The sequence below is a fragment of the Planococcus citri genome, chromosome 1 (genome assembly GCF_950023065.1).
Source record: "Planococcus citri chromosome 1, ihPlaCitr1.1, whole genome shotgun sequence".
Lineage (NCBI taxonomy): Eukaryota > Metazoa > Arthropoda > Insecta > Hemiptera > Pseudococcidae > Planococcus > Planococcus citri.
The window spans coordinates 17,070,360-17,142,161 of record NC_088677.1 but is presented as its reverse complement, the minus strand read 5'-3'; the positions used below and the strand labels follow the sequence as shown (position 1 = coordinate 17,142,161).

Below are 71,802 nucleotides of genomic sequence, written 5' to 3'. Positions count from 1 at the left end.
GGCTTTCAGCTTTCGGCTAGCTTTTCATCCCTGAATACAACACCAATGCTGAGAATCCATCGTGATTTTTCCAAGTTTTTGAAAAGATGACAAATTGGAGTCTGACGTGATATCAAATTGTCAGAAATTATTCATTCAAAAGTCCAACAATGGGTACCTATACTTACCAGAAAGTCGTTTTTAAATATTAGTTCTTCATTAATTTTTTTTTTTTTTTCAAATTCTCAAAAGTCAAGACTTTAATTTGACTGAAAATGTTGAAAAATGTTGATTTTTTTTCAACGTTTTTAAAAATCTGACTCGAACATGAAAAAAGACAGGCCAAATTTTTTTAAATCCCTCCTTGTTGGTCCAAATCCATAATTTAGGAATTTTCAATTTTTCCCCAAAATAATTGCAAGAGAAAATTTTTTAAAATCCCTACTTTGCTCTTGATTTTCATGGTTGGATATCAAAGTGGCCACGTTAGGGTAGATGGCCACATTCGGGCACTTCAACTTACTCAAAAGAACGATAGAATATAGTCTTGCAAACGGGTAATTTTCGAAATGAGGTACCGCCCCCGCACTCGTCGATCAAGGTAATTTTCACACACAATGTACAAGAATGAAATATAACCAAAGAAAAAGAATGGGTTCAAAGGGGTGGTTGACGAAAATAACTTTCGATACGGCGGTGTGGTGGCGATATAAACATATTCAAGAGAGAGAGAAAAAAAACACTAAAATACACAGTTCGAAGTGAATAACGTGGGATTCAGGGAAGTGGCAGGATTGAAGAGAGGAGGATGGGCTGGCATGACAAACTGTGTACTCGTACTCGGTACTCGTATCATAGATTGTGACAAGTTCAAGTGAGTCGTACGTTCGTATATGTCGTGGCACGAGTCACATGTCACGTGCGCCGCCGAAAACGCCAAAAGCTGAACGCGTCCTTCGTTGGGTTTTTCGGCCGATTAAAGGTCGTTTGGCCGCAGACTAAACAAACTCGAACAAAAGTAAAAGCGCCGTTTGAACAACATCCGCGTCCGCTTTGCTGTGCTGTGCTGTCCCTGTCCCTGTCCGCCCATGCCCAAGCTCGGCCTGTGTAAATGCTGTTTAAAACGGATACTTTTGAATAATAATCGCCTAATTATTGGCGTAATAAATGTTTTAAAGTGCCCTATAGCTCATGTAATTCGGTTTTATTTATTATGTTTTCGATAGTGGGTATTCGTTTTTCATTTTTACATATTTTCTGTATTGAACCATCTTGGAAAATAATCATATGATGAATAGATATAAACCCAAAGATTAAATTGTTCACGAAAGTCTACATATTTCGAGAAATTGGTTCAAATAGGTTGGATTACCTCAAAAAAATAGAAAAATTAATCAAATGGAAGAAGAAAAGGAGGTTAAGTCTTCTCTTCGAGGAATGCAATCACCTAAACCGGTTTAGAGAGTGCCCAATGAGCATCGATCAATGTTATAGGGACAGATTTCATTTTTGGCTCCTCCAAAGCGATTTGAAATTTGTGGAGAAAATTGAAGACTCCAGAACGACCCAAAATTAGAGTACCTACCTAGTTTGTTGATGTTTGGGAGTTCAATTGAAAAAAAATTTACGTCAGTTCATTTTGCTCAAAAAATTTTTATAACATTTTTTAAAATTGCCCTTGAAACAACTTTCCTGAATTTTTAAAAATTTTCTAAAATTCCCAAGAAATCCAAGAATGATTTTGCTGAATTTCTTTTGAATCAGACAGTGCAATTTCAAAAGACTCTTTGTTCAGAACTCAGCAGAAATATCAGAACTTGGAATTTTTTTTGAAAAGGATTTCAAGTATGGCATAATAAACAAATTACCCACGCTCAATAGTAATAAAATAACACTATAAATAATATGCAAAACACGACGCGAAATACGCAACGTGGGGATGAGCTGGGATGGGAAAAGATGAAAATAATGACACGGCGAATAATAAACGTGTCAATAATGTGGCGGCCGACCCGCGACCGCGGCCGCGAACCAGCTATTCCAAAGCTAAAGGCTAACTCGAGGAAGGGGTTGCAGTTGTATGTATATGTCTGTGTAGGGTGATTTTTCAAAAATCTCGCCTGTAAGATTAACAAATTACATGGTTGAAAAGTTTCCGTCTACGATTATCGAGACACGTGCCCGTTTGGCTACAAGTACCTACCATTACAGCCAGGCCAGGGCAGAGAAGGCGAGCTGAGCTTTTCAATACGCTCAAGACACGTGAACGGTTTGGCCCTTTCCGGTTTGAATTGAAATATGCGGCGTGTTGTAGCCGTCGTCGTCGCCTTTGGCTATTACACGCGTAAAATTATATTGCCGTTCACCGACAATGACAGTGGTGTACCTACAAGTAGAGTATTTATTTTTTTGTATAGTACGCGTATGTACAAACGACAAATAGTAAGCGAAATACGATTGACCTTTCAATTCTCGTGTACGTATGTACGAGTATATATGAAGCTAATCTGACAATTTTCCATTCGTGTTTGTAGATTCGTATAAGCTTATTTAAGACAATGACGGATTCTGCGTCGCTCCGTCAAGTAAATTTTTCTTCTTTATTTATTTCTTTTCTGTATGTGTATATTTCAGTTTTCAAATTCATTGCATTTGCTGCTCTGCTGAAGCTTGAAAACAATAAATCGTGTATAATCCTTAATCCTTCATGGTCAATGGTCATGGCGACGATTTTCTCGATACTCGACTTTCTCTTTAAACCGAAGGATTGGTTAGAAAAATTAAATTTCTCAGGAACGGTTGAACCGATTTTGATCAACTCGAAATTTCACAACTAGGCTATTTAGATTGACATTTCATCGCCATCATCATCAACTTGCAAAAGCTCAAAGATTCCAAGTTCATCGAGCGGCAAAGTTTTTTCAAGACTCATTACCCAGAAAAGGGTTGAACGGATTTCGATGAAACTTGAAATCTCACAAAGCCTCCACCATCCCTAACGAATCGTTCATTAACAATAAAAGTCGATCTATTTTCAAACGAATTGTTTACGTATAAATTGATTCATTTCTCAGTTAATTGTTCGTGAGATTATTAATTCATTTAATGGAAATGATCATTCATGAACGAATTGATTAATTTTTCAAAAGAACGGTTCGCGAACAAATTAATCAATTCTTCAATTTATGAATCAATTCGTTCGCGAATGATTCACTAAAAATTATTCAATGCCTTCGTGAATGATTTACCAAAAATTAAGTAAATAAATCGATACGTTCGCGAACAAGTTGCTTATACGAATCAATTCGTTCGCGAATGATTCACCAAAAACTATTCAGTTCGTTCTCGAATGATTTCGTCAAGTCGTTCGCGAATGATTCACCAAAAATTATTCAGTGCCTTCGTGAATGATTTACCAAAAATTAAGTAAATGAATCGATTCGTTCGCGAATGATTTACCAAAAATTATTCAATTCATTTGCGAATGATTCACCAAAAATTATTCAATTCATTCGCGAATGATTCACCAAAAATTGGATAAATGAATCGATTCGTTCGCGAACGAGTCGCTTATACGAATCAATTCGTTCTATAATGATTCACTAAAAATTATTCAAGTCATTCGCGAATGATTCGCCAAAAATTATTCAATGCCTTCGTGAATTATTCACCAAAAATTGGATAAATGAATCGATTCATTCGCGAACGAGTCGCTTATACGAATCAATTCGTTCTCGAATGATTCACTAAAATGTATTCAAGTCGTTCGCGAATGATTCACCAAAAATTATTCAATGCCTTCGTGAATTATTCACCAAAAATTGAGTAAATGAATCGATTCGTTCGCGAACGAGACACTTATACGAATCAATTCGTTCTCGAATGATTTACCAAAAATTATTCAATTCGTTCGCGAATGATTCACCAAAAATTAGATAAATGAATCTATTCGTTCGCGAACGAGTCACTTGTACGAATCATGTCGTTCACGAATGATTCACCACAAATTATTCAATGCCTTCGTGAATTATTCACCAAAAGTTAAGTAAATAAATCGATTCGTTCGCGAACGAGTCACTTATACGAATCAATTCGTTCTCAAATGGTTCACTGAAAATTATTCAAGTCGTTCGCGAATGATTCACCAAAAATTATTCAATGCCTTCGTGAATTATTCACCAAAAATTGAGTAAATGAATCGATTCGTTCGCGAATGATTTACCAAAAATTATTCAATTCGTTCGCGAATGATTCACCAAAAATTGAGTAGATGAATCGATTCGTTCGCGAACGAGTCACTTATACGAATCAATTCGTTCTCGAATGATTTACCAAAAATTATTCAATTTGTTCTCAAATGATTCACTGAAAATTATTCAAGTCGTTCGCGAATGATTCACCAAAAATTATTCAATGCCTTCGTGAATTATTCACCGAAAATTGAGTAAATCAATCGATTCGTTCGCGAACGAGTCGCTTATACGAATCAATTTGTTCTCGAATGATTCACTAAAAATTATTCAAGTCGTTCGCGAATGATTCACCAAAAATTATTCAATGCCTTCGTGAATTATTCACCAAAAATTGAGTAGATGAACCGATTCGTTCGCGAACGAGTCACTTATACGAATCAATTCGTTCTCGAATGATTTACCAAAAATTATTCAATTCGTTCGCGAATGATTCATCAAAAGTTATTCAATTCATTCGCGAATGATTCACCAAAAATCAGATGAATGAATCGATTCGTTCGCGAACGAGTCACTTATTCGAATCAATTCGTTCTCGAATGATTTATCAAAAATTAGATAAATGAATCGATTCGTTCGCGAACGAGTCGCTCATACGAATCAATTCGTTCTCGAATGATTCACTAAAATTATTTAATTCGTTCGCGAATGATTCGCTAAAAAATCAAATCCGTTCGTGAATGATTCACCAACTAGTAATCAATTCGTTCGCGGATGATCCACCTATAGACATCAGTCAATTTGTTCAATCGGTTGTGAATGTTCAATTCGATTCACTTCGCTTGAAAACAGATTAACTGCTATAGAATAGTTTCAAACCTAATCAGTCGTGAATTAATTGATCCGTTTGCGAATGATTCACCAAGAAATCAATCAGTTTATTTAATCACCAATTGTTCGTAAATGATTCGTTTTAATTGTACGTAAACAGATCAATAATTTGCCATGCAAGTATTTCAAAAAAAAAGTGAATAAATTCGTTCGTGAAAGATTTTTATTTGAAGAAAAGTATCGGTCTTATCACGCATAATGCGTGAGCGTTTTTTTTTTTTTTTTTTTTTAAATGAATATTTAATTCTGAAACAGTGAAACTGTTATCAGTTACCTTAAACTGAATTTCGCCATTTCTGGCCATTTTGTAGCCTCCAGTGCGATTTTAGTTTTCTCCAGAATTTTAAAATTTCTTCACATAAGGCGTGAAAATCAATTTGGACTGATTAAAATGAAGCTGTGGCTTATCCTCGATCTGCTATTTGAATGATTTATTTACATCTGAGCCAATTTCCAAACGGACATCTCAAGTGCGTTTTTTTTTTTTTTTTTTTTTTTTTTTTTTTGACCGAAATCAGTACTTAGGAGTTAGATGTGATGAAAATTTCAAAAAATCTGAACTTTTCTGTTTACGAGAACATTTTTAAAATTTGCACGAATGACTTCACCTTGTCTGAACCAAATCTCAGAATTCGAATTTCGCAAATTTGAAGAATCCTGGGGCATCCAGCACACTTTTAGATTTCTCCAGAATTTTTAAATTTCTCCACAAGGTGCGTGGAAATCAATTTGGGTAGCTGAAAAATCGAATAATTTTATTGCTTATCCTCGACCTGTTTAAAAGATTTATTCACAATTGAGCTGATTTCTGAGAGGATACCTCGAATGTGCAGTTTTTCTTTACCAGAATAATAATGTAATTATGAGGAGAAGAATCAAAAAATCAAAACTTTCATGTTTGCAAGGAAATTTTTGTAATTTTCACGAATGGCTAATGGCTGCATCTTGTCTAAAGCCAAATATCCAAATTTCATCATTTTGAGCCATTCTGGAGCCTCCAGCGCGATTTTTAATTTTTCCAGAAGGTGTGGAAATCCATTTTGGTATAGGTAGGTAGCTAAAAATCGAGCTGTGGCTTATCCTCGATTTGTTTAATGGATTTATTCACATTTCACATTTGAGCTGATTTTCGGGAGAATTCTTCAAGCACTTATTTTGACCAACATTCCTCAACCTATCAAATAGGTAGAGGTACCTATTATTACTAAAAATATGTTGGCCAAAAAAACGTATAAGAGGAGTCTACCTAGAAATCGGCTCACAACTCACATGTGGATGAATCCTTCAAAATGGCCGAGGACAAGCCAAAACTAGATTTTTAGCAGACCAAATTAATTCCCACAACCTCTGAAATTTTTTTATAACTTTGAATACATCGAAAATCACTCTGGAGAATCCAAAATGGCCAAAACTAGTTGAATTATGTACGAGATAGTTTATAACAGCTTCAGGATTAATGTACTTATATAATTTTTTTTTTCAAGTGACCTATTATTCGCCAAAAGTAGTCCACTTTAAATTTTCAAAAATTCACCAAAAATTGAAAAGTCAATTTGACAGCTGAAATTTTGATACTTACTGAGAACTTTGGGCTATGCTTTTTTCAAAAATGACTGGTCTACTTTAAATCAGAGACAGATACCTCGAGATATTCTCTTATTTATAAGCAAACACTAGTCGAAAACGTTGGGCTATAATTTCTAATGTAAAATGTCTATGGTCAATTTAAGATTTCTTTTCCAGATAAATTCAACCTAGATAAACCAGAGATCACACTTGCTTACTGGCTTCAGAATCATATCATTTGAAACTGGAGAAAAATTGTAGATCTTTTGAACACAGCTTATTTTCGAAAAATAAATTGAATTCGCAATTGAATTTTTTTGCCTGAAAGTGGCAATGAAATTGACCTATAATGAGTGCATTTTTTCAAATTGAGAAAAACTTGACTACGAATGAGTAAGATGGGTAAAAAACAATTGTACATAGGTTTTCAATTTCTCTGAAATTGCTGCAGTAGTGTCCAACATTACTGCAGTATTTGAAAAAAATCGTGTGATAACTGCCAAAATGTGAAATTTTCAACTGAAATTGCAATTTCACCTCATCTGAAAGCGTTAGAGGGGATTTGGCGAACGAAAAATTTGATCACAGAGGTTTTGAACCATAAGAAACAACTTCCTCTGGTTAGTTTCAAAATCCAAGGATGTGGTCATTAAATCGTAAATTTAACCAGTGTATGATCTTTCAACATTTAAAAATTTGCAGGGGACTCTAGAACTCCTCAAAATAATTCAAAATCCTTAGCTTTCTATGTAAACTTGGAAAAGTTTAGATTTTTTTTTCTTTTTTTAAAAAAAATTCACTAAAAATCTACAAACTTACTCGGTTATATCTTCTAAAAAGTTTGACGTAATGTACACCCCATTTACGAGGAGCAGATAAAGAACGAAAATATATCGAGGGTGGTTAGCTTTTCGCAGGGTGTTGGTGGTGCAGTGAGGTACGGTACAGGCTGAAATGAGCTTTAACGTGGTCGTTGAGCGCGAGAACGAGCTTGAAATGGTAAAGCGTACGTTTAAGTATACGCTGGGCTGATCCGAAAGTATGGTAATGAAGCGTGCAAGTACAAAAGCTTGCAAAAGATGAACGATGCGACGTGGGCGCGGCAGGGAGAGCGGGAGCAGCCCCATATAACTCACGTTTCCCTTACAGGCTAGCGGCTTGTAAAATTGCTGTCAACGGCAGCATTCGCAGTTAGATGAGAGAATCTCGAATGTCGTTTACAGGTGCCCATCCACCCTGCCAGTTGTCGTAAAACGGTAAAAGGCTATTACTCTGCTCTACGTGTATCCTAATAGTATGTAAGGGGTGGTTGGATCTCGTTGGCGCCAGCGCCTTTACTATCGAATAATGTAGGGAGGCGCGTTCCCTTTTTCAAACAATCGGCCCCTTTCAAGTAAAAAGTATAAAGGCGCGTTTTGATTGGTCGAGTGTATGGTACCGTTGTCTGTGCAGCTTGCGCTATGTAGCGTAGGGTGGTACGTGTTGTTATTTGTGCCTAATATCGGCGCTAGCTTTTTCCACTTTATTTTTTTTCTTTTCTTTATTTTTATTTTTTTTTGGACTAGATATTACATCATATAACGAAACAGAAAATCGCAGACATTAGCGGCGTAGAATATTCTTATTCAAATTACGCCGTAAATAAAAAGTCGATACTAAGAAACCTTTAACCATTCACAAATACGAGTACCAACTACCGAAGTCACCCTGAAACGAGTTAACTGCTATGACCTTTTTTTAAATTTTAGCGAATTTTCCTGCATTATTTCACAAAATTTTCATTGAAGAATCACAACCAATTTCATAAAATTTAAATAGAAAGCTAAAATTCAGTTCATACCATTTGGGTGGATCACGTAAAAAAAAAGTGTTGGAGGATATTGAGAAAATTTAGGAATGACGACCTTCGTTTCAAGTTAAAAGTCACTGAGAAAAAATTTTACTCGAGGAGGTACCTTTGGAGGGAGAGGGATGATATGGGAGAGATGTGGACCCTCAAAGAAAGTGTATTTTTGAAAAAATCAATGACTCTGTTTCAAAAGTTAGCATTCAAGATTCTGCGTCCACCACGAACATAGTCATCGAAATTCAAGATCAATTTTGACTTGAAAAATTGAGAAAAATAGATAAAACCAACTTTTTCAATCTTTTTTTTCGTTTTTTTTTGAAATTTGCAATAAAATAGGAAAAAAATGACACCACTGCGTTCCAAAAAATCCCCCCACTCTCAGAAATGATGTCATGATGTCTAATTGATGCTTTGGCTTGATTGATGTGAAATATTTTGAAAGAAAAATTTCCAAAACATGAATTTGGATTTTTGAGAGAATCGTTTTGGTCGATCCAGAATCTCCAACACATCTTTTGGAACTGATCGATTTTTTCCAAAACAGGTTAGGTGAGGGATAGAGCGAAAAAAAACAAGATTTTTTTTTCAAAAATGTCCCCTCTTTGAGGCTCTACATCTACCTTCAAAGAGCACCTCCAGAGCTAACATTTTTTTTGAGTGATTTTCAACTCAAAATGAAAATCTCCACTGAATTTAGTCAAAATCGTCCGTTTAAAAAATAAAATAAAATGTATACCTAATACATAATATCTCACTTTTGACCTCTCATATCGATTGGGAATGGTTTCGAAGTCTTTCAGTGCGCGTGCGGAAGATTTTTGAATTTTTTCATCTTGCAAAGATGCAGTATTTCGTTTTGAACCTTTTTATGACAATTTTTTCAAAACTGGAAAATCTTCAAGATCACTAAGTAATAAGGGAACTTTTACAATTCCTTAACTATGAAAGAGCTGAAATTTGGCTCACTGAAAGAGTATCTTACCCAGACCTCAGAACCAAATTTTCAGCTGCCGAAGTTGATTTTTCGATTTTTGTTAAATTTTTAAAAGTCCAGATACCTACTTCCTTATAGAAATAAAAATCCGAAACTTGGTTTACATACTGAAGTCATCTCCCTCCCCTTAGAATCCCAGCCAATCCGCAGCCTTCCAGTCTTCAGCAAAAGTTGAATTTTCTCCAACAACTTCACATCGCTTCACAAGGCCACAAGGCGTCGTAATCGACGTCGGTAGCTGAAAATACAATCCTATCATCAGTTCGACATTCCGAATCGATTAGGACTGATCATTCGCAAATCCAAAATGACGAGTTGAAAAGTGTGTTTTCTACAAGTGGAAAAATCTCAAATTTTAAAAAATCCTAAAATCTTATCTTTTTTTGAATTTTTTTCAAAAGGGACTTGATGCTAGGCATATCCAGGACCCCTAAAATGACTTTCAGGCCCAAGTCATCTTCAATAAAGGAGGGGGTAGGGGCTCAAAAAAATCCGTGTCACATGTTGAAAAAAAAGCTGTTTACTACTTTTGGGTAGGTATAGGTATAACTGGAGCAGTTATTAGTAGCTTTAGCTCACAAAAAGGTCATCAAGTAGGTACCAGGTACATTTTAATGGGAGTATTCAAACATGATAAGGTAGGTACTTTCCTTCACCGTGGAAAAAAAATCACAATAGCCACGACGAAATACCAAACTGTACTATCCACGGCGTAAGAAAAGAAGAACTAAAATTTGTTTTACTGGCAGTAGAATCAATACCTAATTTTTAAATTTTCAAAGTTGTGGTCATCAAATACTTGCCATTTAAATATTTTCTTTTTTTTTCAAGAAAAAAATGTCTCTTTTAAATGTGAGAATGATAAGCCACGGCGATGGATCTGAAAAATGGTAATCTGTACAATTTTCACCGATTACCATTCGGAGAACGGGTGACTGTATTTGCTTTGATGGTTTTGAAATTGGCAGAGCACTGCTATTACTAAAACAATACAGTGTAGCCATTTCACCGCAAAAAAAGTCGAGTAGGAGAGCCAGGACAAAATAAACAAAAATTGGCCACGGCTATGGATCAAAAACTGGTTACATCTTTTTATGGCCTCGGTTTCCGGGTATAAGTATCATTCTGAAAATTTGTATTGGTTCTATCATTTACTCTGGATATCACACAATGATATGTATCCTTTTTTTTCTCAGAAAAGGTGACAGTGTAATTAATTTTTGGAGATGAAGTTGAAAAATTGAAAGTGGTTATAAGCCACGACGATGGAATTTTCGGGGTTTGGGGAGACTTGACCCATAGTGGAGGGGGGTTGGGGGACGTGAAACTATATGCACATGATGCCCGAGTTGGTATCTACACAATGCCACCGAAAAAAAATTTCAATTGTAAATAGTATTCAAGTACTTACACCACCTGTTATATGAGTTTTAAACTTTTTTTGAGAATTACCCTGAAATCGACCCTCAAAACGATTGGCACAATTTTCCAGCCAATCTGAAGCTTCCAGCAAAAGTTGAATTTTTTCCAGCGACTTAGAATATAGCTTCAGAAATTATTGTTATTGACCTTGACATCTGAAAATATTTGGTTCTGAAGTTTAGATGACGTACTCTTTCAGTGATCCAAGTTTTAATTTGATTGAAGTTGACGATTTTGAAAAATCAATTTCAACGCCCGAAAGTTGGCTCGATAGTGTAGGTACCTATTTTTGGATGTTCTCTCAATTTTTTCTGTTTCGTGTGAAAAAAGTTCCAAAAAAATCGATGATTTTCAATTTTTCTAAAATAGTGATACAAGGTGTATTTCAAGATCAAGGGTTCCCAAAATAGAGCAAAATTCAAAAATTTTAAACAGAAATTATAAAAAAAAAAAAAAAAAAAAAAAAACAGAAAATTTACGAATTTGGTCAAAACTCAGGTCGATGGTGTATACGAATAGTTCGGACTCTTTCGTCATATATAACGAGGAAAAAAATGTTGACCAAAATTGACCACTTTAGGTGGTGGAAAACACTTTGGTCAAATGGTTGTTTCCATTCACATTCGAATGCTGACTGTTATAAAGAAATTTGAACGATATTTTTCGCGGGCAATTTGCAATTCGCATTCTCCTTTGTGGGTTGCGTATTTGATACACCTCATTTAATACGGTTACATGCAGCAGCAGTACATCGCTCTTAACCCAAAGCTTGGCTGGTTCTCACACTCGTAGTCGCGGTTACAATGACAATGTGAAAGCGAGATTTCGGTCTACATATATAGGCTAAAGTTGTAGGCCTTTGCATGTTGTACATACGTGTGTACTACGAATATATTTTGAATGCGTTCATCTCGACAATTAATAACCATCGCTAATCGTCTTGTATACACTATACATTATAAACGCAAACGCACACACGTGTACACGCGACAAAACGCAAATAAAAATGCCACGCCGACCGCATTTTTTAATTCGCCACCGCCGCCACTTATTGTGCTGTGTGCTCTAGCATTGCTCATAAAGGTATACAAGTACCTACCTACCCTACATTACGAGATAAATAGATCGAAGATACAAATATTCGCGATATGTCCGTCTGATCTGATTTTCAATGCAAATAATCAACTTCGTCCCTATACTTATTCACTTCAGTGATCTCTGATTACTTACCAATAACATAAAATGTTCTTCGTGTCGTGTCTCAATCATTTTCAATTTCCATGAAAACTGCAGCAGGGTCATTCTATATCAAATCGCTGAACTTTTTGCACTTGGGTCTACAATTCTTCAAAATAATGTATTTTTTATGCGGGTGGCAAAAATTATAGCCGCAGGAAAAGTCAAAACATTATATTTCTCCAATGATATATATCATCAGCCAAAATTTCAGGAACTGAAGTACATTTTTCGATTTTTTGGTAAATTTTTAAAAATCAAATTAATTATTATGCCGAAAATAACAAAAAATAAAAACATAGAAATTTTACCAAGTGCACCTAGAAAGATGAGATTTTGTGCATATCCTAATTTAACTCTTCGAATCAAATGAAAATGGGTTTGAACCGTTTTGAGCAGTTCTAGAGTCTCCAGAAAATTTTGAATGTTGAAATTTCCGCAAATGAATTTTATTTGAAGAAATTTTACACCTAAAATTTACTTTATACCTACCCTCATTATGGCCTGAAACTATCTTCAATCAACTCAGTATGTTGAAATTAGGTTATAAAGTAAATTTTTTGCTTTGCAACTTCCTTAGGTACCTACACCTACCTAAAAAAATTTGGAAATTTCAAAGTCTAAAAATTTACTGGAAGCTTCAGACCTATTAAATACTGTTCGAAAGCGTTTGTAATCGATTCGGTGGATTGAAAATAGGTTAATTAAACGTCAATTTTTACGTTTCTAGGTAAATTTGATGAAATTTTGATCTTTACTTTTCACGTTAGATTTTTGCAATCTTGTAATGGTCACTTCTGAGCAAAAAATAACAATTTTCTAAAACTGATTTTTCTTTCTATTTTATTCTATTTTTCAAAAATAAGGCGTTCTAAAGATTCGAAATTCTCTTTACTTTCGATTGTTCTGATTTTGAAGCCAGTAAGTGTGATCTTTGGCTGGCCATTTTTCTAAGAAAAAAAAACTTGAGATGGCGCATTTGGGCTATTTAGCTTGTATAATAAGTAAGGTGGATTAGGTACCTATTATATGAAAAAAAAAAAAAAAAAAAAAAAAAAAATGTTGGAGGATTTTGACTACATTTGGTGGATTGAGTTGAAAGTCACTCAAGAAAAGTTTTAGCCTGCAGTCAGATTTTCACTTCACTCGGATCAGATTTTAATTTTCTCACAAGAGGTGAAGCAACCAAGATCTTTCGAAAATTTTTCAAAAACCCCGAGTTGATAAAATTCAGTAGGACCGAGGACGAGTTCGTCTACATAAATTCGCAAAGGTTGCATGCACTCGAATATTTGTGGTTAGATGAGCACTGCAGCACGTGAGTATGCGTTTGGTGGCGATACGCGTTTTTATTTGATTTATCACTCGCAAACGTATACCCGACTATCCATACACTACACACACTACACATACAAATATAAACGAGTACAAAAACTACCCCTATTTACCACCAAATCAACAATCGTTCGCTTTGTGGTGGCTGCGGCACGGCATTGCGCCCGAATTTGTTGTTTACTGAAGCAAATTTCACGCTGCAATTATCGCCGTGTTTTACGCTTATTTTATCGCATCGCATCGCACCGCACCCCTCATGCTGCCAAAATGACCAAAATAATAGAGAAAATCGAAAAAAAAAACTTGATCGTATTTGAAGGAAAAAACTCTAAACGCAATCAACGCTTCAAAAAATTGATTTTCATATGATTATAATGTAAGATGTTCGATAAGTGGCCTACCTATTTTTTTCCTCAAAAATACCCTTTCGTAGGTACCTGCAATTTCTTATAAAAACTTAATTTTCATAAAAGTTAATGATTTGCTATGAAATAGCTGTAGTGCGAGAAAAAGTAAACTTTTATTTCCTCTAAGGGGGAAGAAAAGTTATTTCTTTTAGAATTTAGAGCAGTGCACCTACCTAACAGACCGCGTACCTATCAGCTACGGCATGTATAGGGACGTTGTTAGGTAGGGATTCGTTAGCTATAATTATGGCTAACGACGCGATGGCTCTACGTGTCAAAATTTAGTCTACGTACGTCGCTTACTAGTGCATGTACGTAGCTCACAGGGTTACCTATCCGCTAGCTACGGAATAGGGAACCCGACCTTGTACCTACACCTTTTGGGTAGGTATGGAGTGAGGGTGCTCCTGTCTCTCGGATGCTTTCGTGCCCGGTACCGAGGGGTATAGGAATGGTAGGGTAGCGCTGGGATAATCCCATTCATTATTAACTATTTTTGTTTGCTTTTTGTTCCTTATTTTTTGCCTTTTTGTTCCTTTGTTTTAACCCATATAGACTATTGTGTTGTTTTATTCCTCAAATATATGGGATTTACCAGTGCTTAAAAAGTACTTCCGTTTTTTTATTTCACCGAAAAGCGAATGGCGAGGCGTAAATTCACCAGACATTCGCGAAGCTACTAGAAGGCTAGGTCTTCCCTTGGGATTGTATAGTCAACCTGAGGGTTGTTTCAAATGCGTGTGGGAGATTGTCTATTAGGCCTGTCTAAGGACAGAAAACTTAATTTATTTTTTCTTGCACGTCATAGCTCGTAAATTTAACACATCGGTACTCGAATAAATTGCCTCAAATAGAGAAAATCGAAGAAAACAAAACTTCTCTGAAGGAAAAAACCATAAACGCATTCAACGCTTCAAAAAACTGATTTTTATATGATTATAATGTAAGATTGTTCGATAAGTATATAGCCTACTCATTTTTTTCCTCAAAGAGGCAATTTCGAGAACTGATGTGGTAAATTTACAAGCTATTTCATAGCAAATCAAGATTAATGAATTAAAAACAAAAATAATTGAAACTATATGATTAAATTACATTTCAAGATTTTTTTCTCCGAAAATCGTCTTAGAAACTGAACTATTTCAAATCTGTCTGAAATCGATTAAAAATCACTTCGAAATAATATTGTAGCCTCAAACATCTTCTTTATTCAAAATTTTTTAAATTACAGATTCCCGGGACAAATATCATGTTAGGCCCCATTTGTGATGTAGACACTATATTGAGGTTCTTTTAGGAGGGAGGGGGGAGGGGGTAGTTTCAGAGAAGGGGGGTAGTTTCTACTAGAAGTTTGTCGATTGATGTGGGAAAAAATATAAATTTTGCCAATTGAAGACGTCATAACAAAAAGGGGTATATATGACACATATGTCCTTTTTGAGACGAATCCATATTGTTATTCTTCAGCCCTTCCTCTATCATATGAGACTACCCCCACTTCACAAAGTCGAAAAACCAGTGAGATATTGCCATTTTAAAACTGTGAAGTCGATTAAAAATTCACTTTTTCAGAGATAATGGGTTACTCACAGTGCTGTGAGAACGCGGAAGTGCTCGTTCCCGTTCCCGTTCTTCCTTCTCACTATAAAGAACGCCGATCTTTGTTCCTTATTGTTCCCAAATGCAACACCTCGATCCTGTTCCTAGTTCTTCTGCTCCATAAGCAGAAGCGTTCCCGTTCCCGTTCTCGTTCTCAAAAAAATTTCCAGAATTCACGTTCCTGTGTTCCCGTTCCCGTTCTCAATAGTGTTCTGTGGTACAAGCCAAGAAATTTTTGGTGGAAATTTTTTCATTTTCTTCAATTGTACCATAAAACAACTAAAAGTTTGTGGAAAAAACTTATTTTTCCCTATTTTTCAGAATTTTGGGAGGTAATTAGAGAACCCTGAGAGAACATCTGAGAACGCCAAATTAGCACTCTGTTCCCATTCCCATTCCGTTCTCGCAATTTTATTGTCACCGTTCTTGAGTAAGAACGTTCTTCAAGAAGATTTGTGTGATTGTCCGTTCGTTCTTTGAAGGAAATTTAAAAAGTAGCGTTCTTTAGGCATTCCCGTTCCCGTTTTCGTTCGTTCTCACAGCACTGGTTACTCATGGTCGATTTTGTGTTGTCAACCATTATTTACCTGGTTTAAATCCAAAAATTTGCTCAAAAATATTTTTAAATCAATAAAAAAAAAATTGGGCAAAAAAACTTGTCTTTTTTTTAACTTAACATAGCGATCTTTTTTCAGAGATAATGGGTTACGCATTGTCGATTTTGTGTTATCAACCATTATTTACCTGGTTTAAATCCAAAAATTTGCTCAAAAACATTTTTAAACCACAAAAAAATTGGCCAATTTTTCGCTTCAAAAAGGACATATAATTCGAAATGTTTGAGCGTTTACCGCTAATACACAGTTTCCTCCAGACTGATGGTGCATAGCATTTCATATAGTTAGATAGTGGGAAAATAAGATAAAATCGTCACCATGTTCAAATATGCACATTTCTAAACTTCACAAGCACTCAAACTTTCAAACAGTTTTTTCTCGAAATACAACTTTCACACATACCTATGTCCTTTTTGCTATGACGTCTTCAATAGATACATGTAATATCCAAAATGACTCATGAAAATTTTTATTTCCTTTTTTGGAATTTTTGGAGGCCTCAAAAATGTGAAATTTGATTGTCCTAAAACGAGAACATTTTAATCTGGCCAGGATGCCTAAAAACGAGTTTTTTATGCGAGGAGGTTGCTTTTCGGTTTTTAAAATTTCATAATTCGAATAATATTTTTTTGAAGGAGCTTTAATTTTGAAAAAGATAAGAGAACAGCCTCGAACGAGCTCCAAAGCTCTTAAAAATTTGTATGTTGAGGGACTTAAAAACGATGTTTTTTTGAGAAAAGTTCATTTTTTGGCTTTTAAACTTGATTTTTTCCCAATTTTCAACCTTGATCTTGAAAAAGAAAATATGTATAACAAGTTCGAAAATTTGTGTTTTGAGAAGTGAAAAATAATGTTTTTCTTTCATCATTCATGCTCTTATTTTGCCGGTCCCTCCAGAAAGCGTGGACCCGCGACAAACTGCCCTCTTTGCCCCCCTATTGAAAGTCCCGCGGGTTCGGCTAGCAATATCTTGTTCATCCAATCCAAAGTGCACTCGAGCCAAAATGCATTTTGACCCCAACTATGTGGCCAAAGTAGCACAACTATGCATAATTGCAACGATAAATGCAGTCGCACCGCTTATTTCGTTTTTCCGGCGAACTGGTTATGCAAGTTTGCTAACACGAAATGCGACTTCCGGGCTTTTACCCCGCACTCGGTGCCTCTCACAGTCCCATCCCCAATCATCCACCTGTATCGTTTTCACATCCATAATTATAGCTATTTTTTCATGTTTTCAATTAAGCTAGTATGTTTGTTTCTTATTAGGTAGGTATATTATACCTATCATCGCATCTTGTATTTTCAATATTATGTTAAGTTGTCTAGTTGCTATTAACCCCCCCCCCCCCGTAAAGTGATTGTTCAGCAAATATTGAATAATATAACATTTGAAACAATAAAAAAAAAGGTAGGTATATTATCGATGTCACAATGTGATCTTTTGTTTAGGCTTTCGAATAATGTATTAAACTCAATAACGCAGGGGAGGGGAAAGAATGATTTTTTTAAGAAAAACATTTTGTTTCAGATTTTTGACCACTTTCAATGTCACATACAGCGTCTTGCGTCATCGCTTCTGTTTCAATTGACGATTCTCGCAAGAATCATCCTTAAACGTGACTAAATTTTTCCATGATATGCTTTGTTGTTTTTTTTTTCTTGCACAATCTTCGTTATCCAAGCGAAAGGGTTCGACTTATGTATAATCTTAGGTATCACGTCACAAGCAGCCGGGATAGAAAAAATAGAAATAAAAACGCCATTTTGTAAACGTACTTACGAGTAGGACATTTAGTTTAGTTTTTCGATCGAAACAAAGGACACGCCTTTTTAGGGGTTGGATTTTCGTAGGGGTAGAATCGCTGGTAAGAGTAGATATTTGCAGCAAACGGGATAACAACGCTACCCTAGGACTTATTACTAATTCAATTATCAACTTGGCTTTGGTTCGAAAAGTTGCCTCGTTCGTAATCGTTTTTATCGCCTTAAGTATTACCTTCGCCCTATAGTACTGTACTTAATTATTTAACTTGATTTTTTTTGGGCGTTTTTTTTAAAAAATTCAATTTCTATTTTTATCTATTGTAATTGTTATTGGATTGTATCGTTGACTGAATTCGCGTAGCCCAAAATCATAAAATCATCTCATAATGTACGCGTTTCAGCCAGAAGCGCATCATCATTCGCCTCATCATCATCACCATCACCATCACCACCACCATCATCATGAGCAAGACGAAAAGAATTCACCTAGATCGCAAGAGAGTGACGATGACGATACTCAAGATGTGGTTATCGCGAATGGAATGCCTACGCTTCGTACTTCGTCACCGTCTTGTAGTCTGTGAGTCTTTCTACATTAAGTACCTACCTATTGCTTACAAATTTGGTAATTTAAATTGAGTAGGTATTAGGACAAAGTATTTTGAGTAATTTTTGCAAAAATTGAGGATTTTGAATTTTTTTCAAATTTGAGATTTTTTCAACTTGTAAAAAATAAAAAAATGCACTTTTGATATCGTTAACTCGGATTTGTGATCACCTGCCCTAGTCGATTGAGAAGGTTGAACTCGTAAAATGATTAAATTTTCGGCTACCGAAGTTGATTATGACGCCTTCTGGAGCAATTTGAAATTGCTGGAGAAAAGTCAACTTTTGCTGGAGGCTCCAGATCGGCTTGAAAATGGTAGAAATCGATTTGGGAGGTTGATTTTAGGAGATAGATGAAGGGTTGAGTAAATTTTTGCAAAAATTGACGATTTTGAAATCTTTTAATAAAACTTGAGGTTTTTTAACTTGCAAAAAATAGTTACCTACGTTTTTCAAAGCTCGTCAGCTTAGATTTGCGATTTACCTGCATTAAACGATTTAGTAGGGTCGATTTTATGACATGATCACATTTTCAGCTGCGAAGTTGATTACAACATGTTTTGCAGCAATTTGAAATTTCTTTGGGATTGTCAACTTCTCCTAGAGGCTCCATCCACATTGTCTCGAAAATGGTGAGAAGCGATTTAAGTGGTCGACTTAGGAATACAAAGCGAGTTTCAAGTTTCCATCTCAATATTTGCTTTTTTACTAGAAAATTGGGTTAAGTATACAATCCTTAGAATATTTCTGCCATTTTCAAAATTTCCTCAAAAATTGAAAAAAAAATTGGGCAGCTGAAAATTTGGTTCTGAGGTCTGGATGACGATGACGTGCTCTTTCAGCGAGCCAAATTTCAGCTCATTCAATGTTAACAAGCTGCAAACGTTCTCTCGTCAATCGGCGTTTGCTCTCTTTCAGTTGGTAAATTTTAAAATATTCACCATCGAGGCGTATCTGCCAACAAAATTCAAATAGGACTGCAATTTTTGAAAAAAAAAAAACAAATCTAAATTGATTTCTCCACTTTTAGAGAATTTTTGAGAACTTGAAATTTGCCATTTTATGGGCGATATGTGGATTTTTCAAAAAAATAATATATTAATTTAGTAAGAAATTGGTCCCGAAAGTATAGGGACTCGCTCAAACCAAATTTTTCCATTTCCCGGCATTCTAGAACCTCCAGCACCATTCATTTCGATTCTTCTGGGATATAAAAATTTCTCTAAAAAGCGTGGAAATGTCATCTAGAGCAGTTTTTATCTTCGAAAAATCGTGGAATGTTTTGATTGAAAATACGAAAAAAAACGAAAGATGATAACTGGATGATAAAGCATCCTCTTCTTTTTCACAAATACGTACTTAGTTGACGATTGCGAAACAATTTTTTTGCAAAGTTTGAAAAAGTGGAACATCAATTCTCGATCACTCCAATTGTTTTCATCTCCATCTAACAAAAATGTATATCCACCTACCTATGCAAAAAAATAAAAATTTAAAAAAAGAATCAGTCACAAATTACTTACTTACTTAATTTTTTTTTTGAAAATCTATACCTATGTAAAATCTTACCCATGAACTGAAAGTCTCATAATTTGTCAGATTTTATATCCATTTTGAACTGAAAAAAATCGTCCATGGTACCAACAGCCGAATCCTCAAGATAGGTACCTAAGTCTGTGAGAGGGTTGGTGTGGGAATCAGATTTCAGTTGAGTGTCTTAAGAATTTAAATTGTGACTGACAAGAAAACCTCTCGGGGTTTCCACCTCCGACTCAAACGGGATCACGATTATTGGAAAGAGCATGATTTGAAACCTCCTCATAGCAAAAATGTCTACCACTCAAATTGATTTTTTAATTTTTGGCAGATTTTTGAAAATTAAAAATTGACCTTAGTTATGTGAGTAGGAGTAGGTAAATACCTACCATTTTTGGTAAATCATATTTTATGGAGTATTATTGTTTTTAATGAAAAATGTTGGTACTAATTGTGTAAAAATTGTTGAAAATAGTCCTGAAATTAAAATCGACTCCCTCGAACCGAATTTCACCATTTCTGGACATCCTATGCCTCCAGCGCGATTTTAGATTTCTGCAGAATTCAGAAATTTCCTCAGAAAACGTGAAAATTAATTTGGGCTGCTAAAAATGTAGTTGTGGCTTATCCGAGGCTTGTTTGAAGGATTTTTTCACATTTGAGTCGATTTCCGAGTGGATACCTCAAGTTCTTTTTTTTTTACTTTATGAGGGAAAATTTAAAAAAAATCAAAACTTTTCAATATAATTATGAAAAAGTTTTTGAAATTTGAACGAATGACCGTATCTTGTCTAAAATTACCCCCCGCCCCCTTTTCCCATCAGAATTTTCCTATTTTTTGTGTCATGCAGGAACCTGCAGCGTAATTTTAGATTTCTCCAGAACTCCAGAATTTCGATTTTTTTCCAGAAGAAGTGGAAATCAATTTGGGCGGCTAAAAAATATACTGTAGAGTTGCGAAATACCTAATAAACCGAGTGTAGCAAATACGTATTACGAGCGAATATGTATTTTGTGTATTGCAGCTCGACAGCATGCGGTGGCGGAGTAACAATGCCTCTGGTGCCACCTGATCACATGACCGATGACAATATCGACTTACCTAGTTGCATATACGCGAATCGAACGCTCGGTGGTACTGGCGTGCATCATCATCATCATCACCATCATCATCATATTCCCGGCGAGCACATGACAGGTAAGATAATATTCTCTAAAACTATACGGTGGTTTAAAACCCGCACTTGCGAGTCCATCGATAATTTTTACATTACTATTGTCACTTGTAGAGGACTTGGTTTAGGGACATATGCTCGTAGGTTTGTGATGAGAATCGAATTATTTATAACCTATAAACCTATCAAATTTCATTAGTGAAATGTCTCCCTATTTGAGTACCTACCTAATTTTGTAGAAGCAGACTAAAACACATTTTGGCAAGTACCTATAGCTTGGCCATAAACTTGAAATTTTCCTCGTTATTTGCAAATTATTTAAATAGTCTGGTAATGAAATGTCCAAATGTCTGCACTCACCAAAAATAGTTGCAACCCAAATAAATTTCAGCAAGTTCATTTTACACTCCTAAATTATTCTAAGCTAAAAAAATTTGAAAATTTCATAATTTTTTTAAAAAATGAAATATGTTGAATTTGGAATTTAACGTCATCAATTAAAATTTTAGGAGCTGAAATGAATTTTTTCGATTTTTTGGCAAATTTTTAAAAATTAAATCCGGGTCAAAAATTTGAAAAAAAATCAAAATTCCACCAAGTTGACCTGGAAAGCTGAAATTTGGTACGTACCCTATTTTCGACTCTCAATAAAACTGAATGAAAATGGTTTCGAACCGTTTTCAGCCGTTTTAGAGCTTCCAGAAAATTTTTGATTTTTTTTCTCAAAATTTTTCCCATCAAAGGATGTTGCAATTTTCCGATTATAGGTATACCTAAGGCTTACCTTACGCTAATTTTTCAGACGATTGCATCCACGACAATAACAACGTGCTGCTGAACGAAGATGGTTATTTCAATAATGGTAATTGCAGTCCTTATCGCGTCCAGAGGCAAGCAGCCAATATTCGCGAACGTAAACGCATGTTGAGGTCAGAATCTCGAACGAGAAACAACTCTGATAAACCGCCTATCAAAATGTAAGGCCCCTCGCGAGAACTGAAGTCTCATTCGCACTATTTTTCAAATACCTACATATCTACCTAGTATACTTACCATTATTTAATTTTTTTTTAGTCATCTTTTTTTCTTCTTTCAATAATGAACCAACATTATTTCTAGTCAACTTACTGTTAGGTGTGAGTGTGATACAGTTTACCCAACATAACTATTCCCGAAAAAAAGTCGATGGATATTGATCAATTTAATTTCAGCAGAGACCTTCATTTTGGGTTGAAACTTACTTAGAAAGTTTTTTTTAGCTTCGGAGATGCCTCTGGAGGGGAAATATGGGCCCTCAAAGAGTAGAGATTTTCTTCTCAAATATTTCGTACCTAATAATTAACTGAAATAAAATAGGTACACCAAAACGTGGAAAGATTCAGAGGTGTGACGAAGTGATGTGTCGTTGGAGGGGGGAGGGGTTGAGACTGAAATTTTCTCAATTTTTTACCAGCAGACTAGACCCCCCACCCCAACAATATTTTTCATGCTAACTTGCCAAAAATCGTGCGAACAAATTTTGTAAGGGGGAGTTGGAAACAGAAATGTTGAATAAATTTCAAATATTCAAAAATTATGCTTTTATAGGTACCTACTTGAAAAAAACTTCGAATTGTTCTATTGCAAGGTTATATTGGTACTAAAATCCAAAATTCCTAATTTTATTCGTGTTCTTTTTTTAGCCTTTTGGCCTTTGAAAATCTAATTCAAAAAAAAGAACAGAACATTTTCAATTTTTCCCAAGCAAAGATCTGAGGGAGAAAGCTTCGGAAAATTTACAAAATTTTGAGATACAAAAAAAATCGTTTTCAATATGAGAAGTTTCATCTCCAAATTTTTTTGGTATTTTTGAGCGAAAAATTTCGCACCTTTTTTCTTCACTTAGGTATTTTTTTTCCTTTTACCAAAATTTCTGAAAATAATTTTTCATTTTCCAAATTTTTTAATCAAGAAGAAAAAGTCCATGGTTTTTGGTAATTCTTTGATTTTTCCTGCTTGGGTACATAATTTTTTTCCAACTTTTTCCCACTCACTCTTCACCTAAATTTTTCTGTCTTGTTGAGGGAGGGGAGAGGGGGTAAAACGCCCTCTTTTTCTCACCCCCTGCCCTTGTTCGTCACACTTCTGGAAAGATATAATTTCTGAAATTTGAGAAATATTTTGGGACGCAGTGATGCTAATTTATTGGTCAATATTGCCAGTTTTGAAAAATTGAACAAAATGCTCAAAAACTCATGATTTTTTTTTTTTTTTTTGAAGCTGGCATCCCCTCTTTAAAGGTTCTTATCTCTTTTTCAGGGGAATCTCCGGAACTAAAAATTCTTCTGAGTAAATTTCAAATCGAAATGAAAGTCTCTGTTGAATTTGGTCAAATCTGTCGACTTTTTTTTCGCAATCCGCCCCAATAACTATACTTATGTACCCATTACTAACCCATTACCTACCTATACCTAACTGTCTACTAATTACAGACTAACTACTACTTGTAATACGACAGGTTCAGTGCATGTTGCACCTCACATGAGTAGTAAACAAGGATGTTACGTATATTGTACTCGCTTCAAACCCTTGTGAGAAATATATTAATTACTTACCTACTTAGTTTTTCACTCGCTATAATAAGTAGCCCTTCGTAATATGATCAAAACTCGACTCTCTTTAGAAGAGGACAATTGCGGAAAATGAGCGCTTATTTCGTTGACAATTAGGTTACGTAAATTCGTTTTCATTTTATGAGACATAGGTACCTATCTGTTTTCTCATTCGTATTGAAAACTTACTTCATAACTTCGGCTGATTGTCGTACGCGATATATATTTCTCGCAAGGGGTCTTGTACATTATTGCTCAATTTTTTGCTCATCTAAGTACCCATACAAACTTGATTCGCTCATTTCCGAGTTAGTCTTACTTTTACTTTTACTGGAACAATTTAACTATAACTTAATGAAAAATTGGTAGTTTTACTGCCTATTGAACGAATTAACTTTTTACTCATTTATACTTGCTTTTGTACCAAGTTGAGTTCAACCTACTTAACATTACCTACTTGAAGTTTGCTTATAACTTTGGTACTCTTGCTTGATTATAAAATTAGATAGACGAAAAAAAATCTGTTATTAAATTTCATTACTAACAACGTTACGTTTTTCCATTTCAGCAGCATCAACTCGGCATTTGATGAATTAAGAGGCCATGTTCCAACATTTCCTTACGAAAAACGCCTCAGCAAAATAGACACATTAAGGTTAGCCATAGCCTATATCGCTTTGCTCAGAGAGGTTTTAACAGCGGATTGCGATCCTTTGACGTACGTAGACAAATGTCTCAGAGGCGAAAGAATGGCCGAAAGAGCTGAATGGAATACCAGCGGTAAGTACATATGAACCATTTTGTACCAAATTTATTTCAACACATTTGCGAAACGTTCAGCGCCGAATCAAGTATAAATTTTGGGCCGAAATCAGACCCAAGAATTCGGCCTCTTTCACTGGAAATTTGGCAACAAATACGTCATTCGCAAATGTACTCGTATATATCCTATTTTATGGCTTAAAACTGATTTTTTAGCCTGGCTTGACTCAAATAAATGTTTTGTTTAATTTGCTACAGATCTGACTGCGCGACTTTCGTGGATCAATTGGGAAAATTTAGGCGTGAATCCGAATAGACGTAGCATGCTAACAACTTTAGCATTAGCTGACAACGGCAACAATTGAATATTATCTACCACGCTTTTCGTATTGTATTTTGTTACCTTTTATATTGATTAATATTGTAGATATAATTACTATAGGGTAAATGTGCCTAAGTTTGCGCACCTAATTTTCAAACAGTCACTACTTTTTATGAAAAGGAGCTAGAATATTGAAATTTGTACAGAAGGTTCTTCAAACATTTGGCTATGATTTGCGCCAGAAATAAAATTTTTAATCGATTTAGTTTTTGATATTTTGACCAAAAACTAAAAAAAGTCAAATGCGCAAACTTAGGAATATGCCTTCCTAAGATTGCGCATTCACCTTCCCAAGATTGTGCACCAGTGAAAAACATAGAAATTCGTCAATATTGTTTAATTTATGATGAAAGCAAACAAAATGTCTCACACGAACGTGCATTTGAAACTTCTGAGTGAACCACACTGGAAATGCGCTCATATCTGGAATTTCCAGCATTACACCCATTTCTCCCTAGCTTTTGACAAGGAGTAAACTCGATATACGTAATATAAGGTGTCATTTCATTCAAATGAATTGAATTCTTAATGAAAATTTCAAAAAGTATCATTATTAGTCTAGAAAAGTAGCAAAAAATAAAAATCGCAATCTTAGGCACAGGGGTGTTTTTTTAAAAATTGAAAAATTGAAACCTAATTAAAGCAGAAAACACTTGAAATATGTGCTTGTTATAATCCCCAGACAATGACGAATCTAAAAATAGCTTATTTAGATTTCTACTGCCATTTCCATAAAAATTGTCGCGTGCCATTTTTATTGGAAAAATTATAAAAAATTTTGAAAAAAAAGTTTTTTGCTCGTCAGTTGGCAACACTTGGTGCTACCATCACCAAAAATCGTTAGGTATTGTCATTTTGATTTTTCTTTCAAGTAAAGGTGGTATCAAATGTTGTAACTCTCACTGGTTCTGAGAAATCGTCACTGCGCAATCTTAGGAAGCGCGCAAACTTAGGCACATTTACCCTACTCATTAACTGATAAATTAAGTTATTCATCTATACCTGCTCTTTTTAACATTTACCTACTCGAGTCAGTAAATTGTACTTATACCCCTATATTTTAGTACATTTTGGCAAAATTTGAAAATATTTAGGCATACACGAGTGTAGGTAGGTATACCTAATGTGTATAGTAATAACGTGCCCAAATATGGCCACCTTGGTTTTTTTTTAGATAAATGCAACCTGGCAAGCCATCGTTCAATATATATCACACTATTGATGGCAACAAAATCATATCAATCAAATGTTGAGAGAATTTCACATCCTTTGAGCGCGATATTTTTGAAAAATTGATCAAATTTTCAAAAGAGATTTTTTCTCACTTCCATTTTCAAATTAAAAAAAAAATCGGGTGGTGAAATGTCCCTGTCCTGGAATTTTTGAAATTTTGGTGGCTACCTACCTTTTATAAAAATGTTGGAGCCAAATAAAGTACCCCTCAACCCCCCCTCATCACCCTCAAAACCGTTTCCATTCAATTCAATGGGTCGAAAATAGGGTACATACCAAATTCTAGCTTTGTAGGTTAATTGAATGAAATTTTCGATTTTTTTAAATTCATTTTCGTCTCAAATTTGATTTTTAAAAATTTACTAGGAGTCGAAAGGAGGCCACTTTGGAGTAGGTGCCTCGTGGCCACATTTGGGCATTTTATCTTACCTCAGTATGGGTATTTCTCACCACCGAATACACCTTTCTCCTGCTCGTTACCAATTCGATACCTTTCTTGTAGATTAATAATACTATGGTAGGTACCTGTATGTTTATATTTTATTGATGTAGAATTGAAAAGTTATAACGTGAAAATTTTCATTCAAATATGTACTAAAGATGAGTATGTAAATCCTGCATCCGCTCATTAGGTATGTAAGTTAATTCCTTTACAGCGTTGACAATGTAAAATAATGTAAAATATAAGCTTTCTCAGTCAGTTTCTTATCATCTGAAACTAAATCCTTCGTCTTCTTCAAAACTTGTATGTAGATTGTACATAAGTAGGTATCCATACTTACCAATGCGTTTATCAGTACCTAAGTAGATCAATAATTGTTAACAGACCATCTCGAGACAGTTTGCGTTTATATTCACTTATACCTATCACCTGAATTGTATTGTAATAAATAAACAAAAGTGTCGTAATGATATTTGTACAAATAATAAATATTGTTGAATTTGTGAATAAATAATTAATTTTGTTATGATCGAAAAATTCCACTGCTGAGGAAAAGTCAAAGAAATATGAAAATTGAAGCCAGTAAACTTTTTGAAAAAATTTCAATTCTAAGTACATATAAGTACAAATATCCATATTTTTTTTTTAATTTAGGGGAGCTCAGGTTCCAATTTTTTATCTTCCGTTGGGAAAGGAGAATCCTCAAAATAAAAAAAAATAAAGAAAATAAAAGGCTGAAAGCAACAAATTAATCTTTGTAAAAAATGTTGATGCTTGTTTTAATTTTACATATTCAATTTTGGAAGTCTCCTCACAAAATGATGAATTCACAATGGGACAGTGGTGCCCCTTCAAGTGTCATTTTTGAGAAAATTTATCCTAAAAATGGTTATGCTGGTGTCAATAAAAATGAAGTATTGTGGAATTATTCAGAAGTATCAGCATGTGACCTATCGAAGTGGGTCAAATTTTTGCAGAAAAAAATAAAATTGAAATATTTCGACGAAAATGCAAAAAAACATTTTTAAAAAAACAAGATTGAAAACACAATATTTACAAAAATGACTAGAATAACAGGTTTTTGAAAAAATTATTGTAAAAACAAATACACAATTCTGTATAGATACCTTTGAATTGTACCTTGCGCTTCGGACGACCTTTTTTGCCTTCAGGCTGCTGAGTAGGCTCTGGTTTTGCTGTATCCTCTGTTTGACTCCTTGGTAAGACGACTTCAGACACAGGCACCAAGTATGCTGGCTTTAGGTGATCCACTGATACCAAAACTGCTCGTTCATTGACCTTGATCTCAATCGCCTTATCTTTTCAGTAAATTACACGATGTGGTCCAGTGTAGGGTGGTATAAGTGAAGTGCGTTGAATTTCAACCTGCAGGAAAACATATGTACTTGTATCTAGCGCTATTGGAACAAAAACAGATGCGTCTCCATGTCCTCTGAACGCTTTTCCGACGCTCTGCAATGCTGATTGGAGCCTCTTGACGAATTCCGGCGCATTTTTCAGCTTAGGTGCATCTGTGATAAAATCTCCTGGCAAATGGAGTTTGGCACTGGGTGTGAGTTGAGCTGGAGACATTTCGAACTCACTCCCTATTGACAAAAATTATGTGATAGAACGCATGCTTTTATGCATAGCACAAGAATGTGTGAATTTAGACTTTTTTCAACAAAAGCATGCGATTCAGCCTACGAATATCATGCGTAAAAGCAATGTTAAAGCATATAAAATGAAATAAAAATTTAAAAAATGTCTGCCCCGGGTGGGGATTGAACCAGGGACCCACAGATTCTATTACTCCATGTTACCTAACCAACTCGGCCACTTCGCTGCTTGCAAAGAGTGGAGTTATTTCCCCATAAGTGTTTGCACTTTTTGGACTTGGGAGAAAAATTTAATAAGTTCACAACGCACAAACATTTATGCGGAAATAACTCCACTCTTCGCAAGTGGCGAAGTGGCAGAGTGAGTTTGGTAATGTGGAAAAATAGATACCACAGGTCCCAGGTTCAATTCCCACCCAGGGCAGAAATTTTTTCAATTTTTCTTCTATTTTACATGCTTTAACATTACTTTTACGCATGCTATTCAAAAGCTAAATCGCATGTGTATTTTTGAAAAAAGTTCAAATTCACGCATTACGCATCAACACGCCTGTTTTTATGCATAATTTTGTCAATAGGGCTGTTGATTGTTGAGCATAAGCCTAGCAGGACTACCAGTAAAACATCCATCCATGCTGTAGTCTGATGAGCCATCACCACAGCCTTGAGTGTCCTGTGCCACCTTTCAACCTTCCCATTGGCCTGAGGGTGGTAGGCTGTTGTGGGAATACATTATGAGCCTAGGACAGCTGACATTTTTTCAAATAAGTCAGATTTGAACTGACAGCCTTGATCAGTAAGTTAGTGATGGTCACTGGTACTCCAAGTCTGGCACCTACTCGCCAAAATTTTGAGAAAAATTAGAGTATGGCTATTGGCTACACATAAGGTGCACCGGGGGAAGTTGGAATTCGGGGTAAGTTAGAAAACTTGCTCTAGCGCCTAGAGGTTTATATCTGGCGAAGTGCCACTAATGGTGACTTGAGGGTACTACCCCTACTTCATCACGGCATAAAAATTTTCGCGATTCAGTTTCATTTTAGATGTCTTTGGTTCAATTGTATTTTGTTGTTGTTTTGCACTTGTTTTGAATTTGTTCTAAAATACAGACTTTCTATTTCTTAGTTTTTCGCATATAGCGGACGAACCGTGCGTCCTAGTGAAAATCTGACGAGAGTGATCTCAAAGAGAATTAAATTCTCTACAATTTTGTTTTTGTGCAATTTTTCTAGGACGCTCCGTTTGTGATCTGCGCCTCTGCAAAGTTTAGCCTGTTCTTGGGGGAAGTCAGAACAATTTATATTTTATTCCACTGAGCGAAAGCTACTGTGTCAATCGCGCTCAAATTTTCACCATAGGTTAAGAACCCTTATGGGAACCTACATAATAAATTTGATCCATATTGGTTCATTAGAAGGGGAGTAACAGCTGGTCAAAGTTGAAATTGCAAAAAATCATTCTGACTTGCCCCGGTGCACCTTACATATTTTGAGGAAAATGTATTTTGAGTAGGTATTTATGAAGAATTTTGAGACCCAAAATTGGGTTTTGATTTCTTGGATTTCTGAAACAGTATCCTACAGCCTATCAGAATCGGTTAAAATTTCGCAAAAAATTAGAATATTCCGACAAAAATGTATTTTGAGCATTTTTAAAGGTTTTTGTGACCCAGAATTGGGTTATGATTTCTTGCATTTTCTGAAAAATTGCCATGTCATGTATATAGGTGGGTAATTCTCAGAAAAAGGGTCGATTTTGATATGCATAATTTTGAAAAACGAAAATCATTTTTTTGGAAAATTTCAAGTGGGAATCATTTGTATATGTGTCCCAGATCCCTTTTTTAGTGTTGGCCTCAATTCAATCCCCCCCACTGTGGACCCCGGCCCCCCTAAAACGGCGATAATTAGAATTCGACCCTCATCGATGTGTAATATGTCGATTGACATGTTTTCAAGGTCGTAGAATTCGAATCTGGAGTTATTTTTTTTGTAGAGGTGGTGGGTGAGGCGTGGGGAGGGGGAAAATGTCAAATTTTGCTTATATTATCGTGTAATATGTCGATTTATGTTTTTCAGGCCGCAGAGTTCGAATCTGGACTTATTTTTTTGGTAGGGGTAGAGGTGAAGTGTGGGGAGGGAGAAAATGTAAAATTTTGCTTGTATTATCGTGTAATATGCCGACTAGCGCGATAAAAGTACAGCTGTCTGAAATTTGGCCAAGTCGAAGGACAAATGGGCGCTGGACAAGCCGAAGGACAATCTCAACGTTTTTTCGTTTCTAGCGTTACCTACTGGACATTATTCGATTTTTAACACGTAATGAATGTGTACTTATCATGTAGAATAACTTCCCTTTCTCAATTATCGTTTTTGGCGGGTTCATCAGGGTAAATAAAAAGGCAAGCCGAAGGACACCGATTTTGCGAAATATCATATTTTCAGAGACAAGTACGATCAGATCGAGCTATTGCGTAGGTTTTGAAAAAAACATTGCGGGGTAACATTTTTATGAGGACAGTGAACCAGTGCAGCCACTCGCCAGAAAAAAATGTTGGATTGGGAAGCTACCAAAAATAATTGAAAATTGCTCGAAAATTTGCGCAAAAAGTGTGTGACAGTTTTCAAATGTGAATTGTGAGCTTTCTATAGACTTATTGCAATTGCAATTTGCACAATAAGAGACCTTCATGTTCTATGATAATGAGAATGTGTCAATTTTTCCAAAAAAAAATGAAGTTCATGACACTTTATAACATTCATTTTCAAAAACATGATGTGTGACAGCCAAGTCGAAGGACATTTGGGGTATAAAATCAAATGTACACCAATGAAAGGAGGGTCTAAAAACCTCAATACCATGTGTGAAATGTGTGCGGGGTCATTCTTGAATGGACCAAAAAAAAAAAAAAATTCATGCTAAAACCGTTGAGAAATTTGCCATGTACACGAATTTTACCTTTTTCTGAGAATTACCCTTGTGCCTAATCTATCAAAATGTATTGAAATTTACAAAAAAATTCAAACATCTCGAGGAAAATGTACCTATATAAAAGTATTTTTTCAGAATTTTGAGACCCAAAATTGAGTCACGTTTTTAAGGTTTTTTGAGAAAGATGTCATTATGACCCATGAAAATGGGTTAATACTTCGGCTCTTCAGCAGAAAACCAAAAACTTCTTTCAAAGCTTTTTTGAGCATGAAATTGATCATGATTTTTCACATTTTTGAAAAAAGTATCCTGCGATCTCTCATAAACAGGCTAAATTCTCGGTAGAAAGTTGATATTTTTCCATCAAATAATTTTTGAACAGCTTGTGTAGAAAAATTTGAAAGCCAAAATGAGATCATGATTTTCAAGATTTTTGAAGACAAAAATCTCAACTGGAAAAGCTCAAACTTGAGGCTCTCTTCCTCTTCCAGGAGTTTCGAATATAATAATATTTTTGCTCTCGATGAGGTTAAATTAAGAATGAAAATGACCTCATACAAAGAACGACCAGATGGCTGAATTTTGAAAAGTGGAAAGCCGAATCCCCCTGTCCCTTTGAACCTCACCTGTGCTCGGTCCATGTGATTTTTCGAACATCTCCCATGCTTTAAAAATGTCTAATAACAAATTTTGTGCCTCCATTATAAAATATGGTCTACTTACTTACATTTCCACCCCTGACATATGCCCTCCAATTTCGTAAACTGAGCTGGTAATTCCCATAGAAAATAGACAATGAGCCAGAACATGATTTACATGAACTATATTCCAGGCAGGATTCAGTTTACACATAGGTATAAAAGCTTCAAAGTCGATCATCTCTGAGGAAATCTCAGACTGGGAAAGAACAAAAGACGGACGTCAATTCGACAACGCGTATACGAATGTTGAGAACATCGAAGCTAGTTCCCACGTATTAAAAACGATAAACGAAGCGAAAAATTCTCATAATTTTACTTAGCAATCGAATTAGCGATCAGCTGCAGCTTTACATGAGCTTCTACCAACAAGTATTGATCGGATCATCGACCTGAGTACACATCGAAATTGAAATCGATTGATAACGCGCCAATCATGTTCGGCCAGGAAAGAAAAGCTACCGGAATGCCTTCGTGGGTCGACGAAATGTCCGTACATAAGCCAACCGGACCAGCCACGCAGCCGCCGGATGCCAAACCATCGCTGAAACGTAAACGCTCATTGCGAAAGACAAAGACCAAGCCTAAAGTTAGAGCTCAGCTAATCAAACACAAGTTTGTCGAGCCTGTCGACGACCAGCACATCATGGAGTATGGCTTGACCAAAGATGAAATCATGAACTATCGTAAACATCGTTTCCACATAGACAATCAGCCTTTAGTAGAAGTTAAGTCGAATAAATCGAACGATTTGAAAGAAGAATTCGGTACTTATTGTGGTATTAAGAAATCAATCAAAAATTGGCTGTATTATGTTTAAAAAAGTTGACGTGCGTGTAAATATTTTTTGGATTGTAATAGGTCATCTATGGTAACGTTGAATGTAATTGTAAATTCGTAATGTACGTAGATCATACTGTTTACACGTTCTTATGTATGTTGACGATGATCCAAATGGTCAATTCAGTTTTGCCTTGAGTTATCAAATATACATATTACGGGTAGAGTGCTCTTAATTTTTTTTCAGATCTGTTCTGTATCCTTCCACTGGAGGAAAGTTTTCTGTTCAGATCTCGAGAAATGAGGTGAAAATTCGTCATCGAGTATGCAAAACTTCTGCCTGCTGTGAATCAGTGTTGCATTCTGCCTTCACTGCAGGAAGATGTTTTGGTTTTTGGTTTCAATTACATATAAGGTTTGTTATGTAATAATGAGTTTCAAAAATTGAAATATTTTTTCTAGTGTTCATGATTATTGTTTTTTGTTTTCCATAAAAGAACCCCCCCCCCTTCCCCCAATAACTCAAATAAGGTATAATAATTTCTTTAATAATATTAGGTATTGTTGTTTTGTTCGTATGATGAGCTATAAAGAGAGAAACATCGTCATTTTTTTCGGTAAGAATTTATTAAGAAAAAATTAAGAATTGAAGTAGAAGAATATAAAAACTATATAAAGGTACCGGAAAAACAGAAATACTGATAAGATATGCAGATTGGTATGCCCTATGACGTCATATTATCAAGAGCACACGTCATGAAAAAGAATTCGCCTGCATTCACGTTAAAATAGAATTTAGGTAATTATTGGAACTCGACCAATTCATCCTATTCGCTCTTAGCTTTCAAATCGAACAGTTTTTACAAGATCGCGTGTCAACGATTTAGGCTCCTCGCGTTCTGTGTCTGCGGTGGAACCAGTTGGGAGGATGGAGGATTGCGACAAAGTCGCCTTTATGGTTCCAGTGGAGATGGCGGCTTCATCAATGGCTTTCTGCAGTTGCATTTGTTTTTTCAAAGATTCTTCACTGCGGCATTTTCCAATCTGAGAACTATAACACAATATGACATGAATTTGGGTCAGTTTTTTCGCTCACAATCTACTTACAAGGGATGGCATCTCAACTGACGCACAAATTTTTTAACCAGACGAAGCTAGATCGAAAGATCATGCAAAAATGTATCATCAGTCAAAATTTCAAATCCCAGAGTGAATTTTAGAAAATCAAATTTGGGCCAAAAATGGGGAAATTTCGAAAGTTGAAATTTGGTATGTACCCTATTTTCGATTTTACGATTTGAATGGAAACTGTTTCAAACCATTCTCAACAGTTCTGGAGCCTCCAGAATGAAACATGAGATTTTCACTTAGTAAGTCGACTGAAGGTGATTTCTCGTCGTTTTGGAGCCTCCAATAACCTCTTGGAGATTACAGTTTTCCAAAAAAAAAAAAAAAAAAAAAAAACGCTTAAAAATCTGCTGGAGGCTCCAGAATTGCTCAAAACTGTTGGAAACCGTTTCAAATCGATTTGGCGAGTTGAAAATAAGGCACATACTGAATTTCAGCTTTCTGGGCCAATTTGTTGAATTTTTGATTTTTTCCCCTTATTTTTAGTCCTTTGATTTTCAAAAATTCACCGAAAATGGAAAAATGCATTTTGGCACATGAAAACATTCAGCATGCTCTTTCGATCTAGTTTCGTCCGGTTCAAAATTATTACCGCAAGTTTGGATACGTCCCTCGTAAGATCAGAGTTTCTCATCAGTCATTACTTACTGTTGTTTGGTAGCTTCGTCTGCGCTTGCTGCAGCTGTTTGGTCGTTTTTCACGCCATCAATGGCGCTCCCGTCTGCAACACTTAGATTTTGAAAATAACCATGCAAGCTGGCGCTCTGTGTTTTTTTCAAAGACAGCGATAAGACTTGCTCGCTGTTTAAACTATGGAATTTTAGCAAATGTTTTTGCGGAGTTGTGGTTGGAGAAGGCGTATTCTCGTTACTTTCTCTATAGCGTCTGGTGATGAGACCGACATGAAAATCGTTCATCAGCTGCCTTTGCCAACTTCGTTGTTTTTTATTGGAAGGTACTGTCGTTGTAGCTGGCGCTGTAAAATGAAAATTATTGCAAAAATGGTGATTGGACCTTAAAACCAATAAAAAAAAGTACCTACCAAAAGTGTAACGTAGGTAATATCAAAAACTTGAAAGAATTTTTTTCAGGTTTTCAAATTAAGTAATATGCAAAAAATGCAAAAAAACAACTTGCAAAATCAGATATGTGAATACTTATAGTCTATTTTCGACCTCTCAAGTCGATTGGTGATAATTTTGAACCGTTCTAAAGCCTCCAGTGGATTTTCACTTCATCACAAAATCACTGGAGAAAATGACCTCTCTGGACAAGATAGTGAAATCGACTCTTTCTCCAATTTTGACAAAACTCTTACAAAATTTTAGGTTTGATGTAAAACCTAAAAAAAAAATTTGAGTCAACCCCCCTCCCATCCCAACCCGAGAAATGTGCCCATAAGTGCTCAAAATTCAATTCCCATTCTTCGAAAGGGTGGTTAGGGGACCTGACCCCCCTTGACCCCTGCTATGAAATGCAGTTTACTTAATGTTTGCCACCGAATAATTTGTTTAATTACCCACTTTGGAGCTCAAAAAGGGAAAATAGTCATCTTTGACTTGAAATTTCATTTTTCCAAAAAATGTGGCTTTGAAAGTCTGAACACAAATTTTTTGTGGCTTGTGGCCCCGATTTTTGAGCTCCACAAAAGATAAAATATGTTATTCCTTGGGGTATAATTAAATTTCTGAAAAAATTTCGCAGAGGCGCCCCTCTCCGTTTTTTTCTACAAATTTTTTAAATTTCAACCAACCACCCCACCCTCTCCTCAACCCTAAATATGAAAAAAAAAATTAATTTTACAAACGCACCTATCTGGTGACTATTTTTTAATGAAAGTTTCAAAACTTTTTGACCACGCCCCCTTCTGAGAGCGATAATTTTATATATTGAGCATGTATGGACACATTTCTCGGGTGGGGGAGGGGGGTCGACTAGAAATTTTTTGAGATGGTTTTATCTCAAAACTAACATTTTGGATGAGTTTCGTCAAAATTGGAGAAAGTGCCGATTTCACTATGTTTTCCTGAAAGGAGCTCTTTTGGATTTTAACCGACAATGAGTGTACTAGGGTGGTCCTTATTTTTGAAGTTGGGATTTTTTCAGCTCCCACCCCCTAAAGTGGTGACCTCGGGTGAGAAAAAGCTGACCCCACCAGAATAACTGAAATTTGTAGTTTGGCTTTTCTGGATGGGGTCAGCTTGGTTTTCATGGGAGGGGACTAAAATCGTCATGAGAGTCTATTTTACTCACAAGGGACCTTTTAGAGACGATGGAACTCGAAATTTTGAAATTTTAAAAATTTTTCTTTGAATTGGTTTTTTTTCCAAATTTTTGAAAATTGAGGGGCCCACCGCAACCTGAATTTTTTGAAAATGAAAAAAATAAAAAATAGGGAATTATTTTCTAACCAAAGGACACCACTTTGTGGGGTTGGAAGGAGGAAAGACCAAAAACAACCAATTTTAGGACATCTCACATAATATACGAATTTCAGCTATTGTGGGCTTGGTTTTCATGGGAGGGGGCTAAAATCGCCATGAGAGGCTTTTTTACTCAAAAGGACCTTCTAGAGATGATGGAACTCGAGATTTTGAAATTTCGAAAATTTTTCTTTGAATTAGGTTTTTTTCAAATTTTTGAAAATTGAGGGGCCCACCGCAGCCCGAATTTTTCGAAAATGGAAAAAATAAAAAATAGGGAATTATTTTCTCACCCGAGGTCACCACTTTAGGGGGTGGGAGCGGAAAAAATCGCACATTTTTTTTTACCATGTAGTTAAGGACCACCCTAGAGTGTACATATGTATTTCATTTTCACCTCAATTACAGAATTTTTTCAAAAACTGTTGAATCTGAAAATCCGCGGGAGGCTCCAAAATGGCCTGAAACCACCCCCAATCGACTCGAGAGGTCTAAAATAGGGTGCAAACAAATTCAACCTATGTCAATTTGAACATTATGTGAACTCAAATTTGAGTTTTTAAAAATTCATCAATAATCGAATCTCAACCCCTGAAATTTGAAGGCTTCCAGTGATTTCTTGTTGTGTGGTTTAAAAATTTTCATGTAGGCATATTTCCCTCAAAAAATTACTTACTCGAGAGGGATAAGGTGGTTGGCCTGATTCGCTGCTTCTCACGCTCATCAGCAACGGCAGCGGCGGTGGCGGTGGCGGTGGCGGTGGTGGTCATGTTGGTGGTGGAGCATTTCTCCAATGCATCCAGTAGATGAAATTTCAAGCCACTTATGTCGCTTTTAATCTCTTGCAAATGATCTTCGGTTACCAAATTAGTTTCGCATTCCCTATGCTTGGCAGACATATAGCGCCATACCAGAGCTCGCATTACACGAGAAAAGCTGCCATTTGGTTGGCCTCGGTACGAATTTGAGTGCACTCGTTGACGGCGACGCCGGTGTCCGTGTCGTTTTTCCTATGAATTAATGGAAAAAATTGACCTATTTATGTATTTAAAATTTGAAAAAAGCAGTTTTACCAATTTTTTTCTGGGGAGGGGAGGGGGTATCTCATGACAAATTTCAGACCACTGGGTCAAAGGAGTCGAAACCAAGGGCCTTCAAAGTGTAAAAAACAAGTCGCTTACCGAAACTGACGACTGATGGTGATGTTGTTGCTGCTGTTTCTGCAATTGCGTTGAATCGGATCGTCGTAATCGTCGAAGTCGTTGCAGCAACCTCCACAATAGTCTTGCGAATCGTCGAAAAAGTGACCAAACGTATCGAAACGTTTTCTTAGTAGGTAAAACATTGTATGGTGACGGTAAGGTGGATTTTTCATCGAAAAAATTTATCCATAATTTGGTTCTGGCGAATTTCCACTCGACATCGGCTTGATCCTTGAACAAAACGAACCATACATATAACTCATCAGATCATCGTTTTTAAGCTTTTCAGAGTTTGTAGCACTTACTGCTATTATCGAGTACGAATTGGACATCATGGCGATGAGCAAGTTCAACAACACGGTAACGTTTAAAACCGAATACGCTGCGAAGGTGAGTAGAGCCCAAAATCTGGTGTACGGATTTATTCCAGCCAAATCGAAACTATCTACTCCTACTTCGCCGAATCCAGTCCAGAATAACGTTTGTAAACTTTCGAATAAGCTGCAAGTACACAAGCATATGACTACAATCTACGTACTTTCGGTTCAGTTTTTTTGAACTGGACCAAGCTGGATGGAGAGAGCATGTAAAAATATATCAGAAGCCAAAATTTCAAGTGTATTTTATTGATTTTTGGTGTAATTTTCAAAAATCAAAGGGCTAAAAATGAGAAAAAAATCAAATACATAACATCAAATTAATACAGAAAAATAAATTTCCAGATACTATACGCCAATTTCGACCCATCAGATTGATTGAAAACAGTCTCGAATCGTTTTGAGCAGTTTTGGTTCTTTCGACCGATCTTTAAAAATTGAAATTTCTACAAAATTTCATTAAATGAAGATGGAAAGCTGAAATTTACTCTGCACCTTAATTTCATCATGCTGAATCGACTAGAGGTAATTTCAAGGTATTTTGGAGTCTTCAGTGAATTTTTGAAAATCCCATTTTTTCAGCTTCTTAGGTCCATTTGGTGAGATTTTGATTTTTTTCTCATTTTTAGGCTTTTGTTTTTAAAAATTCAACAAATTATCAAAAAATGCACTTTTACACTTGAAATTTTGGCAAATGATATATTTTTGTATGCTCTTTCAATTTAGCTCTATCCAATTCAAAAATGTATGTGCGAGTTGAGATACCTTCCTTTCAAGAGCAAGAACGTGATAACAAAATGGACGCTTACTTTCCAAAACTTCTCCATTTCGTGCATGATTCGGCGGCATGTTCCCAGTCTGGAGTATCGTTGGGCAATGTGAAACATTTTTTACGTTCCAGTGATGCGTAATACCACAGAAGTTGGTTTAGACCTGTATAAATGTTCCATTTTTAAACCCCAAACACTTGCGGCTTACCTCTGAACTTATACAAGTAGTTATTGTACATGGGAATGCATAGACTAGATATATGTACACTTACCACAGGCAAATGAAAATAACACCAGAGCGTAGATGGAAAAAAATTTCAAAATATCGATAAACATTCTGCCTAGAGAAATTTGTAAAGGTCCGAGGTGTGGATTGACCGAAAATATATGAACCAGTTTCAGCGCACTGCAAATAAATACAAAAATTTTCAACACTCCTGAATGTAGATTTTCAATCCTTACAAAATTAATATTTAGGTAAGTAGGTAGGCAGGTACTTAGGTAGGTAGGTAGGTAGGTACCTTAAAATATTGGCGGTAGCGAAAAGTGCCTCGGCTACTAATTCAGGGTCAAAGGTGTCCCATTTCTCACGAGGTATGAAAGCGGTGCTGGCATCTCGTTGTATTTCCATCTGCTCGCTGACGTATGCGTAAATTCGAAGTCCCACTACTAACATGTAGATTACATTTTTTATCACTTCCAGTACGTTCCACAGACTGCCACGTACGTAATTTTCGACGCCAATTTTTCTCATCTCCAATATTTGCTGTTTAATGTATCCTTGAAAACACATAAATTACAAATTCAAAACTTGTATAACTGTAGACGAGTCTGCATTATCTATGCAATTTTTTGCTAAAATTTCATCAGTTTGGTCGATTTAGAGTGAAATTTTGAATTTTTTTCAAATCTGTAAAAATATTAAATATTTCTATACCTCTTTTTTAAACAAAATCATTAGAAGTTTTCCTAAAAATTTTCGTTTTTATTGTTTTGAAAGCAAGTTCCTATAAGGACATTTTTTAAAAATTATCCTAAAAAAGTATAATTTTTTTCAAAATTCGATGGGGACTTTTTTTTAAACAGGTTTTGTTTGTTGTTAATTTGGAATTTTTCAAAATTACACAGCATCAATTTTTTTGAATTTGGAATTTGGTTAAATTATTTACCTATAACTTTTTTCAAAAATATTTCGCATTTAGTTTTTTTTTGTTTTTTTATTGAAATTTTAGTGATCATTTTTTTCAAAATTTAGCTCTGAAATGTTCGTTTTTATTGTTTTCAACTCGAGAGTTTTTTTTTTTTTTGAAATTTGAGGAAGGAATGCGTTTGAAGAACTCGAAAACAAATAGGCCTACATTTTATTTAAACTTAGCTTATTTTCAAATTTTAGGTTGCGTTGAGTTTTCTGTTTTTTTTTTTTGTTTTTTTTTCCAAACTTCTAAGAACCTAAATAGATAAAAGTGTTTTTTTTTAGATTTCGAAAAAAATCGTTTCAATTCAATTTGATTGAAAATATGAGATTTTTTCAAAATTACTTTTCATCAAGTTTTATTTAACCTGACGGAATTTCCAAGGAGATAATTTTTTCAAGTAAGTATTCAAAAAGAAATGTTTTTTAATAATTTTCAAAATGGAATTTTGAAACTTTTGCGGTGGATAGATTTTGGGGGGGTGAAGGGGGGCTCCAATTGAAAGTATTTTTTAAATTAATTTTTATTCTCATGTGTTCGTTTTTTCTGTTTTTTTGAGAATGTGGTGAAATAGGGTACACTTTGAAAGTTGAAATTTCTATTTTTATTGTTTTGATACAATATTTCCAAGTTCTCGAAAAATTAAAGTTCTTACTTTTTTTTAAAATACCTACACAAAATTTTGGAATTTTGAATTCATTAGAAATTTTAGTATGCGTTGATTTTTTCTGTTGAAATTTGTTTGAATGCTCAACTTTATTTACATAAACATAAGCATAAAAAATGTGTTAAAATGTTGTGAAAAATTAAAATATTTTGAGCATTTTTGAAGAATTTTGAGCTCCAAAATTGGGTCATGACTTTTGGGACTTCCTAAAAAAGTATCATGCAACTTATCAAAATAGATGGGAATTTCGCAAGAAAATCCAAAATTTTCTTCAGAACATTTTTATAGCTTTTTTTTGAAATTTTTCAATCCAATTCTGGTCAAGATTTTCTGGCTGTAGAAAAAACGGTGTCATGATATCCATCAGAATCGATTAAAATTTCATCAGAAAATCAAAAATTTTCATCCAAACTTTTTGGAGCAGTTTTGAAGAATTTTGAGGCCAAAATGAGATACTTATCTTATAATGATATACCTATCCAGGATTTTTTCAAAATGGATTGAAATTTCAGCAAAAGATCAAAAATTCCAATCAGAACTTTTTTTGAGCAGTTTTGAAACATTTAGAGCTCAAAATTGATGAAAATTATCGCGTTTTTTAAAAGGGGTGTTACTTATGCAATTTTACAAAATGGGTTAAAATTCCAGTAGGAAATTAAAAATTTATATGAAATCTTCTTTTGAGCAGTTTTGAAATTTTTTTACCGTAAAATTGATCCAAGTACCTAGTTTTTATTTTTTTTTAAATCAAGCACCTATATTCAAAATTTTGCGATTTTAAAATATTTTAAAATTAAACGTGCATCATTGTTTGTTTTTTTTTGTTTTTTTTTTTTTTTTTGATAAAATTCGTTTGAATTTTCAACTTTTTTAAAAAATATAGAAATTATGAGTTTTAGTTTTCTTTTTTTTTTCAAAATTTGAAAAATGAGACACCTTTTTATTAAATATTTTGAAATTAATTCGCATTAAAAATGGGTGAACATTTTGCGAAAAATTGAAATATTCCGATGTATTTTGAGCATTTTTTAAGAATTTACGTACATACCTAAAACGTAAATCAGTACATTCCATTCCAAGTAAGTAGGCAGATTTCCACGTTGTTTTTGCATCGACTTGACTAGATTTTGTTTCATTCTGTCGGTACCAATTATCTGAATAACCAGCACTTCGGCACGTTGAGAGACCAGAATCAACAATCCTGCCAATAGATAAATTTTCAAGTATTTGTTGATGTCAAAATTGACCTTAAATGTCCGGAAGCATCGATGAAACTTACCTAAGAAGAAAAGGTACGATGTGACGTGTACAAGAAATTTCATGATGGGTAATTGTATAGTTCGACCAAATTCGGATTCTGGGAACAGCATGTAAGATATGCAGTAAACAGGGAACAGAATAGCCACCACGATGATGTTGTAACATTTCTGTACCAAGGATTTGCTTCTGAAGCCTGGAAGTCCGTCGTACCAGATTTTCGACAGTAACTGTTGCACGTGGGGATGAGCTATGAACTGTAAATAATATAGAGCAAAATATACCCTTATACATACATATTTTGTGGATAGGTATCTAAAAATAAATTGGTACTGTTGCCAATCCCTTAACTCCCTTCCTCTCTTTTGTGGTGGACTGTCGACGTAGACCAACCTTTTTCTGTCTGTACTTGATGGCTAATTGTATTAATGGTAATTTGACTATATCTTCAGATGACATAGTAGGCGATGGTGTGCATTTGCATTTGCCCACACAAGTCTCTTTATAGTCTTCGTTGTCATAAGCGTCGTCATCCTTATTGTAATGATTCAAAATGATGACCAATTCTTCCGAACTTCGAGTTTGATCCAACAAATCGACAGCGAATTGTTGACACTGTTTTCTCAATTCCTAGATATCATTGAGCGAAATTTTTGTTAGCAATTTATAAAGACTATACATTAGGTACATACGAGGGTTGATCAAAATGTTATTAGACTTCACCTATATTTCATGTTTAGAATAATCGTAGCGAGTTCGTAAACATACCATTGGAAAGAGCAAACCTTCCTCTACAAAATAAGCGTATATGGGGTTTTCTAGATGAAGTAGTTTCGAAAGTAGAGTGGTTTAAAGAGAGGTACCTCAGGTGACTTCGGCGCATTTTTGATTTGATAAAAAAAATGTACAAAAAACGCTCAAAAATTTTATTTGACGATTTTACGGCTCACATTGGAGTTAAAATTAGTGACCCCTTCAAAATATCCACCATTCTGAGCGATACATTTCATCCAGCGGGTTGTCCACTTTGTAAAACACTTCGAGAACTCCTCCTTCAGTATCTTGCGCAGCGATTCAATGACGTTGGCTTTGATGGTTTCGATGTTTTTGAACATCTTACCGAAGGAAGAGTTCTCGAAGTGTTTTACAGAGTGGACAACCCGTTGGGTGAAATGTATCGCTCAGAATGGTCAATATTTTGAAGGGGACACTAATTTAACTCCAAAGTAAGCCGTAGAATCGTCAAATAAAATTTTTGAGCATTTTTTGTACATTTTTTTTATCAAATCAAAAATGCGCCGAAGTCACCTGAGGTACCTCTCTTTAAACCACTCTACTTTCGAAACTACTTCATCTAGAAAACTCCGTATACGCTTATTTTGTAGAGGAAGGTTTGCTCTTTCCAATGGTATGTTTACGAACTCGCTACGATTATTCTAAACATGAAATATAGGTTAAGTCTAATAACATTTTGATCAACCCTCGTACGAGTATTTTTTTAAAATTCAACTCACTGTGTATTCTTTATGGCATTCGGTCTCTTCCTTGGCCAGTTTGCGTAGCTCCCAAGACAACTTGAAAGATGTCAGTATAGGATCGTCACTGGTAAGCGAAATCAAAGACGGACTGGCCAATGCACGATATTCGTTTACTCTAGACATGGAATGTCTCAGCGAATCGTTTCGTGATTCCTGAGAGCAAATGGAACACTCGCAACTGATTCAACAGTAGATTAATTATCAGTAGATGGAAGTTTAATACGTAATACATCTGAATCTTTATACTGAACTTTGAGCATTCTTACCCGATATGATGTGGCTTAGGTATTGTTGCTCCTCTTTCCAATAAAAGTTTCAAAATTTCAAAATTATTTTTACACGCAGCCAAAATCAAAGGGGTTATATCAGGAGTGAAAACAGCTGTACTCCAATCGACTTTTTCCCAACTCTGGACAAGGCACACACCAAAATACACAGGTGAGAGTAATTTAAAGGAAAAAAAATTGAACTTTGACGCAAATGTGAGGCCACAACTTACATATTTTTGACCTTCGACATAGATGAGCTCTTCATATTCCAATAGTAGTTCGACTGCTTCGACAAATTCAGCGTTTATGGCATGCAATAGAGCATCTTTCGGCTCAACGCCCATTACGATGAGTAATTCGACCATCTCGAGGTTTTCATTTTCAATAGCCAACGTGATCACTCCTCGGCCCAACGAATCTACACAATTTATATCCACTTGATCCTCATTTGAACCGGTATTCGCATCCAAAGCGCATTTACGAGCATCTTCGATCACTCTGCAGCAAGTGAAAAGTAGGCCAACTAATTTGAAAAATATAACAAAGACAAAGACAACGGTATCGAGATACATGACCAGCTTACCTTTTCACGTAGGCCAAATTCCCATTTCGTACCGCTAACAAATATTTTTTTTCTTCCAAGCTCAATTTTTTCGGAAAATTCGTGGCGATGGTTGCGTTTGAGTTGGTGTTGAAGGCGTCGTTGTGGGCGTAGCCGGTAAGGTCGCCGTCGCTGTGACGATTACCCCCGTTGCCATCGTTGTTTGTGGATGAGTCGATTTGCAAATGTATCTTGAAAAATTGGCATAAAATAGGATGACGATTAGATGACGATAATATAAATTTTCGGGAGGTAAGGTGCCCTTTTTGGATTCTTGGCGAATTTTGAAAATCAAATTTGGACCGAGACAAAAAAAAACTTTATCAAATTGACCTAAAAAGCTGAAATGTGGGATAAAGCCTTCTTTTGACTTGTCAAATCGATTGGGAATGGTTTCGAACTGTTTTGAGCAGTTTTGGAGGCTCTAGCAGATTTTTAAATCTACCATTTTTGAAAATTTTCAAACTACCTACCTAAGATCTCGCATGTTTGTATTTCTGTACCTGATATGAAATTTTGAGAGCGTGTCCCCTGTCCGGCTGTCCCCTCCTCTCACCCACTCTTGATTACAAAACAACGCGTCGCACTCGCTTTTATATTCGTATTTTTACTTATTCGAATTGGTTTCCGGTTTTAAGTATACGACTTTATGTACGAGTATGGTACAGTCATGCATTCTGGCATTCGACTCAGCTAAATAAAAATAAAAATGTAACAATAACAAAAAAAAAAATTTAAAAAACTGGCTCTTCGGGGAATTGAATAAATACCGGTCTGTGAACAACTCATGAGCAAGGACAACAAATATGTAACAAGAGTCAGCGAGAAATGTACTCTTTAGTGCGATATGGATGGGTGAGCGAAAAATTGGGAATTCCGTATTCTTACGTTTGTTTTACTCATTTTTTCAAAATTGTCAAAAAAGGTCTGTTTCCTTGCCAAAGTACCCAGCAGAAAAATATGCTGTTTTTGCCTTCAGTCCAATGTTTTGTAAAAATGATCAACAATTTATGTTTTTCTTCTAAAATTGCGGGAAAAAAGTTGGCAGCGTTTTTTTATCGGGATTTTCAAAAAGTTCCATTTTAGCTAAAATACTTTATAGTTAAAATGTATAGAAAGGCCTCTTCTTTTGCATGGTTGTCAAAAAACTCCTAATTTGTGCACAGTTGTCAAAAGTTCTCATTTATGTCAGAATTGTCAAAAAGTACCATTTTTTGTTAAAATTTTTAATACTTAATCATAAATAACATAAGTCCCAACTTTTGCAAAAAATTTAAGAAGTTCTCTTATTTTGGAAATTGACAAGAAGTCTGTGGTAAGTATTTATTGCCAAAATTGTAAAAAAAGTCTAGATTTAAAAAAAAATCAAAACAGTCAGAAAGTCCCATTTTGTCTAAAACTGTCAAAAGTTTTTATTTCTCTTTCTCCCAAAATTGTCACAAAAAAAACACTTTTTTTGTAGAAATTTTCAGTTTTTCAATGTCTCAACATTGCTGAATATTAATTGTCAAAAAATAGGTACTTACTGTTTTTCGCTAGAATTGTCAAAAAAAAGTTCTGGTTTTTTTTTAACATGATTGTCAAAAAGTCCCATTTTTATCAAAAATTCCTGTTTTTGCCTGAATTGCTAAAAAAATACTGATTTTTGCCAAATAAAAACATAATTTTTATTTTAAAAAACGTTAGGAAGCTCTTTTTTGGTAATATTGTCAAAAAGTCTTGATTTTTACCAAAACAGCCAATAAAAGTCATTTTTTTTGGCAAAATTGTCAAAAATCCTCAGTTCTGCCCGAAATAGTCAAAAAGTCCCCTTTTTTTGTTGAAATTTTTGATAAGTAGGTAAGTATAATCAGATCCTAACTTTTGCAAAAAATTTAAGAGGTTCACTTTTTTTGGAAATTAGTCAAAAAGTGTATGTAATACCTATTTATTCCCAAAACTGTCAAAAGAGGCTGTTTTTTTTTCTTTCATTAAATCAAAACAGTCAGAAAGACTTATTTTTGGTTTTTGCCTAAATTGCTAAAAAGTATTGTTCTTTGACAAATAAATGTCTTATTTTTTATCAAAAAACATCAGGAAGTCATTTCTTGATAAGATGTCAAAAAAAGTCGATGTTTTTTGTTTACCAAAATAGCCAATATAAGTCCTTTTTTGGAAAAATCGTCAAAAGTCCTCATTTTTACCCAAAATGATCAAAAAGTCCCATTTTTTGTAAAAATGTTTGATAAGTAGGAATCAAATCCTAACTTTTGCAAAAAAATTAAAAGGTTCACTTTTTTTGGAAATTGGCCACAAAATGTACGAGGTAAATATTTATTGCCAAAATTGTCAAAAAAAAAAGGTCCTTCAAAAAAGTCAGAAAGTCACATTTTTGCAGAAATGGTCAAAAGTCTTTATTTCTGTCAAAATTGTCAAAAAAAACACTTTTTTGTTGAAATTTCGAGTTTTTTCAAATTAGCTAAATACCTATTTGTCAAAAAGTAGGTACCTACTGGTTTTCGCCAGAATTGCCAAAAAATTATCTGTTTTTTTGGCATGATTGTCAAAAAGTCCCATTTTTATCAAAAACCCCAATTTTTACCTGAATTGTCAAGAAGCGCTGATTTTTGCCAAATGAAGTTCCTTTTTTTTTTTGTCAAAACACCTCAGGAAGCCATTTTTAATAAGATTGTCAAAAAAGTCATGTTTTTTTACCAAAACAGTCAATAAGTCTTTTTTTTGGAAAAATTGCCAAAAAAAATTTAATAGAAGAGGAGAAAATTCTTGAAAATTTCCTTTTTCTATTATAATTTTCTCAAGTCATATTTTTTGCCAAATTTTCAAAAATTTCGTTTTTTACCGCCAAAAAGAACTGCTTTTTGCCAAAATTGCCGAGAAAGGTCATTTTTTTGTCAATGTAGTCGGAAAGGGCCGTTTTTTGCTATAAACTGTAAAAGTCCTCATCCTCTCTGTCAAAATTGTCAAAAATTCTGGTTTTTTATCAAAATTTTTAATGTCCTGTTTTGCTAAAATTGTTAAGATGAAATTGCTGTCTTTTTGCTAAAACATCCAAAAAGCATTAAATTTTGGCTTTCTGTCAAAAAAGTCCTATTTTTGTTCCAAAATTGGCATTAAAAAAAAAACATTAATTTTTTCAAATCAAAACAGCTTCGAAGTTTTCTGTTTATTTTCATCAAAAAAAGACAAAAAAGGCCCTGTTTTTAGTCAGAATTGTCAGAAAGTCCCCCTTTTTCAAAAATTGTCAAAAAGTCTTCTTTTTTGTCGAAATTGCCAAAATCGTGTTTCATGATCAAAACAAAAAAGTCAGTGGTGTCAATTTGGTGCATGAATGATTTTTTCCTGTTTTTCCTTCAGTTTTGGAGGCCTCCATCTTGACACTTCCTCTGAAGAATCTCTGAATGCTCTACATTGGCTAGAAAATTATGGAAATCCATCGAGCGGTCAAATTCAAAGTACAGATGAGGAAGTTTTGAGTAATTTGTTGCAAAAATTGGTGATTTTGGATTTTTTTTTTAATTATGATTTTTTAACTTGAAAACATCCTTTTCCAATTCGTCACTTGAAATCGACATGCCTTATTCTGGAGCAATTTGAAATTATTGGACGACTTAAAGAGATGGACGTAGTTACGAGTATTTTGTTGCAAAAGTTTACGATTCTGGCTACAGCCCTGGTTTCGAATATTTTAAGAAGGGGACGAGGCAGCAAAGACGAAAAAGAGTTTCGAGTATTTTGTTGCGAAAATTGACGATTCTGGCTACAGATCTCTCCCCCCTCCCTCAAAAAGTTGTTTCGAATATTTCGAGTAGGGGGGGGGGGTGGAACAGCAAAAATGAAAAAGTTTTCAGTACAGCATAGGTTTGAAGTTGATACATAGTATTGAGTGGGGGGGAGAGCGAGAAAATGCATTTAGTCGAGGGAACGCAGGGCTTCAGGTAGTGAAGTAGGTAATGTACACATAAGTAAGGTAAATTGGTATTGGCCTACCTGATTTTCTTTCGTCGATTTCCTGAGTAATTTTTTGCGTTTAGCTTGCAAATCCATCGAAGTCGACTGATTGACGTTTTTGAGGGTCGCCGTGTCCGATATCGATAAAGGGACCAATCGACCGACCGATCAGACCATCGATCCGCCGATTGATTTCGGTGATTTGACAATAAAAACTGATGTAGGTGCTTATAACGTTATCGTCCGCTGCCACCAAGATGTAAAAGCTGCAGGTACACGTTCATCGAGGCACCAAACTAATGAAAAATTGCTTGGTGTCGTGTGTGTACTCGTATTTTGAGTCACTAACCAGCTCGCTTGCCTCTATAGTTCAGCAGAAAAAGTAGCTTTGCTTTTGCACTTTGCGTCTTAGGTAGGTATCTACGTTTTAAGTTGTCGGTTTAACCACTACGAGCAAACTTGTTTTAGCTTTCAGCTTTCGTCTCAGCTGCACAAGCTGCCAAGGTAGTCCATATTCGTCGATTCGTATTTCTCCGTGTTCTTGTCGTGGACTGGCTGGCAAAGAGGTGCCATTCGTCTCGGTAGATTTGACCAGGAAACATTAAATTTCAAATTTTTACCTACTACCTACTTCTACTTCTTACTCACTCGTATGTATTTGTAACCTAGAAATACATATGAGGAATTACAGACGGTGAAGTACCTGACTGTTTGTCGATCGGTATTTTGATTTTTATTAACGCAAGTAGGTATCAAGGTAAATTCGTACTGTTTAATTTACTTACTTACCGATTGAAGAGCACGTCAACCTGTTGGCTGATATACGTTGGATTTTACTTAATTACTCGACGATCAGACTATAGGACGCTCGTTGCTCCTTGTATTTGACTAAACAGGTTGTGCAAGATCAAGAGCATGGCAATTGTAACCGTGCTGGTTATAAATGGATGTGGTTACATTTAAATTGCGTACATTACGTACTGTACATACTTACGAGTATAGACGTACCTACGTATTTATTTTTATTCCTCGCACTTCAACGTCATATCATTAAATTAAGTCGTATTGAAACATTTTGATATTAAATTACGATCATTTATCAGTGAAAAAAATAGACTTATTTTTTAATTACAGGCGTTTGAAAATTTATAAACAATTGAATTTCTTCACCTCTACAAAAAAGGTTACTTACTCGACAGAATTTTTTGCAGTGGACGGTGAAAAATGAAAATTTGCCAAAATTCTCACGAAGTTCTTCTTATTTGCTAAAATTTTTAAAATCCTGCTGTTTGCCAAAAATTGTAAAAAAATTCTCGCCTTTTAATAAAATTTCTAAAAATACCCAGGTAAATAGTCTTTTTTTTCAGAATTTTTTTTTTCATGTCCAAATGTCTCATTTTTTGTATCAGAAACACTCAGAAAACCATTCCTTTTGTTAAAATTGACAGTCTCGTTATAGTTTTTCAAGGATTGCAATTTTCGCCAGAAATTGCCAAAATCCTTACTTTGCTACCAAAAATTGTCAAAAAGTCTCGAAGTTGTTCAACGTTTCAACATTGAATACCTACATTTCAAATCGTAATAGTTATTCTGGTTTTTTTTTTGGCAATTTTTTCCGGATCAAAATGTTTTACTTGCATTTTGTTACTTTTTTCGGCTGGTTTTCAATCACTTTTTGGTCTATTTTTCGAGGTTTTTCAGTAAATTTTCAAGAAGTCATCATTTAAATTCTAAAATTTAAAAAAAAAAAATGAAAAAAGTTTCTCAAACATTGTTTTTACCTCTCGAAACCCAAATTTTTGAACGCTTCAACACTCTTCATTTTTTTCAATCTTTTTTTTTGAAAATAAAGTTGGTAATTTTGACTTGCATAAGAAAAAAGGAATGAAATGCTTAATTTTTAAGCATCAAATTTTACCTTTTTGGGGGGGGGGGGCTACAAAACAATCGAGAGAATATATTTGATGGAATAGGTCTACCAAGTGGTTTCCCAAACTTTTCTCGAAATTATAACGAAGCCCCTTCAAATCCCATGGAGGGCAAACATGGATACCTGTGCTCAGGATGGGTTGCCTATGTTACTGATTTTTTTAGCTGCCATCTGATAAAAAAAAAAGGTATTTTAAACCCAGAAATTTTACAAGCTTGGATTTTCTGTTATTCACCAGCGAGGTATTGAATGAAATTAATATTCACGTTTCAAGTATAATTTTATTACAGATCTTGAACATGAAGAGATCATGATTGAAGATAACATGACTACTTAAATCTTAATACAACACTGTGATTTCATTTTCTAACATTCAACTATTCTAAAGAAGGATTGAAAAAATGGAAAATATGTACATTTAAAATGCTCAATAGGCACTCTCATAACACTTAAGTATACATACAATTAAGTAACCCAACATTAGGGATAGGTACCTACAGTACAGAAAAGAACACATTTTTATATAAAAAAAAAAAGAAGAAAGAATTAGGTGCCTAATAAGTACCAAGCATAAAAAACGCACACACACACACAATATAATGATAATGATTTCCTTATAATGTAAACAAATTATACAATCACATAAAGAGATCATTCACGAAAGCAAAATGAGACCATAAAGTGTACCTATTAAAAACGAAATCTAGAAATCTAATTCTTATCTTAATCTACTAATTTTCTAAGTATAGAAGAAGCCATCTTCATGAAACTCAGCGTCTTGCGTTTTAATATCCTCAGTTTCACCAAATAGTCCATTTTCCAGATCAAAATACATCATCGAGTCTTTACTCGTCGAGATCATATCAAATTCATCTTTGCATCGAATATTTTCTGTAAGTAAATTATCGAAATATTTCTCATCTGCAACAAAATCAATAAATGATTAGATTTTCACATCAAGTACCTATTTTCAATTTCCATTGAATTAAATGAAAATGATGTTATTGCATCAAGAATTATACTTACTTTTAACTTGAGGCGATGAAAAATCGTCGTATGATTCGTGGTCTGGATATATTGAAAATTCATCTGGCAATATGTATGACGAATCGTTTGCCTCAGTTTTAATTGCATGGTACTCTGGTGATTTATTTTTTTGATGAGTGATGTGTTCTTTTAGTTGTTTGGATTTTCTATTTGACTTCAATTTGTCTGTGATAAAAATATGAGAGATTAATTAAAAGCATATAATGGTTCGGATGTTTATAAAATAGTTTATAATTGTATAAATTTTATTGTGCAATTGGTTTAATTTTTTTTTTTTTTTTTTTAATTACCTTTCTCAAACATTTTTTTTGCTAGAACATTCTGACTGACTTGTTTTTTCACAACAGGAGATATGTTAACGTAATTCTGAAAAGAAAAAATATTAAATGTACTTCAAGTTTTCAAATTTAGAATACTCGTAAAATTAGGGGAAAAAAATATATTCTCACAATTTTACGAAGTGTTTTATGTTTTTGAGATACTGAAGTATGGATTTTGATATGTTTTCTTAACGAGCTCGGATCAGTGTATCGTTTATTGCATCCTTCGATTTGACAGGCATACGGTTTCTGCGAATGAAAAAATTCTATAGTTAAAAAATAATCTAAAAGGTCTAAACCTTTCAGTTTTATCAGTATCGAAATTTTGGTAAAAATGTAAAAAAAAACTGTCAAATATCGTTTGACGTTTCGTTTCTCAAACGTTTTTGAGAGTGCTGAGTACAAATACATATATTCTTCCATGCTCCGCTATGGGCACTCAAATTTCTTGAAAATTGACACGAAAGGATGTTGGAACCTTTGGAAAAGGATGCCAAAAATGCTATAGAGCGAAAAGAGTTGAATTTTCCATAGAAAAGTTGCAGAAAAATAATTAAACTCTTGAACTTTGAATTAAAGTGAAGCTTTCTGGTGTCAGATCATAAAAATATGTAATTCTGCGTGATCAGTCCACAAAGAAAACCTACTCGTCGTGAAATTTTGAAGACCAATGAGGGGGAGGGGTTTTTCACATTTTGGAAAAAAATTTGGGGGTTTGTATCTCCCATGAAAATGTATGAGCTACCCTAAAATTTTGAAATTTTTGGCAAATGTATTTTTTCAATTTTTTTTCAACTTTCAGCGAGCAAATGAACTTTATGGTTTGACATTATGACGAAAAATTCCAACTGTCGAAAAAAAAACAAACCTTGCCCCTCCTGCAATTGCTTCCGAGAGCCAATTTGTGAGTCTAGGATAAAAAATTGATAGTCTCATAAAACATTTTCATGCACCTCACCCATCACTAAAGCAAGTAGGTGTGTTTTTTTTCAAAAAAATTGAGATCGAAAATGAGTTGTTCACAAAACAGAATTTTTCCACAAATTTTCCTGTGTGAAGAAGTTCCCCTCCCCCTCCCACACAAAATATATAATTTTGTTTTTGTTTTTTCTAAGTTGATTGGAAAATTTTTCTATAATTTTTTTTTTTTTTTTTTGAAAAAATAAGTGTTCTAAAATGAGGAGTTTTTTTTCAAAAATAAAAACCTCTGTTCTTTGAGTTTTCATTTTTGAAATCTTAAGATAAGAACAAATTTTGTTCCACGAAAAACAATTTTTGGAACAAAGTTTTTGTTCAAAGTTTTATACCAGAGACTTTTTAGTAGCGAAATTTAAAAAATTTTGTTTTATGAAGTTTATATTCCATTTTCTCTTCAAAAATAAAGTTGGTTTTTATTATTTTTTTTTTTGGTTTTCTTAAGAAATGAAAAGTGCACTTTTTTTAAAAATTAGGTTTTTATTTCCTCTTCAAAAATAAAGTTTGCCTGCTCTCATCAAAAACGAAATGAGGTATTCATTTTATTTTCAAAAATAGTCACAATATCTGCCCCCACCCCCCTCCAAAAAAAATTTCAGCATAATAGGATGACCTATAAGCCCAACACGTGACTAATTTGGCATGAAATTACCCTACTTCAATGATAATGTGTATATAGTTTCATAATTCAAACTACATACCTGATCAAAATGGGTTCGTTGATGTTTCGCTCGATCTGAACTGTTGCTAAATGCCTTTGAGCATTGAGCAAATTGACAAGCATAAGGCCGTTCTCCGGTATGAGATCTCTGATGAATTTTAAGATTTTCCAGTCTCGAGAAAGCTTTCGTACATCCTGAAAACTGTCAATCATCAAATCAGTTTTAAATTTTCTTAATTTTCCGTAAAATAGGTACCTACTATTCCGTAGGTAGGTATTTTCAATATTTACCGGACATTTGTTAGGTTTTTCTCCAGAATGCACTCTCATATGAATTAGAAGCTTGTAACGAGCATTGAATGGTTTCAAAAGTCTCGGACAGGGTTGCCATAAGCATACAAATTCATCCGATTTCCTCGAATCGACGTGATTTTTTTCGATGTGATGAACTAGGGCTTCTTGAGAAAGTAGTTCTTTACTGCATCCGACCCAGTGACACTGATGAGAATCTGTAAGATGGAATTAGATAATGGAATTCAAATCGATTAGTTGTTTCGCAGTTTTTATTAGTCTAATTAAAGAACCTTTCGAAGTCCAGTGAGGAATATCTTCACATTCGGATGTTTTTGTTTCTTCTGACAAGGATTCAGCTACGAGATCAGTCAAGACTAAACTTTCATCTTGGGGTAAAACTACCTTTAAAAATATGAAAAATAGAAAAATTAATTGAAATTTCGTTAGCAAAAATTCAACGACTTATGCTAAAAAACGAATAAAAATATCAAGTAGGTACCTGGTTATCAGAAAGTTGATTTACGAAATCATTATTATCGAGACATTCCAATTCATCGGTTGAAGTGGTCAAGTTGAGATCATCGTAAAAATCAGAGAAGTCTAGTAAATGTCCAAAATTCTCATTTGCTTCGCATTTCGGTACATCAGACGACAAATAAGTCTGATTTGAGATCTAATCGATAAATTTCGAAATTAAAAATTAAATAATTCGAATTATCAAAGTGGGTTATGGTATTCAAAAATTATGAAAAATTGAGCTTAAGGCTAAATTCCATACGTAATTTACATTAGAATAATTCAATCGAAAATGCTTACCATATTTTGAAGGGAAGAATGTTTTTCAAACTCATCTGGGCAGTCGACAAAATTCCTCGTACCAGGTACCATCGAAGGTAACATACGTTTAACAATCGGAGGCTGAATATTGAAATTATGTAGCATGTAATTTTCCAAATTCTGATCATAATTATTGCAGTCACTAGAAATCGATTCGTATTCGACTTCTTTTTTTATAATATTCGATTCGTTGAATTTATCGTACAAAAAATCCGAATCTCGATCTTCAAAGTGAAAATTTATCGGTTTGGCGCGCATATTGAAATCTACGAGAGGCATCGCGATACGAAAATAAGAGTAAGAACACCAGTACCTTGTACCACGAGTGACATTTGACAATTGGATGCCGTTGCTTGAGACTGTAGTGTTCAAAAATTTTAATGAGTGATAACCACTCATTTTCTCTCTCTTTCTCTCTTTCTCTCGATTATTTTGGAATATCATTTGTGCAAGTCTTATGTAACACATGTGGTTGAAAATAAAGAAAAGAAACGCATGTCCCCGCTCTTTGAGGATTGTATCTTTATAGGGACACGATGCAATACGTAGTACGTAGACGTACATACTTACGAACGTACGTACATACATGTCAGCGGACTGATATTAATTACATTTTTTTTTTCAAATAGGGGATACTTTCTGGTTGTTACAATATGTGTTTTCGCTGATCGTGTGTCTATGTCTATGTATAATAATAATATATTATGTTCCTACTTCTTCAATTTTTGTACTATTGCTGTTTGAAAGTACTTCTTGCAGGACATAAGTACTAGTACCCACTCAAATTTAATACGTACTGAGGGTAGGTGTTAGGTTCAGAGTATGACTTTTATTTCATTCATCTGTCTCATTATGACGAAATTCAAAGTTTCATACATGTTTTTAGGTAACTCTATATTCTTTTAATTATTTTTGTTTTACGGATACCTATAGAAATAGCTGCCATCAAAAGAAAAGGCTAAATAGATACCTACACGACATTTTTTTTCAGAAGCATGAAATCTCGCACGGAACCAAATTGCACAGAAGTCATGAAATTTGAACTTTACCAAAAATTACGGCACCGTGAAGTGATTTTCATAATTGTGCGTTCGAAGTCCATTTATGTTTAAAAGCTCAAAGTGTTATACGAGTAAACGCTGTAGCATTTGTGAACTTAAAATTTTTTCCTTTCGTAATTTTAATTTCATTCACTTGGATCAAATCACAATACGTGGGTACCTACTTAACACATGTGTCTAAAACTTTTAATTTCATTGAGATTTACGACAAAAATCGAAATTTTTACAACTACGCTTCTGAAGTCTCTGCTTATATTTTGTGAAAATTCAAGTATTTTTGTACTCAAGAATTTTTCTTTTCGGAATTTTCGTTTTTATCAAGTTTTAAATATCGATGAATATGTTTTTTTCCGTCAAACATATGATAACGAAATGTCAAAGTCTACCTTAATGTTTGCAAAAGCATCTGATCACAAGTTTTCTAAGATACAAAAAATTACAAAATTGCCGGTAATTAAACAAAAATGATGACTGACGAGTAGTTCACTGAATATTTCCAGAAATTGACCAAATTTTGCCTTCAATTTACTAAATACCTATCTATTGCCTTCAATTCTCCGAAAACAACAGTACCTTTACTAAGGCACTATAGCTTCACTCAGGTGAAATCGCTCGGCCACCTTTGGTGCAAAATGATGATGTCACCCATAATCACAGCACAGTACAGCTGTTCGGCAAGTGACGTCACTGCGACGTTTCATAAAAATTCTATTGTTATTTTGCACCAAAGATGGCCGAGCGATTTCACCTGAGTGAAGCTATAGTGCCTTACCTTTACAAGAAAAAATCTTGCAATTCAATAACTAACCAAAAAATCACCAGTATTTTACCTTAAAATTACCTAGAATTTACCCGAAAATTGCCAGTAATTGGCCGAAAAATTACCAGTAACTAATTTACCAAAAATTACCAGTAATTTACCAAGACAAAATTACAAGCAATTTTACCAAGAAAAAATTACAGGTAATTTACCAAGAAATCGCCAGTAAATTTAGTGAGAAAAAATTAAAGTAATTCACCAAGAAAAAATTACTTACAAGTAATTTGCCCAGAAGAAGTTACAAGTACTTACTTAATTTACCAAGAATAAATTGCTAGTGATTTACCAAGAAGAAATAACAAGTAATTTACCAATAAAAAATTACAATTTTTCTTGGCAAATTACTGGTAATTTTGTGGTAAATTACTGGTAATTTTGTGGTAAATTACTGGTAATTTTGTGGTAAATTACTGGTAATTTTGTGGTAATTTACCGGTAATATTTTGGTAAACTACTGGTGATGTCTTGGTTCATACTGGTAATTTCTAGGTAAAATACCTACCTGTAATTTTTCATTCTATTTTTAGTAAATTACAAGCATTTGCCACAAAATTACCAGTAATTTACCACAAAATTACCAGTAATTTAACACAAAATTACCAGTAATTTACCACAAAATTACCAGTAATTTAACACAAAATTACCAGTAATTTACCACAAAATTACCCGGTATTTACCACAAAATAACCCGGTATTTACCACAAAATTACCCGGTATTTACCATAAAATTACCAGTAATTTACCACAATATTACAAGTAATTCACCACAAAATTACCAGGTATTTACCATAAAATTACCAGTAATTTACCTCAAAATCAACAGTAATTTACCACAAAATTACCAGTAATTTACCAAGAAAAAATTACTAGTAAATTTCAAAGAAATTACCAGTAATTTACCAAGAAATTGCCGGTAATTTACCAAGAAAAGTTACAGGTAACTTACCAAGAAAAGTTACAGGTAATTTACCAAGAAAAAATTACAAGTAATTCACCAAGAAAAAATTACGGGTAATTTACTAATAAATCGCCAGTAATTCAGCCACAAATTCAAATTATCCATAATATACTTTAAAAATACCAAATTTACCGGTAAATTACTCGATATTTTCTGAAAAATTACCACCAATCTTCCAGAAGATTACTACATGACTTAGGTACCGAAGAATAATCAGATAACTGACTGAAAAATTTTCTGGTTATTCGCTGAAAATTTACAATTTTGATTGTTCGTTTTTGGCCACGTTTGAGCATGTTTCTTGTTGGTTTTCGGCAATATTTAGAAAAATAGAATTTGAAACAGTGTCTCCCATGACCAAAGATGCAAGGGGAGTTTGAATGTAACCCAGATTGAACACTGTGTCTGACTCAACCACAGGTCCTTAATACATGGGTCTGAAAACACCCACTGATTGAAATCTGATTTGACTTAACCGCAGATCCTTTGCTTGGGTCTGAAAACACTCACAGGTTGAAAACTGTGTCTGACTCAACCACAGGTCCTTACTTAGGCCTGAAAATACCCACTGATAAAAACTGTGTCTGTCTCAACCACAAGTAAGTATTCACTTGGATCTCACACCCACAGATTCGAATGACAGGCGCATTAATTCCAAGACTAATTGCTATCATTTTTACGGACTATATAGTTATTAGGTAGGTAGAGGTACCTACGAGTACATTAAAAAAAACATACTTATGTACTTGAAATCTCCAAAAGTTAAACATTTGAAAATTTTGGCAAATTTTTTGCATACTTTTGAGTTTTTTGATACAGCTGTACTTCATGTGATCACTTGGGTACCTACTGAGCGAATAGAAAAAATTTGTACAACTGCAAATATTTGTCGCCACATTAAAAAAATATAATCATATAATTTTTCGTCGCTTTAATTCCTTGAATGCAACATTGTAAATTGTAAAGATAAATTTCACATAGGGGGCCATCATTCTGACATATTTCAACTTCAAGTAAGTTACTAATTATTTTGCATTTTGTATGCAATTCACATCAGTAATTAGATATGTAAGTACGTACATATTTTTCCAAGAATCGCCCACACTTGTACAGACAACGCAATCCAAAGGAATTTTCAAAATATATCCGGAATCGCTATCAACTTCGAGATAACCACCAACGGCGCCACAATGTGCCAATTTCGTCCTTAATAATAGGTACATCTTTAGACATCTTGCATATATTTTTATGAGAAACAATTTTAAAATTTTACTTATTCATTTTTTTATACGCGTGCATTTTCATGTGTCTTGTGAACCATCCATTCATCTTCAATAATACCAAAATTATTTTCTATAAATGGTAAATTATACCTCCTACTTGTTCGACAAAACACATGTATATGTAAACACAATCTGGAACTGTTCCAGCTAATTGGTACGTGCCTTTGGATACATACATAATAGCTTAAAATGGCAAAAAAATTAACTTGTATTTTTTTATAAGTAGATACGCTACACACAAGAAAATGATGGTGAAAGGCGCGTGGATAATAAAACATATGTTGTAATTTTTTTTTGTTTGTTTTTATTTTACTTCTTTGGTTTATTATTATGATTTAGAATTCGTATCATATTATCAGGCAACCAGCACCAGCCTCAAGCTTATACTAACATACGATAACAATGCCTGAAACGTGACGGGGAACATTTCTGTTTGAAGACGAATTACATACAAATTTGCATCTGCTGCTCATGCTTGGATGTGCAATTACGATTTATTCAAAGTTCTAAAAGAGTTGAACTTGAAATTGAAAAGTCTACCTTAATGTTTGCAAAAGTGTCAGAAATTAATCACTTTTCCTCATATTCTCAAGCATCTGAAGTAATTTTAAAGATTCAACAATTTTTTCCCACGTTTTCTGAAAGATACCAAAAATTACAAAATTACCGGTAATTAAACAAAAATGACAAATGACGAGTAATTCACTGAATAATACCAGTAACTGACCAAATGTGTTGCCTCCAATTTACTAAATATCGCCTTCAATTCAAGAAAAACAACGTAATTTACATACTGAAAACTACCAGCAATAACCTACTAAAAATCAGTAGTTATTTCTTATTTCCCAAAATGTCGAGTAATTTACCAAAAAAAAAAAAATATCAGCAATTTTCCAGAAACTTGTCAGATGATTATAACGAAAATTTTCCAGATAACTTACCAAAAAAATCGCCTGTATTTTACCATAAAATTACCTAGAAATTACCAAGATATTACCAGTAATTCACCAGAATTTACCAGTAATTTACCAAGAAATTAAGACAAACAATTTACCAAAAAATTACAAACAATTTACCAAAAAATTACAAATAATTTACCAAGAAATTACAAGTGAATTGCCAAGAAATTACAAGTGAATTGCCAAGACATTATTAGTAAACTACCAAAAAATTACCAGTAATTTACCAAAAAAAATTACCAGTAATTTACCAAAAAAAATTACCAGTAATTTACCAAAAAAATTACCAGTAATTTACCAAAAAAAAAATACCTGTATTTAACCAAAAAAATTACCTGTAATTAACCAAAAAAATTACCTGTAATTAAACAAAAAAATTACCAGTAATTCACTAAGAAATTACTTATTTACCAAAAAAAACTACCACTAACCTATACCAGAAGATTACTAGATGATTTACCAAAGAATTCCTTATCAGATAATTGACCGAAAAATCTCAGGTTATTCGCTGAAATACCTACTGATGATTTGATGATTTACCAAAAAATTATCACCGATAGGTAATTAGCCAAGCGGGAATTCCTATATTAGGTAGCTCAACTTGAAGGTTATTTTGAAGGGTTTCTTTAAAAATTCACGTGTATCACTTTTTCTGACTTTTTTGGGCAACTAAATGCGAATACTTTTGCATTTTTTCATACTCGTATTTCTCAAAAATGCAATAGCCTATTGGCTATTTATAATACCTACTTGAGTGCCTCATTCGAACTTGAGGTAGGTACCTACACACTTCAAATCCAACAAGTGGCAGTTTTCTAATGCTTTTCCTACTTTTTATTTTATTTTTTTTTGACATAGGCTACATTATGTAATTTGATACAACACCCAGCAGCCAAGAACGTTCAATGACATCAAAGCTGCGTTGACAAATGGCGTGCCTGCGCCTTACGACAAGATTCAAAAAAAAAAGAAAAAAAATGAACGACATTGGGTACTTTATCGAAGGTCCACGTGTTACTTGAAGTTTACATTTTTCTATCACTCATTATAATGGAATCGCTACTGTATAAAATTCATTGCCATTAACCTCTTGGTTTGATCATCTGGTTCAAATCTATTATACATTTTTAAAAATACAGCATGTTAAGCTGAACAAAGCATGTGTATAATGCAAGACTAAACGAGGTAGTCTTACTATAGTTACAGTTGGATGATCTCGACGTAATAAGTACGAGTACATTTTATAACGCTGCATTTGGATACAATACTTAATTACGTCGGCGAGCCAGCATAGAGATTTATTGCAATCTCCTCCACCCCCCCCCCCCCCACTCAATCGATACTCTGAGGCAAGTTTTTCAACCTTCCACCCTATAAATTTATTGCCTCGGGTGAGTAAATGATTCCATATTTTTTGTTTGTCCTTTTTGGAAAAAATATAGTGCCGGTAGCTAACCTTCCCCCCCCCCGGATAAAAATATTTAAAAATCAATTTTCGTATTGTGGAGCCTCAAAGTTGAATAAAATCGAGAAAAATAGTACCTATAATGTACGTATGTAAATCAAAACCGAGGCCTAACTTTTCAAACATTTTCGTGCTTACTTTCTGCGTGACAATTTTTTTACATAGAGGTACCCCTTCTCCTTTCCTAGACAAAGTTTACGTTGAAACCCAAACATGCCTGAACAAATTTTTCGAAAATTTTTGGAACGGGAGGGAGGACACTTTTTGACACTATTGCTTTTACTAAAATTGCCAGAGGCATTTTTCTATGAAACCTGACAACTTTTGGGAGAAGGCCAGCAAAAAAATTCATACACACTTATTTTTTACACAAGTACCTACCTAAGTACCTATCTAAAGGTATAAATAAGAGTCTCCCTCCTCTAGTCTGACATGTTGGTCATAGGTGGAGATAGGTAGGTACTGAAATTGCCACATGATATTATGATTTACTCAAAATATGGACCTGTTTAAGCTTAGTATGGTGAACGCGTCTTTTTCTATTTTAATATAATTGATCTACGGTTGTACAACTGAAAAAAAATAAGAAGAGCGTAGATACATATAACAAGTGCACCAGATCTTACTACAAATAAAAAATACTACACATTTACTACAAGTATTTATGTGCAACCGCAACCATATGTGTAACAACACGTGGTTTTTCACTCAGAGCGATGCACTTGTTCTTCAAACCTTACCTAAGCTACGTGAAAAAAAAAACATAAATCGAGACGAACATTAAAGCTTGCAGTTTTTTTTCCATACGTATAAAAATGATTTAAAAAATTAATTACATTAAATTCGTCTTATTACAGAAGCCTGCACAGCATAAGTTATTATTCCAGGAATAATTTGGTTTACCTTTCTGTCTAAAATGCGAAACCCGTTTTTCGGTGGGTTGGGGGAGGGGGAAGGGGATTATCCTTTTGCCATCACGGCAGTGATTGAGAAAATAAAAATGATACCAAGTCATCTTCAAATTCATTTCACAATTCGCATTCAACGATTCGGTAAATTTTAATGGTACAATTATAACAAATAAAATAGCTACCAGGCATTGCTTCTTAAAAACTTACTTATTTACACTATGGGCAGTTTTAACTGGTCCAATTTAGATTTCAATGACCCTCAATTTAGTAGAAGGGGGCGAGAGTGCTGAAATATACCAACATAACAATTTTCTTGAATTTTGTAAAAATTGCATTTTAACCTCAAATCCAAAATTTTAAACCAATTTGGTGCCAAAGGTTCCGAGACGTAATAAAAAACCAAATTTTTGAACTTTTTGGACCCCCTCCTCCAAAAATATTGCAAAAACTTGAATACAACCATAAAATATACTTGAGTTCATATGGGTAGGTATGGGTATACCTAGTATTCTTAGTGCGATGGAGAAAATTTGAACCACGTGTAGCTCCCACAATGGAGGAGGTAGAGTGCTCGATGAGAACCAAGTAAAGCTCTGCAGAAAAAATGTAGAAAGCGAAAAGTCAATTTTTATTTTAAAAGCCTCAATTAAGTATGGAAATCAGGTTCTAAATTCAACATAAAATAAAATAAAAAAAATAAAAATAAAAAGTTCCTCCAAGTCTTTTTATTGTAGCTGCGGATTATTTTGGAAATTTTTAAGTGAAGCAAGAAGTAAGCTGTAGGTAAATGTTACAATAGGTAAGTACATATGTCGACATGGATGTAGTTGTGGTACACTGCTTGAGCAGTTGCAGGCGCACATTTTTCCTTATTTGTGTTGCTGATTTAATGAACTTCCGCCTGCGACCAGAAACTGTTACAGAATTCAACTGAATTTTATTCCAAGTACTAGAAGGCCCAGTAAAATCACGATAGCAAAACCAAACGCGTTGAGAACCTGTAAAATAGTAGATACCTCTTTGTACATAAATGAACGTTTTGTATTATTCAGAAGAAGTCTGATGCAATAAGAATGTGAAATTTGTGGATAAATTAAATTTTTCATTTTCGAGGAAAGAAGGCTCGATTATTTTTCAAAACAATTTACCTCCTCTCCTATTCCGCTAATCTATGTGTGTGAAATATTCGAAAAATAGGATGAAAATGAAAAAAATATAATATGTAGGTCTGGAAAACTAAGTACCTATACATACTATAGAGAAAGTGTAGGAAAGTAAATTTATTGATTTTCACTTTTTTTATTAGGTTTTTTAGTTTTTTTGCTTCTCAGTTTATTTTTTTATTATTTTTTGTTTTCATTATTAGTTTTTGAAATCTTCAGTTTCTGTGGCTTTTGAGACGTCTCATTTGTATGATTGGTTTTGATTTAGTTTTTAAAATTTTTCCTTTCAGGATATCAATTTCAATCTTGGAATATTTGTTTTTGGCTTTCAATTTTATTTTTGGAGTGTTTTCATTTTCCGTTTTCGATTTGTTTTTGTTCTTATAAATAATTAGAGAGGTACCTAGATATTTGTTTAGAATTTTTTGGTTTTATTTTTCAATTTTGTTTTTCCATGTTCGCGTCCATTTTTAGAATTTTTTATAATCACATTTTCGAGGTTGTGAAGATATGGTATTTTTTCCTATTTTTGTTGTGGAGGGGTGGGAGCATGGCGTAGGAGGGTTTAGATTTTTGTTTTGAAGTCTTTTGATTTTCAATTTTTTTTTCCAAATTGTTTTTTAGAGGAGGGGGGGGTGGTTGCTGGTTTTAATGTTATGAGGCTTTGGAGTTTCGTTTTTGATTTTCAGATTTCATTTTTTTATGTTTGTTTGATTTCATTTTTAGAATTTTTTGTTTTTATATCAAGTTTGTGAAAATGGTATTTTATAGGTCTACTGATTTTCAATCTTTTTTAGAGGGCGGGGGGGGGGTCCATATTGTTGTTGACGCTTTTCGTTTTAATTTCTGTTTTTTTTTATGATCAATTTCTATTTTGAAGTTTTTATTTTCGTTTTTCAATTTTATTTTTTTATGTTCCGTTTTTTTGAATTTCTTGATTCCATTTTGGGGTAGTAAAAATTACACTTTTAATGTTCTCTTTTTGAGATCTTCTGTGATTCGATTTTGTATTGTTATATTTTCGGAGTTGTAAATTTTTTATTTCATGCTTAGAATTTATTTTTTATTTTCGATTTGTGTTTACTTTTCTGCTTTCGTTTTTAGAATAAGCATTTTGTTTTCATTTTGGGCCTTGTACTGGTATTTTGGTTTTCAGTTTTCTTTTTTATAGGATGTTGTTTTGGTTTTTGTTCGTCCAAAAAAAGATTTACAGTTCTATGAATACTTACCTACTTATTCGTACAAAATGCATGGTACCTACCTAATTTAGAAAAAAATACATTGCAAAGTACAAAGGATAGGTGAATCATAAGCTCAGGTACTAACTTGACGCTGAAATTTTTGTATTTGAAGGCATCTCGAGTACGGTGTACTTGAAAACGTTACGTGTACGTATAGAGGTTTCCACATTTCACTCCACAAATACTTGTAGAGCATATTGTCAAGTTTTTTCAACAGTAGAAATCGTTTACTGACGACCAAATTTCGCATCTGTAAACCATGTGGTCGAATTCGAATTACAAAATGAACAATCACCGGTTTATCAATCTCTAAAGGGTTATATTTGTAGGTAAAAATGCATACCTCGAGGTAGTTGTACATGGAGAGATTCGATATGGCATGGGTATCGATAATTCGTTTTTTCGAAAACGATTCGAACGCTTTCGAAGAAGGTTCGTGCTTGAGAATTTCATACAAAATTTGACAGTCTTCGAAGCCCTAAAACGATCCAAACAGTTTCGAATATGTAATTATTAACGCTATTACGAGTCGTTGATCTACTTACACCTAAAGTAACTTACAGCGTTCATGCCTTGGCCGAAAAATGGCACAACAGCGTGAGCGGCGTCTCCCATAATCAAACAATCATTACCGACTGTGTACTTGTCACACTGAAATTCAGGCAGATGCGAGTAAAAAAGATCCGAATGTTCTTTCTTAACACTCATTATAGGTATTGATTTGGTTCGTAGGTATAGTACGTACCTTGATGGAAACCAAAGGTTGTGGAGTTGAACTGAAAAACGTCTCGATTAAATTCTGATGTCCAATCAGTGGTAAAGCGTCGGCGAAGTGTTGCCCAAAAAAATCCAACAAATCGTGCCGATTTTTAATTTTACCAAATTGCTCGAACGGCATGAATAGCGTTACCGTCCAAGATCCGTCCTCATTTGGCAGCGCTATCATCATGAACGTAACTCTGGGCCATATGTGTAAATGATTTGGCGTCATTTTGTTCTGCAGACGCGAACAACCCACCGGTAAAAAAATTAAAAATTGCAGAAATTTCTTTTAACGCGAAATAATATCTACCACACCATACCCTACACTAAATACATTATTGCTACAAATGTAACATATTAAGGCAATATGGAATTGAATATTTCGCTGCATACTTTTTCAGACTGTTGGGCATTAACAGGGATGCTGAGCTCCATGTAACCGTGATCGATATACGTCTGGCTGAAATTGAATAACGGTGTTCTCATCATACAATGACGAATCGTAGAGTAAGCTCCGTCGCATCCGATCAAATAATCGTATTTCACTTCCTGAGGTTTGTCTTCGTTTGACGATCTGCGACACGATTTGCGATTTTATCGAAAGCATGCAACAGTAGATACACGAGTGGGCAATGGACATCTCAAAATAAGTTTAGATAAGTATGTACTTACTGCTGGGAAATGTTTAAAATTTTCTTTTGAAAATCTACTTTTACCACTTTGCATCGGAAGTTGAATTTAACGCCCTTTTTTTCAGCTTCTGCAAAAAGGAAAAATTGAGAATGATCTAACAATAAGGCAAATTTATTCGGCATCACTTACCATTTAGTAACATTTTATTCAATTCGTTTCTTCCGATCGAGTATATATGCTAGAAAAGACGAAAGAGAAATTGTGGTGAAATATGTAGGTAGTTTTGAATACCAAGGACGTACCGAAGGGTAGAGTTGAGGGGGAGGGGGGAAGTAAAATTGGTGGAAATTCCAACTGAAAACGATAAAAAATAAGAAGGTTGCCAGATGTACCAAAAAATCTTGAAAAATAATACCTAACTAATTTTACACCTTTAAAAAGTGGAAATTTCAAGTTTTTTTGCTTAAAAAAATAAAATAAAAATAGGTACCTACCTAATATGTAAATATCTGTTTCTAGTGATTGATTAATTTTTGTCCCACTCAGCACTCTCTTTTAATATAAAATCCGGCCAGAGGGGAAACTCCCCTCTCCCTCGGTCATCGGTTCGTCACTGGTGACTACGTACAAAATATTTAAACAGTAAATTTTGCTCTTACTCGTTGGTATTTAACATCGTACATTAGAGCTTCGCAATTTGCATTACGTTTATGAATCATACGTCCCTTCATAGGCACCAGCATATGAGTGAAATCGGCCAAGGCAATATCGGCATTTTTCAAAGCTTCCAATCCTCTGTGAGACAATGCTAGATTGATGGATTTTCCACGAGTTTGGACGTTTTTTCTGATATCTGCGAAGCGAGCGAACAAATTTGAATAATAATTTATCCACCAAGTAAAACTGATGACGATGACGTTGGCTTACCTTCTCTGTACTCGTAAACGTTCACTTTGAATCCCAATTTGGACAGATAAACAGAAGCTAAACAGCCAACCTGGAAGTAACAGGAACGTCCACCAGGCAATTATTGCCAAAAATTTATGACGTGGAAGAAAGGAATAGGTACGAGTACTTACCAATCCTGCACCAACGATGACGAAATTCGCATTTGGCGACGCACTGTCATCCTTATTGATGTCCTCCATATTGTGATTCAGACGTTTTTCTGTCGATCAAATTGACAAATAAGTTTTTATGATCACGTAACGTTAGAGTGTAAAACTTAATACACTCGATGTGAATTATCTCGTAGAACTTCACATAATCGGGTACAGATAAAAACTGCATTAACTTGAAATGCTTTCGAAAACAATGACATTCGATTAACACCGGGTACGTGGTAGTCGATATTTAATAGTCGATATTCGTAGTAGTCGAAATTCAATACGTTCGTAATACGATCTCATCGACAAATGAAGCAGTACAACAGAAATATGCGCCATAAAATGCCTAAGTATACCTACGACATAGTTAGAAGTATAAAAACTAGGTAAGCTAAGGTACCCTTTAACCAACAGCGATGATATTCGATATCAACAATGACGGTATACACGAATAGCTATATATTAAGAAGTGTACTCAGTCTAATCTACCTGTTGTCTGCGTAATCAGTAGGTAGTGTAGACGCACGTGATGTAGTGTAACGAGCACACGTAGCCACAATAAAAACAATCCTAATTCTGAGAAATCAATAATTATTATGAATAAGAATCATCTACACGAACTAGTTAGACCTCGAAAATTTCGCCGAATTGACCAAAAAAGCTGAAAATTTATTGAAGGGTGAAAATGGTGAAATTTCACTAAACTCAGATTTGTGAACATGTTGACCCAACTCGTATATAACGGAGACATGAATCCATTCACGTGAATTACCTACTCAATCTGCGTCACGCCAACTTTTTAGAACTTGAAAAAAAACTGCTCAATTCTTAATAATGCCTGACTTTTAAAAGTTTGGAAAAAATATGTGACAAATCCCAGTCATTAAATTGGACTTTAAAAAACAAAAATGACCCATTTCTAACATTTTGATACGTATTATGACATATTATTCTCTGGCATTTTAATACTACCTACATCACATTTTTGAAAACTTGAAAATTATATAGTTACTTGATCTGAGTTTTAAGAACTTGAAAAAAATTTAACAGACGTTTGAAAATTTAAAAAAAACTAGGTAGGTACCTATCAATCTTTTAAATCTTTACTCTGATTTACAAGAACTTGAAACAAAACTACTAAATTGTTGAGAGGCCCGGATAGCAGACAGATGATCCTGAGGCACCAGACAAGTATGCAGACAAACTTGAAAAGCCATCCAGACAGGTCAATGACCTTAAGGGGCCAATTAAGGGAGCCAGATAGATGAACCAATGACCTTGAGAAGCCAAGCAGGCAGACAACATACGACATTGAGAAGGCAAACAGGCAGACAGACAACATTGAGAGGTCAAACAGGAAAACAGATGATCTCAATTCTCAAGAAGTCAGATAGGTAGGTCAATGACCTTAAGGCCAGACTGGAAGAGTGACGACCTTGGAAGACCAGACAGGCCGTTCAGTATGACTTTAGGAAACCAGACAGATGGACCAATGACCTTAAAAAGCAAGAAAGATGAACTTGAAAAACCACTCTCTAAATCTGAAACAATCAAATTTTATTGTTTCAAGAAGGCAAAATTGAAATGGATTTTATCCATTAAAATGAGCCAAAAAATAAAAACTACTGTAACCATAACCATAACCAAAATTACTGGTTTAGATTTTTTTTAACGATAACTGTATGCATGTAAGGTAGGTAAGTATACAAAATAGATTTTAAAAATTTCATTTTTTTGAAATATTATTAAATATATGGAGATAGATTTGTGCACATCTCAATATGTTCACATCTCGAAGTGCATTTCTAGTCACAGATGCTAGCTACCTACTTGAGGACTAGCAGTACCTAGCTTCTAGGAGCTTTATAGGTACCTGGCAACTTACCGCCTCGTTACCTATTTTTCGGACACTGATTGTTTAATTAAGTAATTCACAATACAGACATTTACCTTATGAAATAAGAAACGTCTTCAGTTATACTTTGTATCATATAAGTATTGTTAAATAAAGCAATTACATAATAGCAACTTACTCAAGCTAATTATACTAATACTGAGCCTGTATGGTCTTATGTAAATGAGAGGTAGCATTCTAAATGCCTGAAGGAGTTGTGCAAACGTGCAGTTGTGCAGTCATGCAGTTGTGCAGTTGTGCAGTTGTGCAGTTGTGCAGTTGTGCAGTCATGCAGTTGTGCAAACGTGTGGTTGTGCAAACGTGCAGTCGTGCAAACGTGCGGTCGTGCAAACGTGCGGACGTGCAAACGTGCGGTCGTGCAAACGTGCGGTCGTGGAGTCGTGCGGTCGTGCGGTCGTGCAGTCGTGCAAATGTGCAGTCGTGCAAACGTGCAAACCTGCAGTCATGCAAACCTGCAGTCGTGCAAACATGCAGCCGTGCAAACGTGCAGCCTTGCAAACGTGCAGTCATGCAAAAGTGCAAATGTGCAGTCGTGCAGTCGTGCAACGTGCAGTCGTGCAAACGTGCAGTCGTGCAAATGTGCAGTCGTGCAAACGTGCAGTCGTGCAAACGTGCAGTCGTGCAAACGTGCAGTCGTGCAAACGTGCAGTCGTGCAGTCGTGCAAACGTGCAGTCGTGCAAACGTGCAGTCGTGCAAACGTGCAGTCGTGCAAACGTGCAGTCGTGCAAACGTGCAGTCGTGCAAACGTGCAGTCGTGCAAACGTGCAGTCGTGCAAACGTGCAGTCGTGCAAACATGCAGTCGTGCAAACATGCGGTCGTGCAAACGTGCAGTGCTAAAGCACATCACCACGGGAATGGGGAACAATAAACGGATGTGGGAAGGTCCATCTGCGTTACTCTTTCAGAAAAGATTTGAAATAAGGATGAACTTGAAGTTTTACGTAATAACCAAGCACCCGAGTGCATTTGACAATTTCAATCAGCGTAACAGGAACTCAATCTATTTTGAAATAGATCACTTGATCATTGCTTCACCAGTTCATATTTTGAAATACGACTGGACTTACACAACTAGTTTGGATAACTAGATTTACGCAAATATGAGAATAGGTACAAGCCTATCTCATCTCCGGAACACCAATGTACCTATGTTATCTCATTGGAAGTCGTCAAATGATTGGTTTCTCTAGCATTTCTCTTTCAACACGAAGTTCTGAGAGAATTAATCCGCTAGAGGTTGTACTCGTATTACGGAACTATTCAGTATGTTGACTATTGGAAGAACGAATTTCTATCGCTTACGCGACTGAAAATACAGCACAATCTGTCTCTACAAATAATGGCTTAAAAAATCAGCACCACTGCATTCCAAAATATTCCCTCTCAAGAAAAGTTGGTACTTCAATGGGCACGGAAATTCAGAGTAATATCTCAGAATTTGCCCCAAAATATGTAGTTCAATCATTTTGAACGTTACAGGAAAAATCAAATGAAGAATTATCCTGCACTTGCTAGTGTGTTTCAAATGTAAATTCTTCAATTTATTTTTAAAAAATAAGGTACCTATATAAACGCTTTTTTTATGGTTGCCTAATTGGGAAGGGGGCTCTAAAAAAAAAGGGTTCAAGATTACGAATATACAGGGAGCTTAATTAAACTTTTTCATCTAGATAATTAAATATATAGGTATCTCAAAACGTTATGTTTGGCGCACATCGCAGGTTTCTAGTTTTCCAGGGGTTTTCAAAATATTGAAATTACAAAAAGTTGGAAAATTAGATTTTGAGTACCAGCGAAAATTTTATTGAGCTCAAAGTTTGGTTTCAAAATTTTCTAAAAATCAAAACCCCTCAATTTCCGCCCCAAGGGTTGAAAATAAAAGAATCACCTCGCATAACGTTTATCGGATTCGAACAGATATTTTAAGCTAAAAAAAGGTTTTGAAAATAATATCTACTCAGTGGTTCCTAAAATTATTTTTTTATTCACAACTTTGGGAACCCCTGGAGCCCAAGAAATGGTCATTTTGGGTTAACCAACCATGGATTAATATTTGGGACATTTATTACAATATTTTAAGAGTGGTCGGGTCGATAACTGTCCGGCCCCCAAAAATGGTTTTATCAGGACTCCTGATCCTTTCAGTTGCTGAAATTCATTTTACGATATTTTGGAATTTTTGGTCGATTGGGTAATTGTTCCGAACAGTTTTGAAGCCTTCGGTGGATTTTTGGATTCTCGAGTTTTTGAAAAAATGCTATAAGTAGAGTAAAAATGAAATTCAGTACGCACCAATTAGAATTACCAGTTTACCAATTAGCACAATCAAAATGCAATTTGACCCAAACATAATTGGAATCAAAAGTTTTTTTGATGAATATTGTCTAGGGTGGTATGCTGAACAACATACTAAAAGTCCCCGTCCCTACCCCACGAGCTAACCTCCCCATCAGTAGATCAAAGCCCCCCAAAATCAATTTTTCGTCAACAACTCCTGAAATATTGAATTTTGAGTAAAATGAGCTGAGTGATCATTTCATCTCCTCTCCAATACCTATCAATAAGCTACCGACCAACTCCATAGCCTCAAGGGGGTGGCGCTACGACCCCTCAAAGTGACGTGATTTTATTAATTTTACATTTTGTGACTTGGGACTTGTAACTTGTTCTAATTGATAAAATGAAGTCAAACTTGGGGAATGGGATTTTTTTGGGAGCTAGAGTTGACCTCTGGAGTGGGGAGGGTCAAAGTTAAAAATTACAGAAAGGTCATTTTTTGGAGGGGCATAACATGACCCCAAATAAATGAAAAGAGTCCAAAATCATACCATTGGACAGTACTCCATCTGTGATCAACATATCCAAATTTAAGCTTCCTAGGTCATCCCCACCCCATTTAAAGCGGAATTGAGGTGAAAATCCTCTTATTTTACCCCTATTTTCGTTTTTTTCCATCTTAAAAGGAGTGGGGATGACCTAGGAAGGAAGCTGAAATTTGGATATGTTAATCACAATGGGAATACTGTCTGATGGTTTGATTTTGGACCCTTTTCATCTATTTGGGTTCATGTTATGTCCCTCCAAAAAAATGACCTTTCCGTAATTTTCAACATTGACCCTCCCCACTCCAGAGGTCAACTTTAGCTCCCAAGAGAATCTCATTCCCCAAGTTTGATTTCATTTTATTAATTAGAACAGGTTACAAGTCCCAAGTCATAAAATGTAAAATTATTAAAATCACGTCGCTTTGAGGGGTCGTAGCGCCACCCCCTTTTAGGATATAGGGAGTTGGTTGATAGCTCATTTGATAGGTATTGGAGAGGATATGAAATGATCACTCAGCTCATTTTACTCAAAATTCAATATTTCAGGAGTTTTTGACGAGAAACTGATTTTGGGGGGCTTTGATCTACTGTGGGGAGGTTAGCTCGTGGGGTAGGGGCGGCGGGGACTTTGAGTATGTTGCCCAGCATACCACT

General features: G+C 34.7%; 4 protein-coding genes across 6 annotated transcripts; 1 reads left to right on the top strand and 3 right to left on the bottom strand.

Moving 5' to 3' along the window:
- Window positions 1–17,980: 17,980 nt before the first annotated feature.
- Window positions 17,981–27,093, top strand: LOC135849381 (hybrid signal transduction histidine kinase M-like). 3 transcript variants are annotated; one of them, XM_065369796.1, is made up of 5 exons: window positions 17,981–18,432; window positions 21,020–21,192; window positions 21,972–22,098; window positions 24,332–24,540; window positions 24,781–27,093. In XM_065369796.1, exons 1-5 carry the CDS (start codon window positions 18,239–18,241, stop codon window positions 24,885–24,887), a joined length of 810 nt encoding a protein of 269 aa, XP_065225868.1. In that variant the 5' UTR covers window positions 17,981–18,238; the 3' UTR covers window positions 24,888–27,093. The 3 variants fall into 3 exon arrangements, with proteins under 3 accessions (XP_065225868.1, XP_065225851.1, XP_065225860.1); XM_065369779.1 differs by having other exon boundaries at window positions 17,982–18,432; window positions 21,972–22,146; window positions 24,329–24,540; XM_065369788.1 differs by having other exon boundaries at window positions 17,983–18,432; window positions 21,972–22,146.
- Window positions 27,094–33,198: 6,105 nt separating this feature from the next.
- Window positions 33,199–48,360, bottom strand: LOC135849372 (transient-receptor-potential-like protein). The gene is made up of 16 exons (XM_065369767.1): window positions 48,020–48,360; window positions 44,015–44,223; window positions 43,662–43,929; window positions 43,429–43,571; window positions 43,139–43,340; window positions 42,018–42,254; window positions 41,647–41,881; window positions 41,416–41,568; window positions 39,029–39,287; window positions 38,780–38,913; window positions 38,547–38,670; window positions 37,666–37,861; window positions 37,340–37,591; window positions 36,835–37,168; window positions 34,384–34,711; window positions 33,199–33,658 (listed from the first exon to the last, which is right to left on the bottom strand). Exons 1-16 carry the CDS (start codon window positions 48,074–48,076, stop codon window positions 33,445–33,447), a joined length of 3,345 nt encoding a protein of 1,114 aa, XP_065225839.1. The 5' UTR covers window positions 48,077–48,360; the 3' UTR covers window positions 33,199–33,444.
- A 1,824-nt stretch (window positions 48,361–50,184) lies between these two features.
- On the bottom strand, window positions 50,185–54,944 carry LOC135849362 (uncharacterized). Its single transcript, XM_065369757.1, has 9 exons — window positions 54,024–54,944; window positions 53,707–53,880; window positions 53,498–53,609; window positions 53,205–53,422; window positions 52,954–53,115; window positions 51,407–51,526; window positions 51,248–51,323; window positions 50,937–51,122; window positions 50,185–50,831 (listed from the first exon to the last, which is right to left on the bottom strand). Exons 1-9 carry the CDS (start codon window positions 54,630–54,632, stop codon window positions 50,650–50,652), a joined length of 1,839 nt encoding a protein of 612 aa, XP_065225829.1. The 5' UTR covers window positions 54,633–54,944; the 3' UTR covers window positions 50,185–50,649.
- Window positions 54,945–62,106: 7,162 nt separating this feature from the next.
- On the bottom strand, window positions 62,107–66,696 carry cn (Kynurenine 3-monooxygenase cn). Its single transcript, XM_065369745.1, has 11 exons — window positions 66,380–66,696; window positions 66,228–66,297; window positions 65,960–66,153; window positions 65,490–65,538; window positions 65,340–65,427; window positions 65,061–65,241; window positions 64,651–64,902; window positions 64,467–64,556; window positions 64,249–64,383; window positions 63,991–64,155; window positions 62,107–62,499 (listed from the first exon to the last, which is right to left on the bottom strand). The coding sequence occupies exons 1-11, from the start codon at window positions 66,446–66,448 to the stop codon at window positions 62,428–62,430; spliced, it is 1,365 nt and encodes a 454-aa protein (XP_065225817.1). The 5' UTR covers window positions 66,449–66,696; the 3' UTR covers window positions 62,107–62,427.
- Between the last annotated feature and the right edge of the window lie 5,106 nt (window positions 66,697–71,802).

Bases quoted from the DNA above. Each gene is read 5' to 3' on its own strand.
- cn (XM_065369745.1), bottom strand. From the start codon at position 66,448: ATGGAGGACATCAATAAGGATGACAGTGCGTCGCCAAATGCGAATTTC. The intron at 66,298-66,379 runs GTAAGTACTCGT...TGTTACTTCCAG, and splicing joins TCATCGTTGGTGCAGGATTG to GTTGGCTGTTTAGCTTCTGT. The intron at 66,154-66,227 runs GTAAGCCAACGT...CTCGCTTCGCAG, and splicing joins CGTTTACGAGTACAGAGAAG to ATATCAGAAAAAACGTCCAA.
- LOC135849372 (XM_065369767.1), bottom strand. From the start codon at position 48,076: ATGGATTTGCAAGCTAAACGCAAAAAATTACTCAGGAAATCGACGAAA. The intron at 37,862-38,546 runs GTAAGCGTCCAT...GTGTACTTGCAG, and splicing joins AAATGGAGAAGTTTTGGAAA to CTTATTCGAAAGTTTACAAA. The intron at 37,169-37,339 runs GTAAGCGACTTG...ATTAATTCATAG, and splicing joins ACCATCAGTCGTCAGTTTCG to GAAAAACGACACGGACACCG.
- LOC135849381 (XM_065369779.1), top strand. From the start codon at position 18,239: ATGTACGCGTTTCAGCCAGAAGCGCATCATCATTCGCCTCATCATCAT. The intron at 21,193-21,971 runs GTAAGATAATAT...CTAATTTTTCAG, and splicing joins TCCCGGCGAGCACATGACAG to ACGATTGCATCCACGACAAT. The intron at 24,541-24,780 runs GTAAGTACATAT...AATTTGCTACAG, and splicing joins AGCTGAATGGAATACCAGCG to ATCTGACTGCGCGACTTTCG.
- LOC135849362 (XM_065369757.1), bottom strand. From the start codon at position 54,632: ATGTATGTACGTACGTTCGTAAGTATGTACGTCTACGTACTACGTATT. The intron at 51,324-51,406 runs GTGAGAATATAT...TTTTCTTTTCAG, and splicing joins ATAAAACACTTCGTAAAATT to AATTACGTTAACATATCTCC. The intron at 51,123-51,247 runs GTAATTAAAAAA...TTTTTATCACAG, and splicing joins AAAAAAAATGTTTGAGAAAG to ACAAATTGAAGTCAAATAGA.